Source organism: Zingiber officinale, chromosome 2A (genome assembly GCF_018446385.1).
Source record: "Zingiber officinale cultivar Zhangliang chromosome 2A, Zo_v1.1, whole genome shotgun sequence".
In the NCBI taxonomy this organism is placed as follows: domain Eukaryota; kingdom Viridiplantae; phylum Streptophyta; class Magnoliopsida; order Zingiberales; family Zingiberaceae; genus Zingiber; species Zingiber officinale.
The window spans coordinates 136,081,654-136,153,742 of NC_055988.1; the positions used below are offsets into that span (position 1 = coordinate 136,081,654).

Below are 72,089 nucleotides of genomic sequence, written 5' to 3' on the forward strand. Positions count from 1 at the left end.
AAAACAAGTCATTTAGGGATTTCCATATATGGATACTTCACAGAAAGAGGCTGATAAGCCATAAGAGGGAGTTAGAGAAGAAACATTAGCCTTGGAGTCCATTTGTTTGCCATTCAATTTTAATTTCCCTTACTAGGCATGTAACTACTGGTTTGAATTGGTCCGATTTTCATTAATGCAGAACTAGTCCAATCCAGATTTTTACCAGATTAGACTAGTTCCATTTTAACCGGCTAGTTACAAAAACAATGCCAATTCATAACAATGCAAGTTAGATTTACTCAATATGTGTTTAGGCTATACAAACTCATTGCTTCATCCCAATCTTGGCTTAAGATTTGTGGTTCATGAATTTATTCAAGTATAGATTTGCATGCTGCTTGATACTCATCTTTGCTACATTTCTCATATATTTAGAGAAGACAATTTTATGGTAGACATTGTGGCACGTGAAGCTCACTCTCATAGGACTTCTAAACTTTTTAATGCTCATAATGTTACTAAGCAGACTTAAGCTCATGCTTTTTTTTTTCATATTTTGTTTTTTGCTACTTTGTAACTTTGAAAATGTAACTACTGTTTTAGTTCATTTTAGCTTTTACTTGATTTGATTCTAAAAGATGTAATCAAATTTTTTATTCATACACATTCTTTATTCATCCAATATCTTGTTTCAACTCTATTGTGCTCAGTGATGTTAATTCTCTTGGATTTGTCTATTAATTACTTTAGATTCTAAAAGGTTTATTATTCATACAATGATCATGTTGTTAATTTCCTTGGATTTGATTCTCTTGGATTTGTCTATTAACCAGACAACGATTATGTTGTTAATTCTCTTGGATTTGATTCTAAAAGGTCTATTATTCATACAAATTTGTCTATTGTGCACGGTGGTGATCATTTTTAGATTTTAAATATTTGTATAGTTCTTGTTTTGAGATTGATTTCAAACATCCATATGTTATTTTTTCAATGTTCATGAAAAATAGGTGTTATGTTATCTTTTTTATGTATTCATAAACATAATTAAGATATTGGATGTGAATTTATACTTTGATTTACAACCTTTGGAAGTTGAACACAATTGGTTGATTTAGTATAAAATTTATTTACTAGGTTGCTGATACTTTTATTTATGTTTTTGAGTTGAGTAATATATGTAAGTTGATAATACTCAGATATAATTTTTTTGTTCTATTGTATATCATTTTTTTATAAGTCTATCTTTTTCTAAAATTTGATGGATTAAATATTATAACACTAAAATTATTTATAAAAATAGGATAATTTCCTTTTATTTATTTTTTTCAGATTATTTTATTAATATCAAGGACCATTTTTTACAAAATGGATAAGGAATGGATCCATCTTCCTTCAAGGCTTGTTCCCGAGTATGAAGAAGGGGTTCAAAAATTTCTTACACAAGCTAGGAACTATGCCAAAACACGTGAAGTAATCTTATGTCCTTGCAAACATTGCAAAAATAAGAAGTATATGAAATTTGACCAAGTGTACGATCACTTAATTATTAACGGATTCAATCCTTCTTACACAATTTGGGTCTTCCATGGTGAAACTTATACTCCAAATTTTCAAGGTCAAAGTAGTTCAAGAGGAGTTCAGGAAGAGGAGGATGAAACTAGAGAGGCATATAACTTATATAAAGATGCCTTTGCCTCTGATGAAAGCGTTGGCCACACTATGTTTGAGGCAAGAGATTATGAATTTGCTGATTTATTAGTAGATGCAGAAACTCCTCTCTTCCCTGGTTGTACAACTTACACGAAGTTGTCAGCAATCGTTACATTATACAATTTCAAGTCTACAAATGGTCACACTGACAATAGTTTCAATGAGCTCCTTAAGATCTTAGGTGACATGCTTCCAGAAAAAAAACACACTTCCAAAGGATGTTTACTCAATGAGAAAGTTGTTAAAACCATTTGATTTAGGATATGAGAAGATTCATGCATGCCCAAATGACTGTTGTCTATTTAGAAAGGAGCTTAAAGATTTGGACTCATGTCCAAAGTGTCGTTCTTCAAGATGGAAGGTAGACAAAGTCACCACCAAAGTTTGTAAAGGAGTTCCTGAAAAGGTGCTACGGTATTTTCCTGTGATACCAAGATTGAAAAGGATGTTTAAATCAGAACAAAAGGCTGAAGACTTGATTTGGCATTCCAACCATAAAAGCCATGATCATATGATGCGTCATCCAGTTGATTCAATAGCTTGGGATACGATAAATCATAAGTGGCCAGCTTTTGCATCAGATCCTAGAAATCTCCGACTTGGTCTTGCAACAGATGGATTCAACCCTTTTGGTGATCTTAGTTCTAGATATAGTTGTTGGCCAGTTATTTTAGTAAATTACAACCTTCCTCCGTTGATGTGCATGGCGAAGAAAAATCTTATGTTGACATTATTGATTCCAGGCCCGAAGCAACCAGGAAATGATATAGATGTATACTTGGAACCCCTAGTGGAGGATTTGAAGGAGTTATGGGACATTGGTGTGGAGACGTATGATGCATTTAACAAGTCAGTGTTCAATATGAAAGCTATTTTGATGTGGACAATCAATGATTTTCCAGCTTATGGAAACTTAGCTGGATGTGCCACAAAAGGGAAATTTGGTTGCCCAATATGTGGTGAAGGCATATCTTCTATGTGACTTAAGTATAGTAGAAAGTTTGCATATTTAGGGCATAGGAGATTTCTTGCTCCTAATCATCCATTCCGTCAGAAGAAGAAGTGGTTTGATGGGAATAAAGAGACAAAAGGAAAACCTAGGCCTCTGAATGGATTAGAAATTCTTAATGTATTGAAAGACATTGAAAATGACTGGAGTAAAAAGAAAATGGGAAAAGATATCAATAATACAAAGAAAAAGAGGAAGGAGTGTGATGGTTCAAAAAAAGTTCAAATATGGAAGAAGAAGTCAATATTTTTCAATTTGCCATACTGGAGTGTAAGTTATTTTGCACTCTATTAATTGTATTTTATAAATTTTTTATATTTTATGCACAATTTATTTTGAATCTTGAACTAATATATGAAATGTGTTGATGGTTAAACTTGTAGGGGCTCCTGCTACGTCATAACTTAGATGTTATGCATGTTGAAAAGAATGTTTGCGAGAATATCATAGGTACAATGTTAAACTTAAAGAAAAAAAATCAAAAGATGGTGTTAATGCTCGCAAAGATTTGAGGCACTTAAATATTAGAAAAGAATTACATCCTCAAGAAAAAGGAGAAAACATGTATCACTTGCCGACTGCACCTTACACATTGTCTAAAAAAGAAATGGACGTATTTTGTTCTAGGTTGAAGAAAATAAAGTTACCTGATGGTTATAGCTCAAATATTGGTAACTGTGTTTCTTTAGAAGAACGAAAGCTTATTGGGTTGAAATCTCATGATTCTCATGTTCTTATGCAACAATTGCTTTTAGTAGCATTGAGAAGTCTTTTACCAAAAGGTCCACGTAATGCTATATTTTTGCTTTGTGCATTTTACAATGAGTTATGTCAAAGAGTGTTAGATAGGAACCGTCTAGAACAACTCGAAGAGAATATTGCTGAAACTTTATGCATGTTGGAGAGGTACTTTCCACCAGCTTTCTTTACCATCTCTGTTCATTTGACAATTCATTTAGCAAGAGAGACTCGCCTATGTGGGCCAGTTCAATTCCGCAGGATGTATCCATTTGAAAGGTAATAAATAATAATCTATCTTTTTACTACTTTAATATCATACAACAACTTAGATTTTTCTATCAACATTTATTTCATGTGATTTTTAATTATTTAGATTTATGAAAATGCTTAAAGGCTATGTGAAGAACCGAGCAAGGCCAAAGGGTTGCATAGCTGAGTGTTACCTTGCAGAAGAACGAATGCGATTTTGTAGTGCTTATATAAAAAAAGCTGCTTGTATTGGTCTCCAATCTAATCGGAATGACGATTTGGAAAATGGAGTAGTGGAAGGTCGCCCCATTTCTCAAGGAAAAGAAATTATTTTAGAAGAACATTTGTTACAAGCAGCACATCGATATGTGTTGTTCAATACTGCAGAAATTGATCCTTACATACAGTGAGTATTAAATTGCAACCCTAATATTCTTGGTGTATTGCATGATTCATATATTTTAACAATCACTTTTCAATGATTTTAAATAGGATGCACATTGAGGAGCTTAAACAAACAGATCGTCGTTTCTCAAGTAATGAAACACTATTACAAAAATGACATATGAAAACATTTGCTCAATGGTTATCAAAACATGTTCTTGATAACTCTTCAGATCGAATTCAATGGCTAGCACATGGTCCAAGAAAGCATGTTATATCATATACAGGTTATATTATAAATGGACATCGGTTCCACACAATTGATGTTGGAAGGTCGACACAAGATAGTGGTGTTTCAGTTGAAGCTGATACTATTTGGCAATCTAGTTCTACTGATTCACATACAGTAGGAAGACAATCGTACTATGGGGTTATACGAGATATTGTGTTACTAGACTATTATTTTTTCAAAGTACCTGTTTTTAGGTGTGATTGGGCTAATCCTGAAACTGGTATCAAAATGGATGATGGTTTTACACTTGTCAACTTACACCAAGGACTAAGGACTTTTGAAAATGATCCTTTCATTTTAGCATCACAAGCAAAGCAAGTTTTCTATTCTAGGGAAAATGATGAATCAAATTGGTATGTGTTGCTAAAAGCGCCACCTCGGGGTATTCATAACATGGATTTGCTTGAAGAGGATGTATATACATCATCAAAACCTCTTGATGTGTCTAGACTTGAGATTAACATTACTGAGAAAGAACCATATTCCAGAAATGAGTGTGAGGGAATTGATGTTATTGATATCCCATGACTGAACTTTTCAGATGTAGATTTATAGTTATTTATTTCAACAAATAAATGTTCTTTTCAAACTCCACTTCTCTTTATTTACTTTTGCAATATATTTTTGTTCTAGTTTACAATATTTCAGTGGTGCATCATGTCATATTACATATTTTATCAGGTCATTATTTAGCATTCAAATGATGAAAAAAATGGGCAAAAAATGCAGTAGAGAATCTATAGTTGAAGTTCAGGTGATATATTGTAATCCTTTTTTAATTCTTGGTTTATTTTAATAAGTACACTTATGCATTTCAACATCTCTTTATGCTATTTTGTAGGAAAAAATTGTTAATCAACTATCGAGAATGGACTCTAACACTACCTCTGATTCTTCACAACCTTTGCATGGTAAAGAGTCGATTGATGACAGAAAAATTGATGAGAAAAAGGGACGAGGTCCATCAAAGTTGATGTTGGTTAGTGGCCAACAAAATCCCAAAGTGCTAGAGCGTAATGAGTTCAGACAACCAATTGGAGATAATTCGGTGAAGTATGCATCTTTTCTTGGTTGTATGGTAAAAGAATTTTTTCCATATACATTGGATGGATGGAATGACGTAGATGAAGATTTGAAAAGTAAAATGTGGAGTTGTCTTCAGGTAATGTCATCTATCACTGAATTATTATTTTCCAATTCTATAACAAAATTTAGTCATATATTCATGCTTTATATTTTACAGCTACATTTTAATGTTGAGGAGTGGGAATAGAAAACAATCTTTCAAAAGTTAGGTAAGTTGTGGCGTGATAGAAAGTCCAGGCTACAGATACTTATACGAGAAGTTAATACTGGCCAAGCAGCTTCACGAGATCTTAGCCTTTTGAAGCCCGAATTTATGGACCAAAATCAGTGGGACATTTTTGTAAAGAAGACACTGTCACTTTCCTTTCAAGTAAGTATTAATTCACTGTTGTGGACCAAAATCAGTAAGTAGTATCATATGCTCACTCACTTTAATCATTTGTAGTAATTTTGGTTAACTATATATTCTAACCTCTCTTCCATTTGTAGTAATTCCGTTATGAATTTGATTTTGTCCATCTTTAGCACCAGATTAGATATTGGTAGTCTGATATTATTTGGCAATCGGTATTAGCTTTAGTATCAGCTTTAGTGTGACAATCTAATCTGGTATTAGCAATCAGCTTTAGTAATATCCGATTGCCACAGTAGTATGTGTTTGCAATCTAATCTGGTAAAGATATTGGTAGTCTTTAGTAATTCCATTAGTGTGACAATCTAATCTGGTGCCATCTTTAGTGCACGGTGCATATACTGCAAGCATGGTTTATTTCAAGCAATTTGCCTCACTTATACTGCAAGCATGGTTTATTTCAAGCATGGTGTATATATTGGAAGGTTGTAGTCTTCCAATATTAGACCAACTTTCAAATCTTATCCGTCTGTCCGGATGTATTAGCAAATAAACTTGAACAATATAAAACTACAATACTGCAACAAGCTTACAGCCTAAGAAGATTTGCCTCACTTGTAGCTGCTCAAACTTTTCTTGGCTTGGTGGTAGCCAGCTGGGCCTCAGGCTGCAGCAGAAAACTGCACGCTTTTTTTTTGGCTTGGTGGTAGCCAACTGGGCCTCAGTTTTCTACACGCTTTTTTTTTCTTGTAAAATAGCGTGCAGCAAAATTGAAGAGTGAAATGAAGATAGAGATTTGTCAAGAATTAACAAACAGAATGCTAGAATTTTTTCTTAGATTTTTGAATATCTTAGAATCTGTATCCTTACTATGAATTTTTTCTTAGATTGTTACTGCTCATGGTTGTATTTTTCCTTGTTGGTTATCTTTTAATTCTCAGGAGAAGAGCGCCAAATTTAGAGAAATGAGGGTAAAACAAGACCATAATCATACAATGAGCCGGAGAGGTTATGCCCGTTTAGCCAACATGATGGTAAATATTATTATTTATACAACTTTATGGATAGTTTGTTTTAAAGTTTTCTTATTTAAGCAATGATACATCTTTTAAATTTCTTTTCTAATGATTTTTTTTATATATTCTATATGTTCCATACTTAAGGAAAAAAAAAGTCCTACAGATACACCAATTACAAGATCAAAAGTTTGGATTGAGGCTCATAAGAAAAAAAATGGGCAACCTAGTAGTGAAGCTGTTGGAGAGAAAATGGTAATAAAACTATCTTTTTGAATTTTGTAAAACGTTAGAAAAATTTGTTATTTACTAAAAAATTATTTGTTTGTTCTATTTGATAGAGAAAAATAGAAGAATGCCCACCTGAATCTTTAAATACAACTAGCATTGCCGATGACACAATTAGCATTGTATTTGGCAAGGAAGCTCGAGGTAGAGTGCGTGAGTTGGGCTTTGGAATTACACCATCAAAAACTGAAGCTTGCATTCAACAAAATGAAACTATTAAGCAACTTCAAAGTATGATGAATAACTTTCAACAAGAAATGCAAGAAATGAGGTCCATGTTTCTCCAAAGTATGAGGCAACGAAATGATGAAGAACAGGTTAGTAAATTAACCATCATTAGATAAAATAAGTTAAGTATGTATAGTTAAATTATTGGATTTAATTACATGATGACATTACTTGACATAATTTGTGTGTCAAATTAGGTTGCTAGTGGTGGCATTAGTAGCGGTATTAGGAATGATATTGATATCAATGGTGCAAAACAATTTCAGGTAATTATATTCAAATTGTATGCCTTATAAACCAAAAGTTCATTGTTTAAGCATCATGTCATATTAATAATTTTATATTGTTTAACTATATGCAGGCAAAGCTGAAGAATGTGAATAGTGAAGTTGTCCATGATAATCATAAATGTAAGTTACTTCATTGGTGTGGTGAGGGAGTTGTTGCAGAATGTCGAGTTGCATCCACAGATCCAAAAGCAAAAGTGCATCACATTCCTCTTGGAGGATCTTGTTGGAAGGTTTGGGTTGATAAAGTTCTGGTGGAGAAGGTAGACTTGATACGACCAAATGATGAAATGTTTTATCTCGACGATGCACTAGGAAGCACAGTAGCATGGCTGTCTAAACTTGTAGTTTTGTGTGAGTGAGATAGATTCTACTTATTTGAAAGTCATACATTTTTGTTGGATCCAAATCATGTTACTAAGTGAACTCTTGCTATGTTAATTTAAGTGTGGTGCATTTTATGTTTCTGCAAGTTGTGTGTCGACATTTTACGTTTTTTGCACATTATGTTTCTGTGTTTTGTGTGTATTATTGCATGTTGTTGATAACTCTAACGGCAGCATGCATTGCATGCCGTGAATACTATCTATTGCGGCGTGCATTGCATGTCGTTGATAATCCTAACAACAGCTTGCAATGCATGCCGTGAATACTTCAATTGTAAATTGATAACACTAATGACAGCATGAATTGCACGCCGCGAATAATTGAATTGCAGCGTTTATTGCACGCCATTTATTACCCTAACAACAGCACGCATTGTCCGCCGCGAATTCTTCAATTGCAGCGTTTATTGTATGCCATTGATGGCACTAACAACAGCATGCATTGCATGTCGTGATTACGTCAATTGCAGCGTTTATTGCACGCCGTGGATATCTTTAGACTTTCAACAGCTTATCATTGTACAGGACGCAATGCACGCCGTGGATAGCATATTTGCGCGCCGTAAAAAGCTATATTTGTTGTAGTGTTAGGCTAATCTCATAGCCTCAACTCCCTCCATGCCAATATATGAATGATGGTTTCCTTCATTCTTCCCCTTTCCTAGAGGGCAAACTCCCTCTTTTCAGGTAATGAAGGTCTAACTTAACCACACATTCTTCCCTTATTGGTATACATAAAAAACTCTCCCCCTGAAGAGTTACCCAGCGTTGTTCACAACTTCACTAGTTGTTCACAACACAATAACGAAGGTCCCATACCCTTTATTATTCTCAACGCTCATCCTTGAGCATATACCACTTGGTATATTCACACATGATTCAAATGAAGGTCCCATACCCTTTATTGTCATCCAATGCTCATCCGTGAGCATACACCACTTGAATAATGAAGATATCCACTCTCCATCACACTCACATGCCCAACCTTGAATATTATCGCTAAAGAAGGTTAACCACCTTCCAAGGTGTATGAAAAATAGTTTTCATGTCCTTAAAGAGTAACTCCCCCTAAAGACATGCACGTAACTCCTGTCATTGCACCAACAATGACTTGGAATCCCTAAACCTTTAGGAAACCCAAATTTAGAAGTTTTGAGGTTCAAAAATTCAATATTGAAACCAAACCTCAACCTAAACCTCTACTTAGTCTTCCTTGACCAATCCATCCTTGTTTTCATCATGAAAACTCCCCCTAAATGTATACAAATATATTTTGAGGGGTTAGGAATGGTTTTATAGACTGAAAATGATTCAAGATGCTGAAAATAAGCTTTTCCAGCTAAAATCAGCATCCCCAATCGATTTGAGTTGGGTCCTAATCGATTGAATCCTGCTGAATCGATCCACTGATCGATTCAGACTGCGTGGATCGATCGGCTGATCGATCCAGCGAGCTTCTGCTCGCGAGAAAACTCCTCTCAATCGATTGCCCTATCGATTGAGGCACTCCAATCGATCGGGTGATCGATTGGAGCTCTGAAAAACTGAAAATTTATTTCAGTGAATTTCAGAAACTCTCCTAAAATTCTACAAAAATTGAAAAATCATGAAAATTCGTGTAGACATTCCTTAGGGCATATACTATCAAGGAAAAATAGCTTTCTATGAAAATACTTTCTATTTTCAAAGATTGACACAAACTTTGAAACTTGTAAAAACTTTAGTGTTTTCTTCCAAGTTTGTACTCAACTATTCAATGATGATTACTATCAAAAGATAGCCTTTATCAAGGTTTTCCAAAATATATTTAAAATCATTTTGAAACCAATATCCAACCATGTTCTTTGAGCTCAATACACATGACTTGTACATTAGCTTTCCCAATGATTGGAAAATACATAACTATGTGTTTTGTTGAACCTAAAACTCATAAAAATGCACTAAATCAACATCTTGAGTTTTGTTCATCATCCTAACATCTCACTTGTATTTAATGTGTACGAAACCACATACAAGTCACCTTATAGTTCTTAGTGAGATGTAAACTTTGGTTTTGTCCTAATCTAGGGATCATGTATATCTATCTAGGCATTTTGAGGTTAGGAACATCTACCAAGGATGTTACTTGTTAATAAATGTCATTTGTCCTTAGTTTCCAAGGAATTAAAAATAATGCATGATGTGTTATGACATACGTCAAAGATAAATAATTTTCAAAAGAAAATTTCCTATGACTACATGATGTATGTATGACATGACATGATATTTTTGTGTTTTTCATAATAAAACATGAATACAAAATATGATGTCATGGCATATGATGGGCAAACAACGCATGATAAATTAGCATAAATGAAATACCTAGATTATCTATCTAAGTATCCTTAATCCTTAGCTAAATTAAAATTTAAAACCTAGATTGCCCACTATTTCCTAAGAAAATGTCAAAATTCAATTTTGACATTTCTTTTGATTTTCCTAATTTTGTGCCAATTTAAATTAAGTAAATTTCTCAAATTTTTGGCACAAATTACTCTTTTAAAGAGTAACAAATTAAGTTAAGGCTTACGTTGTCTTTAATTCCTAAGAACATACCACAATCCCAACTTGGTAGTTCTTATGATTTTCCTAAATGTGCCGATTTAATTTTAAAATCAAATTTCTCACATTATGACACATCTTACCCTTTCCAAGAGTAACTTAGTTATCCATTTCATTTTCAAAGGTTAATAATAACCTTGAAAATACTCTCCGAGTGTCAACTTCATCAAAGTTGGGTTAACTACCCTTCTAATCGGAGTTGACACTCTCTATCCCATCTAAGGAGTAGAGAAAATGCTCCTAGGAACCCAAAACCGATTGGTGCTCCTTGGATGCTCTAGGTATTCACTAGGGATAACTTCCCTAGATACCTTCCTAGTGACCTTGTTAGACTTCTTGGAAGCTTTAGTCACATTTCCTAGATCAACTCTAGGGATTGCCTCCCTTGTGATCTTCTTAGTGACTTTCTTGGACTTCTTAGAAGTCTTAGTCACGTTTGTTGCAAAAATACTCTTAGGAATAACCTCCCTAGTATTTTTGACTTGACCATTTGACCCAGAGTTGGTTCCATAATTATATGGAACCATATGGTAATAAGGCACATCCTTTTAAATTTTAGGTTTGTATCCCAAACCTTTATGACCCTTGGATGACCCTTGTTGTCCTAAACCTAGATTTTGCTCATTTTGCCCTTTTAGGATATTTTCCATCCTTTTTAGGGTCTTTTCCATTTTATCAAGCCTTGACCTCAAGACTTGATTTTCTTCCCATAAATCCCTAGATTTTGATTTTTCCTTCAATCCTTGAGCATTTTTATTTCTAGGCTTATAACTATGGTCCTTAATATTGTTGCCTAATCTTTTACCTACCTTCCTAACCCTAGGCATGGTAGTCTTAGCATGGAGAGCCATATGTTTTTCTTTAATGCTATCATGTTCCTTATTTTTATGGTAAATAGCATTAAAGTGATAAAAATTTGAATTAGCATGCTTTTTACCATTTTTTAAAGGAATAGGTTCAATAAATGATACCTTACGTTTTACCTTGGAAGCTCCCCCTTGACTCATGCTTCCTCCTTTAGCTTTGACCACTTTCTTCCCCGTAGGACATTGACTCCGGTAGTGTCCTTTTTGATGGCACGAGAAGCACACAATGTACTCCTTGCTCTTCCTTGTAGCGGGGGCGGTCTCCTTAGGCTTCTCCTTGCCCTTTAGTGTCACTTGGCCCTTCTTCTTTACCAAGTTAGGGCACTTGCTTTTGTAGTACCCATGTTCCCTGTAACGACCACCCTTCTTACTACTACTACTCTCTAAGGATGACCGTTACTTATCTAATAACTCTACTTAACCAGTATAATTAAAAATCCTCAAAGAAACCCTACCGAAAAATTTTGGCAGAGTCTCCCCTATACCGGTGACCATAATCATTAATACATGACATAATATACACAGCCACAAGCAGCTGGAACACATATCAATCGACCACGCAGTTTATATATCAAAAAGAAGCACAATACCAAGGAAAAATCAACTCTAACGAATACACGACAAAACAAACCAAATAATAGCATGCACAAGTTCTAAATACGTTAAACACTTAAACCAAAACATTCTAAATAAATTCTGGTTCAATCTCTTAGTCTACTCCATAGTCCAAACATCACACACCATCCGCGCCACCTTGTCGCCTTCCTTGCTATATCTTTTCCTTTCCTATATCTGTAGTAAGAGGAAGTGCAATCTATAAGCAAAATTTGCTTAGTAAGCGCTATCTAACTCACAAAATCATGAATGTGCATGTATACGAAAAGAACTAGAAACTATATGCTCTAAAAAGAAATAAAGCATAAACATAACTGCTCATGTCAAACTAATAGCAAAGAAAAGCTAGGGAATCTACTCATGTAATTCTAATAGCTAATCATGCTACTCATCTAATAGGTAAACATGAAAACTACTCATCCACTAGATAAACATGGTAGAATAAAGAACTAAACTTACTGATTTTCAGAACTATATGAAACTTATTTCATTTGTTCTAACTTAATCTTTAATACTTTATGTTTATGTAAAACTCGTTTTACTCGTTCAAAAACTTATACTTATAATACTTCAAAATAATAATCAACTTCTCTTGGGCCCGACAACTGTGCTTTTACTTTTGTAACGACTCGACCCATTTGGCGGCCCATTTGGCGACCCTAGGTCATCGACCGTCGACGTCGGTCGTGCCTTTACTACTAGGTTATCTAAACCTAGGGACGACTATGGGAGCCCAACCCAAGGACAACTGAGAGTCCAGCACAGTGCCACTGATAAAAGTAAAATACTTGTTATCTTTTAATACTTCTATATAATGTCTCGGCATTTTCTTTAGCACATTGTGTGCCAAAATCCCTAAAGTCTTGACTTTTGGGATCTGCTTAAGGCCTTGGCCTTTTCTTTCTTTTCTTTATCTTTCTTATACTTTTCTTTATCTTTCTTATGCGTCTATGAATGAAACTAACTATGTAACACATAATCATGCATATTGAAGTAGCAAATAAACTTAAATATGTATGCTTAAACAAATTCTAAAACTATAATTCTTAACCAAAATCTGTACTATGATACTCAAGAAAAATCTGCACTATACTAAGCTTAACAAAATCTGCATACTAATGCGTAATAAAATCCGCATGCTTATAAATGAAATCGTTCATGCATATTGAGGTGACAAGAAACTTAATTCTGAATACTTAAAATAAACAACATATATATAACTGCTCAGGTTAATCTAATAGCATAGGAAAACTAGAAAGTATACCCATGCATATCTCGTGGCAAAGGAAACTGATCATGCTCAACACATAGCAAACAAAACTAGGAATTAAATCAATACTGCTCATGCTATAATCAATAGCAAATGAAAACTAAAGAAACTGCTCATGTATATCTAGTAGTAAAGAAAACTACACATGCTTAACTAACAACAAATAGGAAAGTCTAAACAACATACTAGAATAAATCAAAAATCTGCAAAGCAAGCTCTGAAGCTAGTATAGGATTAATGGATGTTCTTGTTCAACGTATAGCACAAGAGGACTAGGCTGTTCTAAACTCCAAATGAGGCTGTTACTATCTCATACATAGCACAAACAAAGGCCGAAACCTGCTGGAACTTAAAACCTATACACAACTTGTTTTATTTCTTCAGATCATACAGATGAATGAAAATCAAAACTTGAATGACCAAGTGAAACATGTGCCACAAGCTTCAGCCATTTGATTATCATAGAAACGGTTAGTGAAACATTTATTCATGGTTTTCAAGGATATAACTAAAAACATGCATTGACAATGAACCCCCAGTGAGGACCAACTTGTAACGTACAATCTGGCTGTTCATACTAGTTAATTGCAAAGGAACATCTAACTAAAATGCTATTCATACTAACATAATAAGAAAATGTTCACGCTTGTTAAACTAGCAAACTTCTTAAATTATCTACTCAACATAAGAGGTTGTTCATGTATAGTAATTAGCAAGAAGAAATCAAAACTAAGATGCTGCCCAAGATCTAAACAGTAAGCTTAAGATGAGGGCTATTCATGCACGGCAGTAACTAAATGGTTCTATAACTGCACACTTTAGATTAAGGTAAATGGCTGTTTGTTCTTGTTAAATGACACAAAAGTGACAGACATGCTAATGTTTACATGCTGGAACTTAAGGTTGTTCATACTCATGATACGCAAGGAAACTAATACTACATATTTTAAACAAGGGCTATTCTTGCTCATCAAGGGAATGGTAAACTTCAAATCTGTACACTCGAAATAGGGCTATTCTGGCTTGTTAAAGGGCCCAAACACGGCAGTACTGTGATTCACGGTAGCAAACTCAAACACAATCAGCATAGTGATTCACGGTAGCAAACCCAAACACAACAATATACACAGAAAATTCGAAACAACAGAATAAGCAAAGTCCAAAACCAATCCAATTAAAATCCCCTTCCATCTTCCTTAACAACTCACGGCAGCAAGCCCTAAGCCAAGAATCTTCACGGCAAAACTCGAAAACAAGGAAAAATGCAATCCGAAACCACTCCTACCGCAGGTGAGAAGCTACTTACTTCGGTTCCTTGGACTTACAGCCGGCGAGATCAATTCTAGGGCCTTGTACTGTTCGACATTTCCTTGAGGATTCAGTTTAGTTTTAAAAACCCACTTACAACCTATCAGTTTGAATCCTTGAGGTAAGTCTACAAGGTCCCACGCATTATTTAATTTCATTGATGTCAACTCTTCGTTCATGGCTTCAAGCCATTGAGGTGTTTGGTCACCTGTCATTACATCATTAAATGATGTGGGATCATTCCCAATAGAATTATCATAGCCATCGAAATAGATAAAGTCATCAAGAGTAGTTAGCTTTCTCACTTGTTCTGACCATCATAAAGGTGGGTCATGAACAATAATAGGAGAAGGTTCATCAACGTGGTCTGAAACATTAAGCATCGTCTCATTATTTGATGATTCTCCCACGGAATCAGGGATAATCAAATCTCTTGAAATAATGGGAACATTTAAAATTTCATGTCCCTCTTCAAGAATATTTTTACGAGACGAGCTATCACCATAATTACCAACATCTTCCAAAAATATTGCATGTCTAGTTTCGATTATTCTTGTGGTATATGATGGACAATAAAATTGATAACCCTTTGAACGTTCTGGGTAACCGACAAAATAGCAACTTATTGTCTTAGGATCAAGCTTTCGTACATTTGGGTTGTAAATTTTAGCCTCTGCAGGACATCCCCATACATGTATATACCCAATATTTGGTTTCCTTCGTGCCCATATTTCATAAGGGGTTTTAGGCGTAGCTTTAGTAGGAACACGATTTAGTATATGCATAGCTGTCTTAAGAGCCTCAACCCAAAGTTACTCAGGTAAAGAAGTTTGGCATATCATACTTTGTACCATATCCATAAGGGTACGATTACGTCTCTCAGCGACACCATTTTACTAAGGCGTGCCTAGCATAGAAACCTAAGCAATAATGCCACATTCTTTCAGAAATAAAGCAAAAGGTCCAGGATTATGACCTTAGTCAGAGAATCTTCCATAATATTCTCCTCCTCTATCAAATCGAACCACTTTAATCTTTCGATCAAGTTGGTTTTCAGCTTCAGATTTAGAATCCTTAAAAACCTGGAGTGCTTCAGATTTTTCACGAAGAAGATAAATATATCCATAACAAGAGTGATCATTAATAAAGGTGATGAAATAGCAATGCCCATGAATACCAAGAGTATAAGGAGCACTGATATCAGTATGAATCAGTTCAAATAGTCCATTACTTCTAGTGGCGCCATGTTTATTCTTTTGGGCAAATTTTCCTTTAATACACTTAATACATGTATCAAAATTAGACAAATCTAATGAATGAAGTATTCCATCTTTAATGAGGCGTTGCATTCTGTCCCGAGATATATGGCCTAAACGTTCGTGCCATAGTATTGATGTCACGCCCCAGAGGAGTCTCTGTCCGAAGAAATTTCGGCAGCATCTCCCCTGTACGGCGGACAATATGAAACTTTCTACATATCACATATACATCAGCCACAGACGGCTGGAATGATAACAATAAATAAAAACAAACACCACGCAGTTTATAAAGATATTCAGCCTCTGGCTGTCACAACCACGCAGTTAATAATAGTAATAAATAACAATAGGACTCTGACTCGAAATCCACCCTACTCCACTACACTCGTAAAGCTCAAATCCAACGAACTCACCTCTTCTGCCGTCCAGGCAGGCACGTAGTAAAAATGAAATCCAATATCATATCAAAATCCATCAAAAGGTGTCACTCCATACAATATTCATAGGAAAAATCCAAAGACAATACTAAAACAAAGTCTGATATAGAAAAAGGCCAAAATAAAACAAATAACGAACTAGTAGAGAACTAGCTCTACGTGCATATGGGGGGCCGACAGCCTCAACCTGAAAATATCAACAATGGAGGCGGGGTGAGTCCAACACTCAGCAGGTACAACTGATATGCATAATAAAACAAATAACAGACAACACTAATCATGCGTACAGTCTCCTGAATACGAGAAGGAATAAATGCAACTGAAACGAAATCAGGAGATAACTGTACTAACCGGAATCAAGGTACAAAGGTAACAGGTCGTCAGACCGAAGAAAATCATAATCCTGTATGCATGTCAATCAAATGCATCCATATAAATGCAGCATATAAGTGCAACAATCACAAACAATAAAATGCAATAAATGCATATGGTGACCGTGCACTCGGACATCACTGCTCCTGACAGTGACTGAGTGGACGGTATGCTGTCGGAGTACTCCTGTCCTCTGGCCCCAAATCATAAATGGGGGAGCTCAATGCTCTCATCTCCCGGTACACAATGACGGGAGGATATCTCTGCCGGCTACCACGCTGAGTCACCGGAGCCAAACAGAGTCCACCATCTGCCGGCTACCACGCTACACTAAATGCCAACGGAGCCAAGCAGAGCGGAACTGCTACCACGCTGAGTCCTCGGACCAACGGAGCCAAGCAATCAGCCACCCCGCCTGATATACCACTAATCCATGGGTGGTGGTGGTGTGTGCAGTACATGTAACTGGCGATGGGCTCAACCATAGTGGAGCCGACAATCGCACAGCATGCAATCATGATGCATGACACTAAAAACATGGCATAGTCCATATAACTAGATACAAGTGTGTACCACTGGAAGAAGTATCAAATAGAAGGTACACCAATCAAATAGGGTATCAAATAAACCCTAGATCCAGAACATATCATAGCATGTGGTTGGTTCACTACCTAAAGCATATGTGATCAGGTAGATATCATGCAGTGCAGCATAAATAAACAAACAAACATGTAACTAATCATGTAGCGACCAACCGAAACAAACAGATAACACAATTATTGTTATATGTTAAACATATTATCATGCATATCAAAAGACATAAGTCAAAGTACCCACCTCCAATAATAGAAAGGTCCAATCCGACTCCGAGATAATCGTCTCGTGTCAAAATCCTGTAATACCAACAGAGATTTATTTATTTAACTAAAATTCCAGTGAATTTCTAAATAGAATCCTTAAAACTATCTAGGGCAAAACCCTAAATCATAAATCAACATACCTAATTCAACATATAAACTTAACTCACATCTACCATCATAATAGTCCAACCAACACAGAATCTACTACAAGAATCTGTTATCCTACACCTTACCTAGATTCCCAGCAGAAATGTTGTTGCCGAAGAAAAGTAGCCGTTGTTAGAAAACTGCCGGACCCAAAACAAACCACAGAATAGCACCTTGCTGGAATTCTTCCCACGGAACAGATCAATATGGTATCAAGCAACAATATCCTTGATCAGAACAAGAACAAATATCAAGCCATGGGAATCATAGATCTAAACACCAACCTAATTAACAACCTAACCTTACCTTAATCGATTTGTCTCCGAGAAAAATGAGGCAAGGCCGGCTGAAAAAAAATCAAACCGAGGGCACGGGACTGGTGAGGAAGATCCCTGTGATCGCCGGCTGCTCAAGCACGAAACAAGGCAGTGGCCAGCAGTGGCGTCGGAGCCGGCTAGGGCACTCGCGATGGCAGTGATGATGTCGACTAGGCAAAGAAACTTGATCGGCTGCCGGTGCTCGGAAGAAGAGAAAGGCCGGCGCTAGGGCAGAGCTCCTGGAGTATCAGCGGTCGGCTGTGCTCGGATGTCACCGAAGAGATGGGTGTCGCGGCTGAGCACAGAAGAAGAGATCGGAAATCGGCTGGCTTCGTGCGGAAAGAAAACTCGGCCGGCGGCGGATCTAGGGCACAGTCGCGACGGGGAGAGAAGAAGAGGGAACCGCCGAGTGGCCGGCGGTTAGGGCAAGCAGTCGAGCACAAGGAAAAGGCGTCGGCGCGAGGAGAAAGGGTGCGCTGCTCGGGTACGCGAGTGAAAAAAGAAACGGCGAGGAAATAAAGAAAAATAAAAATAAAAAGAAAAGGAAAAGAAAATAAATCTTTTCCTCATTAAAACAGGGTAACCTAAACAGGCCTTTCCCGGACCCTGTTTTTGTCCCCGTTAACTTGTCCATACGAGCTCCGAAAATTTTCCGAAAAATTTCTAAAAATTTCGGAAAATTCCCTTATCATTTTCGGTATTTTACAATTGAAGAATTCTCATCCATTAATTTTCTTTTGTTTCTAATTTGAGCTGTACAATTTTCATGCATGGATTCCAATATGTTCGCAGAAGAAGCATTTAAACATAATTTAAAGAGATCTCCCTCTAAAATACCAAAACCAATAATTTTATTGTATAATGAAATGGCAAAACCTTTATTCTCGAACAAGATAGAATAACCATGAGCGACAAGTCAAGAAATTGAAATAAGGTTTCTTGTAATACTGGGAACATAAACAGTATCAAGTAAATTCAGTTTGAAACCACTCTCCAAAACCAAAGGGAGAGTTCCTACGGATTCAATTGGAACTTTATTTCCATTTCCAACCAAAACGTTGTGTTCTCCTTTATTTAGCTTCCTCATGAAACGGAATCCCTGCGATGAACAAGTAATATATACAGAAGCACCACTATTGATCCACCATGTATCAGTAGGAACATTTGCAAGAAATGATTTATAACAAACATAACTAGACATTTTACCCTTTTTAGCTAACCACTCCTAGAATTTTGGACAATCCTTCAGAAAATGAGTAGGCTCGCGACAAAAGTTACATTTGTGAGTCTTGGAACCTGAAGTCTTTGTCTTATTTCCATCATTATTTTTCTTCACATGTCTGTTGTCCTTTCCATGCAGTTTCTGTTTCTTGCCCTGTCGTTGAGTGGTAAAGTGGGCACTATCAGGTGTCTCAGCCTTAAGTCTTCCTTCTTCCTGATCACACATACTGATCGGTTCACTCATTTTCCATTTCTCCTTCTGAGTATTATAGTTGATCTTGAAAGGACCAAACTGAGAAAGAAGAGATGTAATAATGAAATGAACGAGAAAGCCCTCAGAGATTTCCATGTCCATGGCCTTAAGTTGAGCAACCATATCATTCATTCTTAGGATATGCCCACGAACACCACCAAGGCCATTGTACTTAGAAGCTACCATTTTGATTATCAGTGTGGTAGCAAGTGCTTTAGAGGAGCTCTAAAATTGCTCCTCAACGGAATCAAGGAAGTCCTTAGCATTTTCAGAATCAGGCACGCCTCCTCGAATACCCGACGATATGGAACCTTTCATTATCATAAGTGACAAACGGTTGGACCTTTCCCACTTTTCATAAGCAAATTTTTCATCTTGAGTGCTAGTGTTTGAAAGTGGGGTAGGTTTATCAACCCGTAAGGCATAATCAAGGTCCATAACATCCAGAACGAGGTGATTCTATTCATTCTATTTCTTAAAATTGCTACCCGTCAGAGTTTCAATGGACGCGATTTGTCTCATAATTGAAGCTGTGTTTAAAGAGTTAAATCATGCTCATTAACAATAATGGAAAATATAAATCATAATCATAATACATAAGCAATTGAAGAAGTACACTTTAATGTAATTAAAGAATTGAATTTATATCACCATTGGGCAGAAAATAAATTCAGACTATAATTAAGCATTACATTAGTCCAAAAATTATGATGGAGAATAATGACATACGTTATCTATTGAGAAAATAGCAAATGTTACAACCTTCCGTTGGGCCGATTGTAATAAATGCACATAAATTTTCTCCGTTAGATTTTTGACTTAATCATATAACTAATTTCAAATTACCGTTGGGCAGAATTCATTTAGAACTACGATTAACTTGTGTGTTAGTGCTAAAGTATGATAGAAAATTAAACATAAGTTTTCTATTAAGAAATAACAAAATATTACAACTTTCCGTCGGGCCAATTGTAACAGATGCACGATTTTATTTATTTTATTTTTTATCCATAAAAATTTTAGTATAATTATAGTTGAATTCACCCCACATTAGTCAGAAGGTAAATTTATACTATAATAAATTTCATTCAATAATTAAAATAATAATTTTCGGTTGGGCCAATTATTAATTTTAATATAAGAATGTAACATAAATGTGATTTCATTATTCCTATTTATTTTATTGATAAATCTTTCATTTGGTCGACTTATCATGAGAATAAATCAGAGTCCCACGTTAAATTTAATATATTTATGTCATGCTTTCAATCATGTGTATTATAATTATATACATGAAAATAATAATTATGATTTAAAATAAGATATTGCAACACGTTAATACTTTAAATAATGAGATGACGAAGTCAACAATTAAATTATCAATCAAGCATAAATTCATGTAATCATATAAAGATGATATGGACATTATTTCCTAATATAATTATGATAAATAATTTATTGAAAGCACATTAATCACATAAGATATTTATCTTAATAAATAATATGACAATTAATATGACAACTATTAATAGCATATGCTATAACAACATTGATAATTATGGCAATTATCTTGATATTATGATAGAAATAACTTATGCAACATTGATTTATATTTAGAAATTAATTATGTCATTAATTGCCATCAAAATATTTTTGGAGACATAATTACGTTTCCATTAAAACAAACGCTATATATATATATATATATATATATATATATATATATATATATATATATATATATATATCAACGATGATATTTGCAACTATAACAGATTCAACTCCTGTTAACACTTAATAAAGACGAATCCATAAAACATCATCACAGTCCATATTTTTTAAACAAACGAGATTGAAATATATTATTCATTGTGAATATAAGTTATTTACCTTCATAATTCATTGTAAGGCATCAAACGACTAGATATAATATGTCAACAGGTAATAACGTATTATCTCAATTTATATATTTGAATCAACAACTCCACCCATGACGACCGATCATGGTCGGTCCCAAGCCCGAATAAAGGAGAAAAGTTGCGTTAGATTGCCAGCCAGTGTCAAAACTATTGCAAATATTTAATGAATGGATCCATTAAACTATTGTGCTAATGCGAGGTTATTCCCCAGAAGGAACACGTTGTAGGGTCCGACTGTAACGTCTCGGCAAGGACCGGTACATCTCCAGAACTCGGGTGTAGTGCTAAATATGCAAGAGTTCGCCTTACAGGGTCCGATTGTAACGTCTCAGCAAAGACCACTATATCTCCATGAGAACTTGGGTGTAGTGTTAAATAGGCAAGAGTTCTCACACCATAGGTTGGATAAGAACAAATATGATAGGAAAACTAATAATCTAAGATTTGAAACATGAAACATAGGAACTCTCATTAGTAAATCAATGGAGATAGTAGATATGATGATTAGGAGAAGAATTAGTATTTTGTGTGTACAAGAAACAAAATGGACAGCCGAGAAGGTAAAGATGATAGAGAACTCAGGTTTTAAGTTATGGTACACTGGAAAGAGTAAAGCAAGAAATGAAGTGGGTATTATTATAAATAGTTTGTTAAAGGATGAAGTTGTAGGAGTAGTTAGAGAAGAGGATAGAATTATAGCTCTTAAGATAATAGTGGCGAAAGAAACTATGAACATAATTAGCGTATATGCACCACAGGTAGGATTAGGTGAAGCTACCAAATCAAGGTTTTGGGAGGACTTAGATGAAATATTATAAAATATTCCACCAAATGAAATGATTTTAATAGGAGGTGATCTAAATGAGCATGTCGGAGTGAAAAATGAGGAATATAAGAGAGTACATGAGAGTTATGGGTTTGGAACGAGAAATGAGGAAGGGAAAACTATATTAGATTTTGTGATAGCATATGACCTTATATTAGCTAATACGTTTTTTAAGAAAAGAGAAGAACACTTAGTCACATTTAAAAGTAGGAATAATAAATCGCAAATTGACTTTCTTATGGTTAGAAAGAAAGATAGAAAGATTTGTAAAGATTGCAAAGTTATCCCTGGAGAAAACTTAAATGCCCAACATATGGTAGTAATGTTGGATATACGCCTCAAATATAGTATCAATAGAAAGAAAATATATATGATTCCTAGAATTAAATGGTGGAAGTTAAAGGATGGGAAGCAACATATATTTAAGGAGAAGGTGGAAGTACAAGCATTAGGTGAAATATACAATGACTCTAATACAACATGGGATAAGATAATATCAAAGTTGAAAATAGTAGCTAAGAGTGTACTCGGTAAGTTAAAGGGGCATGCACCACTAAGTAAAGAATCTTAGTGGTGGAATAATAAAATACAAGAGAAAGTGAAGGAAAAACGAATAGCTTATAAGGAATTATATATTTGTAAGAACGAGGAAAACTCTAAAAAATATACAATAGCAAAGAAAGAAGCTAAGAAAGTAGTGAGTGAAGCAAAAAATGAAATTTTTGAACAATTATATCAAAAATTAGATACAGAAAAAGGGGAAAGAGACATTTATAGAATAGCTAAAGTGAGAGAAAGGAAAATAAGAGATCTTAGCCAAATAAAATGTATTAAAGATGAATGTAATAGGGTATTAGTAAACGATGAAGAAATAAAAGAACGGTGGAAGAGGTATTTTCATCAACTTTTTAATGAAGGTTTAGGTGACCAACTTAACTTAGGTAATTTAAGTAGGTCAAATGAGCATAGAAATTTTAATTTTTATCGTAGAATTCAAACTTCAGAAGTAAAATAAACTTTGAATGAGATACACAATGGAAAAACTGTTGGACCAGATGATATTTCGATAGAGGTATGGAAGTGTTTAGGGAAACAAGGTATTGAATGTCTTACAAAATTATTTAACATGATATTTAAAATAAAAAAAATGTCTGATCAATAGAGGATAAGTACTCTAGTTCCCTTATATAAGAATAAGGGAGATGTATAAAATTGTATAAACTATAGGGGTATTAAACTAATGAGTCATACTATGAAACTTTGAGAAAAAATAATAGAAAAAAAGATTAAGGAAGGAGACCACAGTGACAGAAAATCAATTTGGGTTCACGCTTGGAAGGTCGACAATAGAAGCTATATATCTTCTTAGACAATTAATTGAAAAATATCGGGAGTAAAAATAAAATCTACACATGGTATTCATTGACTTAGAAAAAGCTTATGATAGAGTCCCAAAAGAAATTATATGGAGAATTTTAGAAAAGAGATGTGTTAGCATAACATATATTAAACTAATTAAGGATATGTATGAGGATGTAACGACCAGAGTAAAAACTTCAGGCGGAGTAACTGAAGTATTTCCAATAAAGATAGGGTTACATCAAAGATCAGCTCTAAGCCCCTATCTTTTTACACTAATTATGGATGAACTCACTGCGCATATTCAAGACACGGTACCATAGTGCATGTTGTTTGCAGATGATATTATTTTGGTAGATGAAACACGTGAAGGAGTAAATGCTAAATTAGAATCTTGGAGGGAAACACTAGAAGAGAAAGGTTTTAAGCTTAGCAGATTAAAGACAGAATATATGGAATTTAAGTTTAGCAATATTAGAAGTAATGAAACTATTGTTAAGATAGGAGAGGACGAGTTGCCCGGAACTGAGAGATTTAAATATTTAGGATCATTTTTGTAAAACAATGGAGGGATCGAGAGAGATGCCTTACATAGAATACAAGCAGGATGGGTGAAATGAAGGAGAGCGTCGAGTGTTTTATGTGACCGTAAATTACTTCTTAAACTTAAAGGTAAGTTTTATAAAACCGCGGTTAGACCTGCTATGTTATATGGAGCTGAATGTTGGGCTATGACTCGAGCACATGAGCAGAAGATGAGAGTTGCAGAGATGAGGATGTTAAGGTAGATGTGTGGACATACGAGGATGGATAAAATAATAAATGAGAGCATTAGAGAGAAAGTCGGAGTTGCATCTATTGAGGAAAAACTCTGAGAGACACGTTTAAGATAGTACGAACATGTACTTAGACGACCAATAAATGCTCCAGTTAGACAATATGAAACTATGATAAACATGCATATCAAACGAGAAAGAGGAAGACAAAAAAAGACTTGGTTAGCAACAGTAAAACAAGATAAAATTTATTTAAATACAGATGATGATATAATAGGAGATAGAGCTCGATGGGATAAAAGGATTCATACAGCCGACCCCACCTAGTGGGAAAAAGTTTGATTGTTGTTGTTGTTGTATATACTTGAATCAACAAAGCTCTGATATCAAATGTTAGAAATATTTTAAGACAGTAGAACGCGACATAAGCTTGATCCAATAATCAAGATTTCTACCATAAAGCGGATCTTATCAAGTATATGAACGAATTTAGAGAATAAGAATTATCTGCGTTGAGCGTCGATATAATTGAAGACTCGATCTTCACCTCTTTCGCTCTACGAGGGGAGATGGATTCCTGTGTATACTTCTTAGGGTTGTCATAAGTCGTCGTGTGTAAAAGTATGTATGAAGCATTCAAATAGGCTAGATCTAAGTGTATATTTATAATAACAACAAATCCTAATTCTTAATAGGTAAAGTAAGAGGTGGGATCGGCTCAATAAAAAATATAATCACTAGTCCGTCCATCAAGATTTTAAGGATAGAGCTAATTAAATAAGTTATTAAGAAATACCCAATTAATTATAATCAAGAGACAATATCATGAATTGAACCCGTCGAATTTAACATTTGTGTGTCCGATGTCTTTTTTCCAAATCTGACTTACATGACGAAGGATCACGTCTTAGTTCCCTTCTAACCTGAATTGAACCCGTCGAATTTAACATTTGTGTGTCCGATGTCTTTTTTCCAAATCTGACTTACATGACGAAGGATCACGTCTTAGTTCCCTTCTAACCTTTTCTCACTCCTTTCAATTGTTGATGCCGAAGGTCTTCATCAGTGTCATGTGTTACCTTGCCTGACAGGAGCCAGCCCATTGATCGTTTTGCTCGACAAAAGTTACTCGATTGAAACCGATTCGACAGAAATCAATTCGACAGAAACCAACCTTAGAAAAACCGTCTGAGCATGCATCCGACCTTATAAAAGAGTTCAACAGCAGAGATACGAAGAGCAGTCCAATCCGGTCCACCATCTCGGGGCTGCTTGTAAATGAAACGGCATAGAAGTCTTCGACGATTCTAATAAAGAAACCGTCGTCTTTTTTTTTTGTTTTTTTATATATATAATGGCAATATCTTAATTGTGCGCTACACGTAACGTCTTAAACGTAACGACCTGTGTCGTGCTGGCCCAGCCCAACGGATAGTTCACGCGACTTCTACGCAACGTCTTCCACACCTGCGCACCAGCGCTAATCCGAACGCGTGGCGGCGTAGCAACACTCCATCTAACTAATCCTCACCGCCTTAACTCTTGTCCAGTCAAATGACCAAACGAATCCAATACCCTGTTCTAACCGCCGTCACAAACCCTAACGACGTCATGAGCTCCATCGTTAAAGTATTATCCCATCTATCTGTTATTTACTGATCTACCCTCTTCTTATCCTTCTATATATGCCACGCCGGACTGGAGCTAGGTTTGCCCAATCTGCCAGCTGCCGGCTCCTTACCTTAACCTCCTTTTCGCTCCATCCATCCGCGCTGGCGTCATCATCCCGGAGATGTAGCGGAGCGGTGCACTCTTCCCGGCGATCCATCTCGCCGGGTGGCGGCGCCTCCGCCTTCGCCTCCTCGTCTTCCAGCTTTACTTCCCGATCCACCGCCGCCTTCTTCGCCGATCACCACTACCAACACTCTCGCGGCGCTTCGCCGACCCGCGTGAATCTCTACGGCGCCTCCCCTCCTCATGCTACCGCGGTACGTTTCTCCCTCGGTCGTTCCGCCTCACCCGGCCGTTCCTTCTCCGCCGCCGACAAGCGCTCCGCTTCCGCTGTCACCTCCCCTGCCCGCCGCACCTGTCTTTGCTCCCCCACCACGCACCCTGGGTCCTTCCGCTGTGGCCTCCACAAGGGCAACCAGCTCCAGACCGCCGCTGCCTTTTCCTCGCCGTCGAACCGCCTCAACGCCCGTCGTTCCGCCATGAAGAACTCACTGGTGCGTATCGGGGCGGTGGAGGGTGATTGGGTCAAGCGCGCGCTGTCCGCCCTCATCCGCCCTTCTTCCCACCAGCAGCGCCGGAGGGCCGACTTCCAACCTCGCCCCAGCCGCCTCTCCCGGATGTCCAAAGCCGGCGATCCGTAGATCGTCAGATCCCGAATCAGGTTCGCCAGGAAAAATAGGGAAGAAGCCGTCTCTGATCGTCCGCCGGAGCTTCGTCTTCGACCGTCCGATGCCGATCGCATAACAAACAGGAGGTTGTAACTTCTCGGGTTTTTTTTTTTATTATTTTTGTACCATAAACGGCCGGAGGTAAAGGACATGAGTGAGAGAGCCGTTGGTCTGTACATACTGATCCGGCAGCCGTTGATGCTGCCTATCGCAACGAAGGTCGAAGGCATCGGAATTGAACTGAGGACAAGATGGCAGAACGCAAGGATATTAAAAAGCTTCAAAATGAATTAAAAGTGAAATAAGAGGAAACGAAATGATTTCGTGTGGCAAATTGGGTCGCACGTCGCTTATCCTGTTGTCCATCCTCTGCCAAAGACTTTGTTGTGACTACACAATTAAAAGTGACTAGGAAGCAAATGAATTGACCCGGACTGGAAAGAAAGGATAGGGTTGCGAAATCTTATGAAAAAAATTAAAAATAACAATAATAATTAAGGAGGCTTTGTTAATTACAGAAGGATATGATTACTGTGGCAAAGGAGGATTTTTAAAAAATTTACATTTTTAATTATTTTTTAAATTTAATCCATTTTAGAATATTCATTATAGAATTTATAACTTTATTCTCTTGTTATTGTTGTTATTATTTAACAAATTCATATTTTAAAAACTTTTAGAACTTATATATTTTCTAAAAAATAATGCAATATTTGATTACTTTTAAAAAAAATTAGCGGGTAACATGCGAAGTTGGGGCCGGACAGCTAAAATTAGGTGATGGATATGGACCGGCCAACCACAAGATATATAAAGTTGGTGAACGATAGCGACTCAATGCCACTTGCGTCTTTCTCCATTGAGGATAAAGGAAGCTTGTGTGGATAATTTAACTTTAAAAAAAATGTTTTTCTTATAAATAATTGGTCAAGAATATCAAGTAAGGTTTTCATTAAAATATTTAGTATTTGAAAATTATAGCTAGGGTTTTATATTTTAGGCCAAAAATGAGAAGGATTTTTAAATTAAAGGATGTCCTAATTTGATTTATTATCAAAGGGGTGTCTCTTATCCACTGTTCCATCAGATTTGGTTAGTTTATAGATCGGTTTGTGTTAAATCGGTAGGTTGGCTGGGGTGCGTGGACAAGAAAAGAAAATGAATACATTTACGTAGCTATTTTACTTCTTAAAAATATCCAAACATTTTAAATCCTCCTTCAAATTTCCTCATTTGCCAATTAACTTCATCATCTTTGCCAATAACTCCACTACACCTCCTACCTACCACCTCCATAGCTTCCTCGCTATCAAACATACCAAAAAAAATTCAATACAGATATGTTTAGTTCAAATTATCATGTATAACTTTTGTTATGTGAGTATCTAGTAATCACATAATCAATATTATAAGGAATAAAATATAATCAAATGTTGTTTGGTTCAACTTAGATGATATAACAAAAATTTATTTATTTGAATGTTTTAATGAATAATCTAGTTTAATATTTTATTTTTTTTTATTTTTTTATTTTTTTTATTTTTTTTACGTTTTTTTACATTTTTAGGTGTTTCTGTTTTTTTTATAGTTTTTTTTACTTTTCCCTTTTTTTTAAAAAAATATTTTTTTACATTTTCATTTTTTAAAATCTTTTTCCTTTTTTTACGTTTTTAAATTTTTTATTTTTAAAAAGTTTTTTATATTTTTCTTTTTTTCACATTTTTCTTTTATCAGAGGGTATTTTTGGTAAAAAAGTTCATTAATTCCGGAATTAAGAAAAACCTCAGTTTTTTGAGGTTTTCTGATTTCAGGTTGCATGTCTCTTTTGCTGGCGTGTTAGGCATGGAACATTATTCAGGAATCATCGATTACCTAAACCAAACAAGGTTTTCATTGATAACCGTGGATGGATAACCAAGGTTATCAAGGATAACCCCCAACCAAATATACCCTTAGGGTGCGTTTGGTTCAAGTCATCATGTATAACCTTGGTTATGTGATTACCAGGTAATCACATAATCAAGGTTATAGGGAATAAAACATAACCAAATGTTATTTGGTTCAACTTAGGTAATGCAACAAAAACTTATTTGTTTGAAGGTTTTAATTAATACCCTAGTTTAATATTTTACCATATTACCCTCAGTTACAAAATCAACTATACATAATATTATTATTATTATTATTATTATTTATTTATTTATTTTTTTAATGTTTTTTTACTTTTCTTTTTCCGATATATTTTTTTACTTTTTATGTGTTTTTTTTATTTTTTTAATGCTTTTATATTTTTATATTATTTATATTTATATTTTTTATTTTTTATTTTTTTACATTTTTAAAATTTTAATTTTTATTTATTTATTTTATTTTTATTTTTATTTTTAAAATTTTTATAATTTTTTTTAATTTTTAAAATTTTTTAAATTTTAAAAAAATTTTAAAATTTTTTAAATTTTAAAAAAATTTTAAAATTTTATAAATTTTTTTTAAAAAATTAACATTTTTAAAATTTTTATTTTTTATTTTTTATTTTTAAAATTTTTATTTTTTAAATTATTTATTTTTTTAAAAAATAAATTTTTAAATTTTTTAAAACATTTTTGTATTTTTTTACATTTTTTAATATTTTTTTTACATTTTTTCTTTTTTTTTTCATGTTTTTTCTTATCGGAGGGTATTTTTGGTAAAAAAAATTCGCCCCGGAATCAACAAAAACCTTAGTTTTCTGAGGATTTTTGATTCTGGGCTGCATGACCCTTTTGCTGACGTGTCGGGCATGGAACATTACTTGGGAATCATCGAATACCTAAACCAAACAAGGTTTTTGTTGATAACCTTGGATGGATAACCAAGGTTATCAAGAATAACCCCGAACCAAACGCACCCTTAGGGGTTTGTGCTTATCGAAAAACTCAAACATTTCAAACTCTCCTCCTTCGAAATCCCTCGTTCTTAGTGTGTTCCCTCATGTATGTGATAATCTTCTATTACTTATCTTTTAACTATCTGTTGCTACCTCATGTTATTATTTAGGGTTTATATTTTAGTATCAGTTCAGTTCTCATTCGAGTGTCTGAACATCTTCCTCCTTTCTAGTAGACATCCAACTGTCATTGTTGTAGCAAATACAACGTTTTAGAAGCTACCCAATTGTAGTTGCTATAACGTTCTGATCTATGGTCTTAGCTTGTTGTAGCAGCTATAAATCATAGTTGTTACAACGTTCTACTCTATGGTCTTAGTACGTTATAGGAGCTACGAAATTGTAACTTTGTAGCAACTATGATTTTGGTAGCTACTACAATATTGTAGAAGCTACAATTTCGTAGTTACTACAACGTGCTAAGACCACAGTGCATAATGTTATAACAACTACAATCGTTAGCTGCTACAATATTGTAGCAGCTACAATTTCATAGCTGCTACAACGTGCTAAGACCACGGAGCAAAATATTGTAGCAGTTACGATTGTTAGCTGTTGCAACGTTGTAGTAGCTACAATTTTATAACTACTACTGTAAGTATCCTAGATTAGTTTTGATATTGATTAACCGATTTAAGTTAGGTTCTGTAAATTTGATATCTTATGTTTGAGTGTGTAGGGATTTAGGAACATAAGAAGTCGAGCAGAAGATACAGCGAGCGAGAAGGATGACATGAGAAAGGGAGTCAACGGGTTCGGTGCATCTGAGAGACGAAATGCTGCAGAAGAGTACATGAGTGGAGCTAGAAGGATGTGTCGCAAGAAGCTGGGAGGAAGTTTTCTTAAGGAAAAAGTCGGAGTTAAGTTTAGATGAGCTCAACTTTGGATGACTGGAGCATCACCCAAGAGAGCGAAGTCCAAAATTGGTTAACTCGAAAGTTAATCTTGAAGACTTAAAGACCCAAGGCACCTCAGTTGTCTAGAGGCATCTCGGATGTCTAAAAAAGCTTCTGTAGAAAAAAAGAACATGAGGCACCTCTAATGGACTAGAGGCACCTCTGATGAACAGTAGCCAAGGCGCCTCCAATCCCACAGCGTTAGGCTTCCGTTGCATTGAGGATGAGATTTTATCTCATTGGAGGTACCCTTGATGACATTGGAGGTGCCTCTACTACCACTTCAACAATTGTCACTTGTGACTAGAATACTATAAATAACACCCTAGAGCTAGGAATTCAACAACACACTTAGTATTCATTTTCTATACTTTATTTCTGAACTTCTAGCAGCTATAAGGTGCTTCTTCACCTCCGACTGTTGTCGAAGAAGGAGCTTTCTTTTAGTCTTTCAACTATCTTGCATTAACAACTATGTAGGTTGTAACCAAGTAAACTCTACCTCCTTACTTTACTTTTGATGTTATTTATTTTTATTAATTAATTGTGTGCCCTTGCTAAAGTAGAAGCAAAAGAAGGTTCTTACTTATTTTGCAGGTCATTCATCTCCCTCTAGTCGGTCCACACGATCCAACAACTACAATGTACTTAGATTAGAATATTGTAGCAACTATGATTTGATAGCTGTTACAACGTTGTAGCAGCTAGCAAATCATAGTTGCTACAACATGCTTATAATAAAACATTGCAACGGCTATGATTCGGTAGTTTCTACAATACTATAGCTAATAGTGCTAAATTATAAATTATTTATTTTTTAAAATAATTTTATGTTATTTTCTTTTTCTAACTCACTTTATTTGTTTTCAGGGACTCACCAATATCTACTAATTAACTATCTTATGTTGATTGTATTGAGTAATAGTAGGTGTCTTTCCCATCTACTAGACAAACCATCAATGGAGGGCATCACTGTGAGTCAGAAGAACAAAATGTACAGGAGGCTGCACTGTATTCGAATACACTGCAAGTTGACATTAATATTATAGCAAAGGAGGAAGATGGATTATCACATCAGCTTGAAGGACACATATGATTTAGAAGGGGATGAAGATTATTTTAACTTTGCATCCCTAGAAGATGAAGATCAGTTTGTATTTGAGTAGTAAGAAAATGATTACTCAAACCAATAATTTCTATACATTTGATGTTGAGACTAAAAACTTAGTATGAATGAGTTAAACCAAATTGAGATGACAATTCAATATAATGTAGTCGAGGGCACTATCATAATTGATTTAGCTGACGATGATAAGAGTAGTGGAAAATCATCAAAAGTTGATCAAGTGTTCTCTGATGGACAAAAATTTAGAAAAGTTTTGGAGGATTGTGTGATATATAAAGGCTTTGAGATCAGGCACATGGAGAAAAAAAGTTATAAAATGAAGTCTATTTGTAAGGTTAAGCCTTGTGCTTGGAGAATTGTTGCTAAAGGGCTGGGAAATTTTTGGATCAATGTGTTTGATAAATTACACACATGCTCATCATATATGAGAAAAGATAGAGATCACAAAAATTACACTAGTTCTTGGGTAGCTGGTGAGATTCAAGAACAAGTCATGATTGTTGGTGCAATATTCCCTAGGTCAAGGTTGATCTGGTTGACTAAGCTTGAATTGAGTCAAGCTCGAGTCTTGATGTTTGGGTTTCGATGTTTGACAATACATGTAGACAACACATGGAGATTGCAGGTGCGATTGTTTATGTGGAGAGATTGTGAAGGAGAGTCAAGTAGGTCAAGGTTGACTGGATACTTGACTGGAAAATCCTGGTGAGTGAAGCCAGGTGAAAGTCCTAACTGGGAGGTTAGGCAGACTGGGAAATCCTAGTGAGTGAAGCCAAGTGAAAGACCTAGTGAGTGAAGCTAGGCAGTTGGAAAATCCTGGTGAGTGAAGCCAGGTGAAAGTCCTAACTGGGGGTTAGGCAGACTGGAAAGTCCTAGTGAGTGAAGCCAGGTGAAAGACTTAGTGAGTGAAGCTAGGCAGTTGGGAAATCTTGGTGAGTGAAGTCAGGTGAAAGACCTAGTGAGTGAAGCTAGGCAGTTTGGAAATCCTGGTGAGTGAAGCCAGGTGAAAGACCTAGTAAGTGAAGCCAGGCAGTTGGGAAGTCCAAGAAGGTCAAAGGGATTGACCGGATACTTAGCACGACGAAATCCAGATGGGTCAAGATTTAACCAGACATCTGGTGAAAGTCCAAGTGGGTCATGGAGGACTGGACACTTGGTACGAGGAGAAAAGTCTAAGTGGGTCAAAGGGATTGACCAGACACTTGGTGAGGGTGTCTTGGCAGGTCAAGGGTGACCGGATGCTAGACATGATGTACCAACGGGTCATGGTTGATCGGATGTTGGTTTAGGGGACTTTGTGTTGGATCGAGAAGCGCTAGAGGGGGGGGGGGGGTGAATAGCGCTCGTGGCTATTTTGTTTCGATTATCGGAATCGTAAAGGCGTAAGAGTTAAAGAAGCGGAATAAACAAACAAACAATCACACAGAAAGACGCAGAGGATTTTACTTCGTTTAGAGTCTAGATCGACTCCTACTCAAAGGCCCGCGATCCTTGATTGCTTTGCGTGGGCAACAACTATAAGCTCGATAAAAATGATTACAAGATGAAGTACAATAGCTAACACTAAACAATTGAATTATACCGATGACAGTGAGAAAAACTGAAGTTTCGGAGCTCCGGGTCATCGGGTGGTTGTCACAGTAGTTCGGGATCACGTCGTTAGCAGCTGGTCGCAGAGAGATTACTTGGAATTGCTTGTAGTGAGCTGCTGATCGAGATCCCTTATAAACGGTGTTCAAGGCGCCTTCTACTGTTCACCAAGGCGCCTTGAATGAGCCGAGTCAGCCGTGGAGATAAGTGCTAAACTGGTCGAACCTTATCAGGTTCAAGGCGCCTTCATTCTCTCCAAGGTGCCTTCATCAAGCTGTCCAAGGCGCCTTGGCTTCCTTCAAGGTGCCTCCAAGCTTGCTTCACAGCCAGCTCAGGTTTTGCACCCGAGGCGCCTCCAAGCTCCATGGAGGCGCCTCGGTACTGTTCATCCGAGGCCAATTTTGTACTTTGGTCCCTGCAAGATATGTTAAACACAAAATACCCTGCAGCACAAAGTTAGCTCATAATACATAAGTGATAGCATAAAAGTGAAAGTTTGACAGTCTCCAGACTGTCCAAGTCTGAATTCGGGTTTCCAACCGGAAACCCTAGGTCGACCCGACGCCTACAATTCCCTCTACGGGGAACGCGTCCTCACCTACTCCACTCAGGAGATTTACCTTTTGCCAGTTCGGTCCTCCAGACCGACTGGACTTTTGCTCAGCGTCCGTTGCTTCCGGTCTTCATGCTGGACGTCCAGTCCTCGACCCTTCCAGACTTCTACCTGGTTCGCGACACCAGGATTTTAACCTAGGGTTACCACCCCCTAGGATTTTTGCCCGAAGCTTCGACCCGCCAAGACTTTCCGCATAGGATTACCACCCCCTATGACCTAGGGTTACCACCCCCTAGGGTTTTTCACCTGCCTAACCGCAGTTAGGACTTTCCTGAAACACTCACTCAAATACATTAGATAACAAGTAAGCTTAACTTTGAACCCTTTGTCATTATCAAAACTCAGGTTTGATCGTCGGATACTTTCTGCACCAACAATCTCCCCCTTTTTGATTATGGCAACCGAAATTCAAAGTTAAGCAAAAAGATGCAAAACATATAGGCATAAGTAAACACAGGCATAAATAAGGCAAAAGTACATACAAAGCTCCCCTTTAATAGAAGCTCCCCCTTTAAAAAAAAATTTCTCCTTCGAATCTTTAATTCCTTTGAATTTCCCTATACTCCTTTGAATTTCCCTATACTCTCCCCCTTTGCCATATATCAAAATAACTAAGAAATAAATCAATATAGTAGTAAACACTTAAATTAATTTTCTTGTAAATATTTAAAGCTTAAGTGTATTTTTCAGTTTTTGGAACAGATTTTGAAATGATTTTCAACACCATTTTTAAAGGGTTTCAAAATGAGTTTCAAAATATTTTTCAAAGGATTTTGAATAAGTTTTTCAAATATTTTTCAAAGGATTTTGAATAAGTTTTTCAAGTAATTTTCAAAGGATTTTGAATAAGTTTTTCAAATATTTTTCAAAGGATTTTGAATAAATTTTTCAAGTAATTTTCAAAGGATTTTGAATAAGTTTTTCAAAGGATTTTTAATAAGTTTTCCAAATATTTTTCAAAGGATTTTGAATAAGTTTTTCAAGTATTTTTCAAAGGATTTTGAATAAGTTTTTCAAGTATTTTTCAAGGGATTTTGAATAAGTTTTTCAAGTAATTTTCAAAGGATTTTAAATAAGTTTTTCAAATAATTTTCAAAGGATTTTTAATAAGTTTTTCAAATATTTTTCAAAGGATTTTGAATAAGTTTTTCAAATATTTTTCAAAAGATTTTGAATAAGTTTTTCAAATATTTTTCAAAAGAGTTTGAATAAGTTTTTCGAATATTTTTCAAACGATTTTTAATCAGTTTTTCAAATATTTTTCAAAAGATTTTGAATAAGTTTTTCAAATATTTTTCAAAGGATTTTGAATAAGTTTTTCAAATATTTTTCAAAAGAGTTTTTCAAATATTTTTCAAAACATTTTGAATAAGTTTTTCAAATATTTTTCAAAAGATTATTTTCAAAAGATTTTGAATAAGTTTTTCAAATATTTTTCAAAGGATTTTTAATAAGTTTTTCAAATATTTTTCAAAAGATTTTGAATAAGTTTTTCAAATATTTTTCAAACGAGAATATTTTTCAAAATAAGTTTTTCAAATATTTTTTAAAGGATTTTGAATAAGTTTTTCAAATATTTTTCAAAAGATTTTTAATAAGTTTTTCAAATATTTTTCAAAGAATTTTTAATAAGTTTTTCAAATATTTTTCAAAAAATTTTGAATAAGTTTTTCAAATATTTTTCGAAAGATTTTTAATAAGTTTTTCAAATATTTTTCAAAGGATTTTTAAAATAAAGGTTGATTGGGTTTAGTTGATTTTAATTAAATTTGCTTAAATTTTGAATAATTTGAACTTATTTGAACTTAGATCCATCTCACCCGATTTAAAATTATCAATCAGGTAATCTTAAGTAATTTTGTGAGATGGTTATCTTGAATTTAGGTTATTTCTAATGAGTAATTTACATTTGAGTTAAACTTAGGTTTTCCAAATAGTCAATTAAATATGCCTTTCCATGATTGATTCCTAGGTCAGGGCGAGGCTCTAGGCCTTCTTGGGTATGAGATCATCCACCCCTTCCTAGACAGAATCACTCAAAGAAATATATATTTAATTTTCTTTTTTGAAACTCCTAGATTTAACTAGCAAGTGTAAATTACGCCTAAATCCTTAAGCTATCCTAGTCTTAGCATGTATATTGCAAGAGAATAAATAAACAAGCATCAATCAATTTATATATTTATTGAGATGATTTTTCTATTGGCTCCCCCTGGATCATAGCCTCGATATGGTCTATCAAAGAAATGGATCTGATCCTTGGGGACCCAATAGTGACCAGGTCCAACTTGATTAACCAAGTTTGACTTGGGGACCCATGCTTGAATTAAGCTTCTATTATTTCTATTTACTAAAGATAGATATGATTTATACTTACTTTTGGTTCTGAATCCAAGTCCAGATTTGTTGTATACGGCTCATTGTTTTCCAAGAATCAGATCCAAATTCTTGGAGCCCAAGGTGAACCGTTCCAACGTGTTCTTGAGTTCTTTAATTTGAGCTTTCAGATTGGAATTTTCTTCCTCAAGTTGTTGGACTTGAGTTGAGTTTCCAATTTGAACTGACTCAGTTAAAGAGCTCATGTCAGTCGCTTCCTTAAGGGTTGTTACCTCCTTTTGGAGCGACTTAACCCGGATGTTGGATTTAGCCAACTTTTTTACTAAGTAAGGTAATAATTCATGCAAGTTATCTAATTTAAATTCTGCGAGTAGTGAACTTACAGTGGGATTTGGTCCTTCGGAAATGAATGTGGATTCGTGGCTTTGCTCGGACTCAGCTTCCGACTCGCTCTCGGTTTCAGACTCAAATTCAGACTCAGTTTCGTCAATGTCTACTTGTACTGGCAATGTGAGGAAGCTTGTCGGTTCTTCTTTGTCGGACTCGGATTTGTCTGACGACTCGGACCAGGTTGCCTTCAACGCCTTCTTTCTTTTCTTCTCGTTTGGATAGTCTGGTTTGTAGTGCCCCTTCTGGTTGCATCCGTAGTAGGTGACTCCAGTCTTGTCCTTCTTGGTTGTTTGAGTTGCCCTTTTTGACTTGCATATTTTCTGCACAAGCTTTATCAGTTTGGAAATAACTTCGTCGTCTGCGTCCGATTCGTCTTTGGACTTGGATTTGCGCCTCGTCGTCGGTTCGCGTGTTTTGCTAGTACCTGCAACCAAAGCAACACCTTTCTCGACCGGGCGTGCATTAGTCTGCTCATGCAATTCTAATTCGGAAAATAATTCATCTAGTTTTATTGAAGATAAATCCTTGGAAACTTTGTAAGCATCCACCATGGATGCCCACAAAGCGTTCCTCGGAAAAGCGCTTAGCGTGTACCTTATTACGTCGCGGTTTTCCACCCTTTGGCCGATCGCATGAAGCCCGTTGAGTAGGTCCCGGATGCGCCGTGAAGCTGGTTCGCCGTCTCACCTTCCTGCATTTTAATACTATACAATTTATTTAAAATTAAATCACGCTTACTTACTTTAGCGTCTGACGTACCCTCGTGCAGCTCAATTAGTTTGTTCCACAGCTCCTTCGCACTTGAAAATGGTCCGACTCTATTCAGTTCTTCTTTTGTCAACCCGCATTGTAACATGCAAGTGGCTTTGGCATCTGCTTCCACCTTCTTCCTGATGTTGATGTCCCAGTTGGTGCAGGAAACCAGTTCTCCGGTGCTGTCACGTGGTAGCTCGAGACCGGTCTGGATGATGATCCACATCTCAACTTGCGTCTTGAGATGGTAGATCAACTAGTTCTTCCAATAGGCAAAGTCTTCGCCGGAGAAGAGCGGGGGGCGGGTAGTGCTCAAGCCTTCTTGAAGGGCCATTAAAAACTTACACACAAAGAAGAAGGGGAAAAAAATGTACCAGGACTTGATCCTGGATTAGCAGTGCGGTATGAATTAAAAAAAACTAACTCGAGTGGTGTTGCACCAACCTCGAGCGAAATTGATACGAGCGAAAAAAAACTGGAATATAGCAATAATACTAATTTCAGTTGACTCCGAAAAAATTTAAAACACCGCGAAAAAATTGTGTGATTGGTGGTTGCACCAGATCAACACTACCCCGCTCTGATACCAATTGTTGGATCGAGAAGCGCTAGAGGGGGGGTGAATAGCGCTCGCGGCTATTTTGTTTCGATTATCGGAATCGTAAAGGCGTAAGAGTTAAAGCAGCGGAATAAACAAACAAACAATCTGTAACGACCACCCTTCTTACTATACTATACTACTCTCTAAGGATGACCGTTACTTAACTACTAACTCTACTTACTAGTGTTACTTATGCTATTATTAGCAACACTTAGATTTATCACGGCCCCAGAGAAGTTCCTACTGAAAAATTTCGGCAGAGTCTCCCCTGTACCGGTGACCATAAACAGAGATACAAAGATATATACATCAGCCACAGGCGGCTGGAACATGTATCAAACACTCATGCAGTTTAATAAGTGTCAAATACTAATAACTACTTATTACACAAAGACTCATCACAGCATGCAATCTAAGACACGAATAAACTCAATAAAAACAAGGAATAAAAATACAATCTCAAATGAAACAAATCATAAAGTACAACTCAACTATTTCTTATCCACTAAACATGAAAACTCATAGCTTCCCAGATATCTCCATAGTCCTAGCATCACACACATCCATCACGCATCCTCCTTGTCGCCTTCCTCTTTACACTTTAACTTTTCCTTTATCTGCAGTAGGAGGAAAATAAATTTATAAGCGAAACGCTTAGTAAGTACTAAACTATCTCACAAAAACTCGAAAGTGCATAAGATGCAAAGGATGCTGAAACTGAAATGCTAAAAAGAAAAGCTAAACATGCTCATCTAATAGCAAAGCACTAAAATAATCTGCATACTCATGATATACAAGAATAAATCTGCATAATGGAAATAAAGCTAATCATGCTCAATAAACTCATAAGGAAGCAAATGAAAACTAATATTGTATGTTTAGAATTATAAGAGCTAAACTTTGCTGGTTCTAAACATAGGTGATACTTGTTTCATTTACCTATAGCCTTATACTTGAAATTAATATTTAACTTTCTTCTTCTCTTTCTTAGGCCCAGGCTTAGTACCATCTTATGCGCGCTCTCTAATAGAGACTGAGGTAGCGAGCCTCCAGTCCTATGAGGGTAAAGACTTCGGTCTTACCAGGGCCAAGACCTCGGAATTGGTCACCTGGATTTGTTTAACGACAACCTCGGAAGTCGGGTACTAGCCTCTTACTTTAATTTACTTGTTATCTTTTCTAACTAGACCTTGGTCTTTTTCTTACTTGTAGTTACCCATAATCCTCAAAAGGTTTAATAGGGCACATAATTATTCCACTAAAATACATGGCTATTCATCTTATTAAAATAGCAAAAATAACTAACTATATGCTTCAGATTAAAGAGCTATGAAAAGCTATCTAGCACATATATGTATATGTATCAAAACAAGAAACTAGAAATTAAATTATAATTCAATACTGCTCATGCTATTCGAATACTGCAAGTGTATCTAACAAGTAGAGAATTGTAACTAACTGAGCATGCTATAAAAATAAAGCAAGCAAATCAAACTACAAGATAAGCTTAATAGCTGTTCATGTTCAAGAAATTCAAGAAACTAACACTACATACTTTAAATAAAGGCTGTTCTTGCCTTTCTGAGTAGCAAGGAAAATGCTAAACCCATTCTAACTAAATAAAGAGCTATTCTTTCCTTTCTGAGTAGCAAGGAAAATGCTAAACCCATCCTAACTAAATAAAGGGTTGTTCTTGCCCTTTGAGTAGCAAGGAAAAAGCTAAACTCATTCTAACTAAATAAAAGGAAAACAAGTCTGAACTCTCTAAGCATGCTACAATAAACATAAATCAAGGAAAGCGAATCTGAACTCTCTAAGCATGCTACAATGAACATAAATCCAAGGAAAGCAAGTCTGAACTCTATAAGCATGCTATAAATTAGAGCAAAGTTGTGAAATTCTAAAACTGAATTGCATGTTGAAATGCAAAGGAAACTAAGCAACTGAAATGCAAGGAAACCAAACACTGGAATGCTAGATAAGGTAGCAAAATAAGCTAACTCCGAATCCTTATAATAAGGCTGTTCTTGCCCTTAAAACAGCAACAAACGATCTATCCAAACATACTAGTGTACCAAGTTGTGCATACTCATTAAGTAGTAAGGAAAGCTAAACCGTGCATGGCTGTTCATGTTCATGGAGGTAGCAAGCAAAAACCAGAACTGCATACTAATAATTAAGGGTTGTTTATGCCTATTTGCACGGCCCAAAGGAAGACAAACTTGCTGGAATTTATGGGCAGCAGGTAGACATACAAGAATACAACATTTAAGTGCTAAAGGCATGCTTAAAACATAACTACATGCTGGAATTAGGGGTTGTTCGGATTATCACAATTGAAGCATGTCAATAACAAAACTCGAAGTTCTCATGCCAATAGGTAGGGTTGTTCGGCTTAACAAACAGAGCAAGGAAATCATACACTGAGACATTATAAACATGTGAGTCATTTCCGTTTATGGCAGCAACCACAGAAAACTACACCACATACTTGAAATCTAACTCATCTCCTACCCATGGCCTGCCCACAAAACCATAACCTAATCCGATCAAATCCCTTCTTTCTTCTTTGATTCACGGCAGCAAGCACAAGTAGAAAAAATTCTGTACAGCATGCTTCAAATTCAAGAGATACAAGGAAATATCCAAACAAATTCGGAGCAACTCCTACCACAGGTGAGTAGTACTTACAAAGCTTTCTTGGACTTACTGCCGAAGGAGAGGAATTCTAGGGTTCGGAGACTTGCAAGCTTTCGACCTCTTCTTGTGCCCGTGTGGTCACCTTGCCGAGAGGAGCTCAGATCTGTGAAGAACCCGCAGAGGAGGGTGCTCGCCGGCCGCCGGAGTCGAAGCTAGGCTTCGTTTTTCTTCGTTTGGCAGGATCGGCGCCGTCGCACGGGAAGAGAGGAGAAGAGGGCTTCGGGTAAAAGAAAACCTAAACCTTTTCTTATAACTAGGGTTTTTATTAATTACTACACCTTAAATATTATTCACTCTTTCCTTAATTAACAAAACTCTTGCAGAACAGTTGGTTAACCACGATTTGATCGAGTCAAAGGTAGTGGTTTCGAATCCTCAACCGAGCGTTTTATTCCCCTTTTATTTTAACTATTCCTAACTACTGCTTAAATGTATTTCGTTCCATATTCATTCACAAAACGTTTGCAACACAGTTGGCTGGTTGGATTCGGTTAAGGCTCGGTTCAGGTCCGAGGTCCACGGTTAAGGCACAGTTGGCTGGCTGGACGTTTTTTTTTGTCAAAACTTCTTTCGTTTAGTAAAAATACCAAACGACCTCCAAAAATTGCATAAAAATACTCTAAAAATTTCTAAAAATCTCTAGAATATTTAAAAAGCATTTTCAAATATTTTTAAGGACATTTAAAACTCAAAATAGGAAAATTTGGGTCGTTACACAATCACACAGAAAGACGCAGAGGATTTTACTTCGTTCGGAGCCTAGATCGACTCCTACTCAAAGGTCCGCGATCCTTGATCGCTTTGCGTGGGCAACAACTATAAGCTCGATAAAAATGATTACAAGATGAAGTACAATAGATAATAATAAACAATTAAATTATACCGACGACAGTGAGAAAAACTGAAGTTTCGGAGCTCCGGGTCGTCGGGTGGTTGTCACAGCAGTTCGGGATCGCGTCGTTAGCAGCTGGTCGTAGAGAGATTACTTGGAATTGCTTGTAGTGAGCTGCTGGTCGAGATCCTTTATAAACGATGTTCAAGGCGCCTTCTACTGTTCACCAAGGCGCCTTGAATGAGCCGAGTCAGCTGCGGAGATAAGTGTTGAACTGGTCGAACCTTATCAGGTTCAAGGCGCCTTCATTCTCTCCAAGGCGCCTTCATCAAGCTGTCCAAGGTGCCTTGACTTCCTTCAAGGCGCCTCCAAGCTTGCTTCACAGCCAGCTCAGGTTTTGCACCCGAGGCGCCTCCAAGCTTTATGGAGGTGCCTCGGTACTGTTCATCCGAGGCTAATTTTGCACTTTGGTTCCTACAAGATATGTTAAACACAAAAATATCCTACAGCACAAAGTTAGCTCATAATACATAAGTGATAGTATAAAAGTGAAAGTTTGACAATCTCCGGACTGTCCAAGTCTGACTTCGGGTTTTCAATCGGAAATCCTAGGTCGACCCGACGCCTACTGTTCCCTCTGCGGGGAGCGCGTCCTCACCTACTCCACTCAGGAGATTTACCTTTTGCCAGTTCGGTCCTCCAGACCGACTGGACTTATGCTCACCATCCGTTGCTTTCGGTCTTCATGCTGGACGTCCGGTCCTCGACCCTTCCAGACTTCTACCCGGTTCGCGATACCAGGATTTTAACCTAGGGTTACCACCCCCTAGGATTTTTGCCCGAAGCTTCGACCCGCCAAGACTTTCCGCATAGGGTTACCACCCCCTATGACCTAGGGTTACCACCCCTTAGGGTTTTTCACCCGCCTAACCGCAGTTAGGACTTTCCTGAAACACTCACTCAAATACATTAGATAACAAGTAAGCTTAACTTTGAACCCTTTGTCATTATCAAAACTCAGGTTCGATCGTCGGATGCTTCCTGCACCAACACTTGGACTTGGTTTTGAGCAAAAATCTTGAGCTGGATCGATCAGCCGATCGATTAGCTCATGCCCAATCGATCGGCTGATCGATTGGGTGAGTCCCCGCGACAAGCCTCCTCCCAATCGATCAGTAGATTGATTGGGAGAAGCTCGCGACCGTACAGAATGGCTCTGGATCGATCGATTGATCGATTCAGAGCCTCCAATCGATCAGTCGATCGATTGGGAGTCACGATTCTATGCGATAAGCCCTGTATCGATCGGCTGATCGATCCAGGTGATTCCCAGGAGCACAGAGGTGCTCTGGATCGATCGGTCGATCGATGCAAAGCCTCCCCAATCGATTGGGAGCAATCCAATCGATTGGGATTCAACCGTTAGCGTTGTATTTAGCTGTTGGTGAGCGTTTCTCTCGACAGATATCTCGGCTTTCTTCTCCAGTGACAACAGCGACCACAGAGCTTCTCCACAGTCACTCTCACGCCAGATCTTGAAGGTTCTTGGAGGCATTTTCAAGTCAAGAGACGAATCTACAGCAAGAAGAAAAAGCTAGGATTAGAGTTTATTGTGTAAAACGTGTAAGCTTTCCCTTGTATTTGCTTCTCTTTGTTTCTTGTTGTATTGAGAGTATTGTAGGGCTTCTCCGCCTTCGGTAGTTACCGAAAAGGAGTGTTTACATAGTGGAGGGTGCGTGAGTGTGTGGATCCTTGGATTAGTCACCTCTTCTTGAGGTGGATACCAAGTAAATACCTAGTGTTAGCGTTGAGTGTTGTTTCTTTGTACTTTCCGCTGCATATCATCTCAAGAAACAAGCAACGACGAGCACGAGATCGCGCCGAGCTATTCACCCCCCTCTAGCTACATTTCGGTCCCAACAAGTGGTATCAGAGCGAGACCGCTCTTCACCGGAATCATCGCCGGAAGGGGCAACAAGTCTAGAGGGTGTAGAAGTTGGAGCAAATTTTATCAAGTCAAAGACTTTATCATCAAGCTCAACTTCAAATGGAATTCAGAGATGGATTCGGATTCGACACGAGGGTGCCTCCACCATATGTATCCACGAGTTTCGATTCTTGGAAATCTAGAATCGAAAACTTTCTTATGATGGAGATAGAGCAATGGTTTGCTCTAATGGAAGGCTTCAAAGCTCCAACAAATTCAAAGGGCAAAATTCTCAAGAGAAGTAAGTGGAGCCAAGAACAAATTCAAAGGTGTGAGGCGAATGACAAAGTAATTAAATTATTGGTTAATTTATTGCCAAGCACTATTCTTTGCAAAATTGGTGAATTTGAAGATGCAAAGGAACTGTGGAGCAAGTTGGCCAAACTTCATGAAGAACCCTCCACTGTACCAAACCAAGATAAATCCAAAGAGGGCAACTCATTGGAGCAAGACCAAGAGCAAGATGACTCCGAAGTTGAGAGATGCTCAACTTCCGAAGAAGAAGAAGTCTAAGAAGCCTCATCTTCAAAGGAATACAATGAAAAGGGAAAAGAGGGAGCATACTCTTTGTTCCATGTACAAGATGAAGATGAAGATGAAGAAGCCTCCACCTCTAGGATTGAGGGGGAGCGACTTTCGGTGACGCTGGATCAAGAAGAAGGAGAAGCTTCTACATCCGGGTCAAAAGGAGAAGAAGATGATGTATCCTCCAAAAATCAAGAGACATCAAATGGAGGATCAAGTGTCATCCCTACATTTGAAGGTATAAATATGTCAAGTAAAAATAAAAAACAAATCATATGTTTTGAGTATAGGGAATGTAACGATCCAATTTTCCCCATCAGGAGTTTTAAACATTCTTAAAAATATTTAGAAATGCTATAGAAATATTCTAGAGATTTTTAGAAATTTTTAGAGTATTTTTATGTAATTTTTGGAGTTCGTTTGTTATTTTTACCAAGAGGAAGAAGTTTTTTTAAAAAAATGTTGAAGCCGGGTTTTGAACCCAAGACCTCGGACCCAAACTAGGTTTTAACCGAACTCAGCCAACCAACCGATCTGCAAGAGTTTTATTAATCAAGTATGGAATAAAATGTATATAAGCAGTTTTTGGGAACAGAAATAGAAAATAAAAAGGGGGTTCGGCAGGATTCGAACCTGCGACTCCAACTACGAGCCAAGCCGCGGCTGACCAAGTGATCAGGCCGTCGGTTCTGTTTAGAATAGGTAGCAAAATTATTTAACAAGTTAACAGAACACCAAGTTATAAAAGAGGAACTTAGGGCTTGATTTACCCGAAACAAAATTCCTTCTCCTCTTCTCTCACGCGGCGACGACGGCGACTTCTCGGGCGGAGAACAAAGTCGCGGCTAGGGCATAGTTTTCCGGCGGCCGGCCAAGGTTCATCCGAGAGCTCTTCGCCTTCCTGAGATCCTCTCACCGAGAAGAAGCTATAGGCACAAGGAGGGACTGAGAGCTCGAGTTCTGCTAAAGGGTTTACGCAAAAAGAAGGTATTGATTATAATGAAATCTTTTCACCCGTGTCTAAAAAGGATTTGTTTCGTATAGTTATGGCCCTTATAGATCATTTTGACTTAGAGTTACATCAAATGGATGTCAAAACTGCATTCCTTAATGGTGACTTGCATGAAGATATTTATATGATGCAACCAGAAGGATTTCTGGTTGAGGGCAAGGAACAAATGGTATGTAAACTTAAGAAATCCATTTATGGTCTTAAGTAGTCATTTCGACAGTGGTATTTGAAGTTTCTAGAGGTGATTAGTAAATTTGGTTTCAAGGAGAACATTGTTGACCAATGCATTTTTATGCCAATCTATGGGAGCAAATTTATCATTCTCGTACTGTATGTGGATGATATTTTACTTGCCTGTAATGATTTAGGCATGTTACGAGAGACAAAAGATTTTCTATCTGTAGGTGCAGTGGAGGCCGGCAAGAGGGGGTGAATTGCTTCTGAAATCAAAAATAACTATACCCTCCTTGGATTTCAACTTAGAAATAAAATCAGCAGTAAAAATAACTAGCAACTATATAAAATTAAAGACAGAAATAAAACGGGAGACCGAGGTTTAACCTGGTTACAACCAAGGAGGTTGTTAATCAAGGACAATCGAAAGTCGCACTAGCAGAGTCTCCTTCACTGTAGGTGGAGAAGCCTTTTTACATACTTAATGAACTCACAAGTTGCTAGGAATTGAAAGCTTGAATGAATGATAAATTCCTAGGTCTAGGGGTCCTTTTATAGCCCTGGAAAGTCTATCCCGAAGCTCCAAGGTGCCTCCAACAATGGTCCAAGACGCCTCCAAGCAAGTGATTGGATAGAACTCTATCCGAAGACAAACGGTTGGACTGACTGGGTTGAAGGCGCCTTCAACCTGGCTGAAGGCGCCTTCAAGCTGGAGGCGCCTTCAACCTGGCTGAAGGTGCCTTCAAGCTGGAGGCGCCTTCAAGCTGGCAGCTCACCTTCTTGGCTTCATTTCCAGCTTGCTTTGACTTCCAACGCTCCTATCTTTTGGGTGATTGCGGCCAACCGGAATAGGGCTCACCCGAACCCAATTCCCGGCCTTCTCCTCGAGCAGGCTTCCTTCTGGCTTCTCGTCCCTCGAACGCCGTGCACGTTCTTCTCGCTCCACCGGAGTACTCTTCCATAGCTCTCTCGTCCTTCGGACGCACCGAGCCCGTTGGCTCCCTTCCCGTGCCATCCTTCTCGCAAGCTGCGTCTTCCGCTCGACTTCCTGTGCTTCTAAGCTCCTGCACACTCAGACACAGGGATCAAATAAAATACAGGACCTAACCAACTTGGTTGATCACATCAAAACACCCACGGGGATCAACAATCTCCCCCTTTTTGATGTACATCAACCCAAGTTCAAGTTAGGGTAAATAGACATAAATTGTAATTTTAAAGTAAATTACTAAACTAACATATCTAAGCATAAATTTGCAATTATTAAAATTGCAACACAATTTAGAAAAAAAACTTGTACCTTCCTCTCCCCCTTTGATCACAACAAAAATGGAGTACCAATAAGAGAATATTAAGCAGATTATTAAGGTAAAATTCTGACCAAAAGTGATTTTTTTTTAAAAAAATTCTAAGTTAAATTGAATTTTCAGACACATTTTCTAAGCAAAAGTAAATTTTTAGAATTTTACAACAAAAATTTCTAAGTTAAACTTAATTTTTGAATGTTAAAAAAAAAATCTAAGTCAAATGAAGTTTTTTAGAATTTTTTTTCAGGGAAAAAAATTTTAAGTTAGAATTTTCAAGACATATTTCTAATTAAAAGAGATTTTTTGTTTATTTTTAAACAAATGTTTGATAAACTTTCAAAGCATTATTTAATTCTTGTTTAATGCTTTTTCAGAAAGTTAATTAAACATTTTCTTTCAATATTTTAGCTTCTAGGTCGTGGCGAGGCACTAGGCCTTCTTGGTTATTGGAGCAACAACCACTTTCTTAGACAAAGCTTCCGTAAAGAATTTCAATATTTAATTTTCTCTCTTAAAACTTAAAAAAAATAATAATAATTTAGCACAGATTTTGGAACCCAATAGAGGTTCCTTCCTACAGGGTTATTCAAATATTTAGGGGGTACATAGTTTCTTGGTACTTTTCTAAGTTAACCCTGATGGTTTCTAATGTACCAATTTAATTCACCATAAATTCTAATTTTTGAATTTGGAAACTTCTTTAAGCATGCATCATTTTTCAATTTTTCAATATCATTTTTTAATTTTGTATTTTCTAATTCAAAATTTCCTTTTCCTTTTCAAATTTATCTAATTCTTTAGAAAGTGCTTTTATAAATTTAAAGGACTGAGTCGGGGTTAGATTGCGTACCTTACTTATTTGACTCGGTGATGCTCCCCCTTCACTGCAGCTTTCCTCTTCTGACGTTCCTCCCCCTTCGTTGATGCTCATCTCTGAGCTGGACGTTTCTTCTAGCTGATGGTTGGCCATCAGTGCTAGTCCCGATAATTCTTCGATTTCCGATTCGGAGGATGACGAATCATCCCACGTGGCTTTTAGGTTGTGTTTGGTTCGAGCTGGCTTCTTGCTCCTTTCCTTATCCTTCTGTTTGCTCTTCAATTTTGGGCAGTCGTCCTTGATGTGCCCTTCTTCGTTACAGTTGTAGCAACGGACTGTCCTTCTCCTTTGACGATGTTTACTTGACTGCGATCTAAATTTGTTAGATTTAAAAAACTTATTAAAACATCTTACCATTAACGCAGCTTCGTTTTCGTCGATTGTAGCTTCGGAGTCAGGATCGTCCTTTTCGGCACGTAGGGCAATGTTGGGGTTCTACTTCTCTATTAGATTTTCTGCAAGTCGAGATTCGTGAAGTTCGAAGGTTGAAAACAATTGTTCCAATGTACTTACCTCGAGATCCTTAGAGATGTAGTAAGCATCTACTAAGGAGGCCCACTCTGGAGTTCTCGGGAAGGCGTTGAGCGCGTATCGAATTGAGTCCCAGTTTGTTACTTCTTCTCCAAGGTTGGTGAGTTGAGTGATCAGCTCTTTGATCCTCGCTTGGAGTTGCGCTACCTTCTCGCCTTGGTTCATCCGGAGGTTTGTCAACTGGGTCCGGAGGATGTCGCGTCGCGCCAGCTTTGCTTCGGAGGTACCTTCGTGAAGCTCCAGGAATTTCTCCCAAAGATCTTTCGCGGAGTCGTAGCTTCCGATTCGACTTACCTCTTGTGGTGGCAGCACACTGAGCAGGTGGAACTCTGCCTTTCCGTTGGCGACGAAATCGGCTTGCTCCTTCTTGCTCCATGTGTTTTCTTCTTTGTCTTTCGGCGCTGCAAAACCATATTTCATTGTAATAAGAATATCAAAATCCGTTTTAAAAAATACCTCCATTTTGCGCTTCCAAGTGGCGAAGTCTCCGTCGAACTTCGGGGGATGGATGTTCGCTTCGGCCATCGTCTTGATCGTAGTGCTTCAATTGGCGGTTAGTCCTTCTGAGGCGATCAGACTCTGATACCAATTGTAGGTGCAGCGGAGGCCGGCAAGAAGGGGGGGTGAATTGCTTCTGAAATAAAAAATAACTATACCCTCCTCGGATTTCAACTCAGAAATAAAATCAGCAGTAAAAATAACTAGCAACTATATAAAATTAAAGACAAAAATAAAACGAGAGACTGAGGTTTAACCTGGTTACAACCAAGGAGGTAGTTAATTCAGGACAATCGAAAGTCGCACTAGCAGAGTCTCCTTCACTGAAGGCGGAGAAGCCTTTTTACACACTCAATGAACTCACAAGTTGCTAGGAATTGAAAGCTTGAATGAATGATAAATTCCAAGGTCCAGGGGTCCTTTTATAGCCCCTGGAAAGTCTATCCCGAAGCTCCAAGGCGCCTCCAACAATGGTCCAAGGCGCCTCCAAGCAAGTGATCGGATAGAACTCTATCCGAAGGCAAACGATCCGATTGACTAGGTTGAAGGCGCCTTCAACCTGGCTGAAGGCGCCTTCAAGCTGGAGGCGCCTTCAAGCAGGAGGCGCCTTCAACCTGGTTGAAGGCGCCTTCAACCTGGTTGAAGGCGCCTTCAAGCTGGCATCTCAGCTTCTTGGCTTCATTTCCAGCTTGCTTTGACTTCCAACGCTCCTATCTTTTGGGTGATTGCGGCCAACCGGAATAGGGCTCACCCGAACCCAATTCCCGACCTTCTCCTCGAGCAGGCTTCCTTCCGGCTTCTCGTCCCTCTAACGCCGCGCACGTTCTTCTCGCTCCACCGGAGTACTCTTCCGCAGCTCTCTCGTCCTTCGGACGCACCGAGCCCATCAACTCCCTTCCCGTGCCGTCCTTCTCGTTAGCTGCGTCTTCCACTCGACTTCCTGTGCTTCTAAGCTCCTGCACACTCAAACACAGGGATCAGACAAAACACATGACCTAATCAACTTGGTTGATCATATCAAAACACCCACGAGGATCAACACTATCAAGTAAATTTGATATGAAAGATCTCGGTAAAGCATCTTATGTTATAGGCATTGAAATTCATCAAGATAGATCTCGTGGTATGTTGGGTCTATCTCAAAGAGCCTATATTGAAAAGGTTCTAAAAAGATTCAACATGCATAATTGTTTTTCCACAGCTGCACCGGTCTATAAAGGCGACATGTTCAGTTTATCACAGTGTCCTAGGACCCTGTTGTCGCTTAATGAGATGGAGCAATTTCCTTACACATTTGCTGTAGGAAGTCTAATGTATGCTCAAGTACGTACATGTCCAGATATCACATATATTGTAGGCATGCTTAGTCGATACCAAATTAATCTAGGAATGGCTCATTGGAAGAACGCCAAGAAAGTTATGCGATACTTAGAGGGTACAGAATATTTCATGCTCATTTACAGGAGATCAGATTTTCTCGAGGCCATTGGATATTCTGATTCTGACTATACAAGATGCCTCGATACTAGAAAATCTACATCTGGATATGTTTTTGTGTTTTTTGGAGCACCTGTTTCGTGGAAAAGTACAAAGCAGACTATTACAACTTCTTCCACCATGGAAGCGAAATTTGTAGCCTGTTATGAAGCATCGTGCCATGCTATATGGATTAAAATTTTTATCATGGGGCTTCAAGTGGTGAATTCTATGTCCAGACCACTAAAAATATTCTGCGACAACTAAGTTATCGTATTCTTTTCTACGAACAACAAGTCAAGTAGTGCTTCCAAGCATATTAACATTAAGTACCTTGTTGTGAAGGAAAGGATCCAAACCAAGTTAATATCCATTGAGCACATTAGTACTAGTGCTATGGTGGCTGACCCATTGACAAAAGCCTTGCCTCCCAAGATGTTTCGCGAGCATGTGCATACTTGGGACTTTTGCAAGCTTTAATTTAGAGAGGGCATTTATTTGATTTGGATATTGATTTGTGATCACAATTGTAATGTTTTGGATCCTATTTACGATCATATGATTTATTGTTTTTATTTGCGCATTAACGTTAAGAATTATAAATAAATCACTGAAGGACCACTTATGTTTATTGAACCATAACATCGACAGTGTAAGATTGTGAGTTAGGAACGAATCTATTACATATGATTTTAGATCTCGGTCGATATCCGATCAAACATTTAGATGATGTGGATTATTAAGGATATAATGTTGCCGGTATATTAAACCCATTTTGAAGCTAATTATGCCCTTTATCCAAGTGGGAGAATGTTGGATTCGACGGGGTCCAATCCATGATGTTGGCCTTCAGATTATAATTAGTTGGGTATTCCTTAATAATTTATTTAATTAGCCCTATCACTAAAGCCTCAATGGACGAACTAGTGATTGTATTTCTTATTGGGCTGGTCTGACCTCTTGCTATACCTATTAAGAATTAGGGTTTATTGTTATTATAAATAGGCACTTAGGTCTAGCCTATTTGGATGCTTCATACATACTTTTACACACGACGGCTTATGGCAACCTAAGAAGTGTTAGGACCTTTGTGCCCGCTAGAGGGGGGGGGGGGGGAGGGGGGAATAGCGTTTCGTCGCGCTCCTTGCGTCGTTTTCTTCGTCTTGATGATGATTGCTTCTTGTGATGATGTGTAGCGGAAAATACAAGAAACAACACACTACAACGCTAACATGTAGATTTACTTGGTAGTCACCTCAAGAAGAGGTGACTAGTCCAAGGATCCACACACTCACACACCCTCCACTATGCAACCACTCTTTTACGGTAGCTATCGAAGGCGGAGAAGTCTTACAAGCTCACAATACAGCAAGAATATAAAGAGAAGCAAATACAAGGGAAATCTTACAAGATTTGTACAATAAACCCTAACCCTAGCTTCTTCTTCTTGTTGTAACTCGCCTCTTGACTTGGACGTACCTCCAAGAACCTTCAAGAACTGGTGATGCAAGCTTGGGAGAAGTTGCTGTGAAGTCGCTGAGAAATCACTGATCGCTGGTGGTGAAGATCTATCGAGAAAACGCTCCGCCAACAGCTATATCCTGCGCAACGGTCAAATCCTAATCGATTGGATTACTCCCAATCGATTGGGCAGGTTCTGAATCGATCAACCGATCGATTTAGAGAGCCTCTGTGCTCTCTAGAAATGGCTCGATCGATCGACCAATTGATCCAGCTGTTCTCGCGAGCATTCCTGCGCTGTAGAGCAAATTCCCAGCCTCCCAATCGATCACCTGATCGATTGGAGGCTCCCAATCGATCGAGTGATCAATTGGGAAGCATTCTGTGCAAATGCATCGGCTTCCCAATCGATCCATTGATCGATTGGGAAGGAAGCTTCTCGCAGGGACTCACCAATCGATCAACCGATCGATTGGGCATGAGCCAATCGATCGGTTGATTGATCCAGCTCACTTGTGATTTGCTAAATCAAGTCCAAACGCCCCTCAAACCAACATACGGTCAACTATGACCTGTTGGTACATTATGCCTAGTATTTGACCACACACGACCAACCTCGAACTAGCCTTCTAGCCTCCTCCATCAGCCATGCGCCCCTCGGATATCTCCCATCCTTCACTCCTTGCCTTTAGGAGCTTCCTTCAGCCTCATCCTAGTTGTCGGATTATACCACCATACTCGACTAACCTTGAACTAGCCTTCTAGCCTCCTCCATCATCCTTGCGTCCCTCGTATATCTCCCATCCTTCACGCCTTGTCTTCAGGAGCTTCCTTCGGCCTTATCCTAGTTATCGAGTTCTCATTGCCAAGTCACATGCTTGGATTTATAGCCTTTGCCAAGATAACACTTGGACTTTCCAATTGCCTGGCTCCTCACCAGGACTTTCTCCTTTGCCAAGATCACACTTGGACTTTCCAATTGCCTGGCTCCTCATCAGGACTTTCCAATTGTCTGGCTCCTTACCAGGACTTTCCCGTTGCCTAGCTCCTCACCAGGACTTTCCAGTGCCTAGCTCCTCACTAGGACTTTACCACTACCTAACCTCCAGTTAGGACTTCCAGGCGCCTAACCTCCAGTTAAGACTTACCCAGTCAAGTCTCCTATCATCCCTGACCTACTTGACTTGTCTTCTTATCAACCTGGTCAACCCTTTAACCATCTCCATAACCGGACGATTGCTCCAGCAATCTCCTTATATTGTCAAACTCCTTATATTGTCAAACATCAAAACTCAAATCCTGATTCAAGCTTGACTCAACTCAAGCTTAGTCAAACTGGTCAATCTTGACCTAGGGAAATTGCCCCAACAAGAAGTACACACGGGAATCCTTCTCCCCATGTAGAGCAAAAGAGGTGAAGATTGAGTCTTCAATTATGTCGGCGCTCAACGTAGGTAATTCTTATTCTCTAAATTCATTCATATACTTGATAAGATCTGTTTTATGGTAGAAATCTTGATTATGAGATCAAGCTTATGTCACGTTCTACCGTCTTAAAATATTTCTAACAACAAAGACATCAGTGACAAAAGGAAGATATTGAAATGATCACCATTACCTTATATAGGGAATAAAATGGGAGACATGACTCCAAAGGAGTCACCTTCGTAATTAGCACGCCCCTTCAAGGGGTGCTATTATAATTGTCAACACTTATTGCTTTTTCTATAACATATGCAAAAGTGATGATATTGAAGCTTTCTTTTTTATGGTATAACCTTCTCCTTATGACATAGTCAATTATATGAGGAATACCATATGTCAAAGGGCTCACTAAGAGTTTCCTGACGAGATTCCTTTGATGCCTAAATTATCATGGAACCATAAGAAAAGCATAAGAGAAAGAAGGAATAAGGTAAAATATAGAGTAAAGATGATCAAATCAAATTCTAGAGAGTCCGTCTTATCTTACCTTATATAGGGAGATAAACCTAAGAGACACATATCATGGAGAGAAGTCCAAAAGACACACCTCACTGAAGGGCATCATTGTAACCACTGTGTGCCTTCATATTATGATAACTATCATGCCCCTTTGCATGCTAGGAGGTCGAATCAGTGGCAGGTCGGGAGGTTGAATCATTGGTAAGTCGAGAGGTCGGAAGGTCAAGAAGTTGGCATGTCAATAAGTCAAATTAGCTCAAGTCAAGAGGTCAGGCTAACTCAAGTCAGGAGGTCGAACCAATTTGATAGGTCAGATATTGGTGATATTTGCGTTGCTTGAGTCTTGAACTTGCCACAAGCAAAGTCTCTGAACCAGGTTATATAGACGTGTTAAAATTATCTTAGATTTATATTATTTATTTCCATTGTGATATAATTGATACAATCAATCTAATGCATAAACACAACATACTACTAACTTTTGAATTGTTTGATTATGTAAAATATGACAACAACAACAACAACCAAGTTTTATCCTATTAGTGTTGGTTGCTACTCGGAAAACCTAGAGGTTCCACTGTACAAAATTTTGTACAAAGGTCTGAACCTTTTCCTAGCTACCATGTGTTCTTTTAAATTAAATTTTGGATCGCCCGCGGAACTTAACACGTTTGATCCAAAACTTAATCTATTTGTTCTTTTAGGTTTTGACTTGGATTTCTTGCGGAACTTAACACGTTCCACCCAAATCACCTTAAGTTATTAATTCCATTAAATATTAATTTCCATAATTGGTTCCCAGTACTGACGTGGCGAGGCACATGACCTTCTTGGATATGGGAGCAACCACCACTGACTAGACAAAACATTTTATGGAAAGCTAATATTTAATTTCCTAAAATAACTTTAGGTTAACGAAAAGAACAATCAAATCACAAGGAAAAATAAAACAAAAAAACACATCATTGAAAAACATATTCGAAATACTAGAATCGTAAGCCTCTTGTATTTGGTATTATTTCCATAAATAACTAGCATGATGCGGAAAGGAAAAATTACTAGTTATACCTTCTAGAAATACCTCCTGATCTTCTACCGTATTCCTCTTCTAACCTTGGACGTTGTGTGGGCAACGTTCTTCTGAGATGAGAAACCACCAATCACCTTCTTCTTCCTTGCAAGTTTCGGCCATCAAAACATCTTCTAGGATGAAGAGGTTCGGCCACCACCACCATGCTCCAAGGGATGCTAGAAACGAGGCTTGCTTTCTCTCCTTCTTCTCCTTCCTTGATCCGGCCACTAACAAAAGCTCCACCAAGAGATAAGTTTCGGCCAACAAGAGGAGAGGAGAGAAATAGGGCCGGCCACACCACCAAGGAAAAGAGGGAGAAAAATAGAATAGAGTCGTTAGCCTTGAAGCCTCCTCTACCCCCTCTTTTATAATTCTTGATCCTGGCAAATAAGGAAAATTTAATAAAAATTTCCTTAATTCTTTTTCCATTGAAAAGGAAAAATTATTTAATTAAAATAATTTTCTTTCTCAATTTTATTTGGCCACCATAAAAGCTACAAACAAGGAGAGTTTTAATTAATTAAAACTTCCTAATTTGTCTCAGAAATTTATAAAATTTCTCCAATAATTTAATCCTTCATGATTGGTTTATAAAAGGAAATTTAATAAATTAAAATCTTTCTTTTAAACATGTGGATAAAAAGAAAGTTATCTCTAAAATTAAAATCTCTTTAATCTACAAATAAGGAAAGATATCAAATCTTTTCTCAATCTTTTGTAGAAACTAATAAAAGAGAATTATTAATTTTAAACTTTCTTTTAAATCATGAACATGGTTAAAAAGGAAAGTTTTCTTAAAATTTAAAATCCTCCTTTAATCAACAAATAAGGAAAGATTTCAAATTTTAAACTCTCTTTTAAACATGTAGATGATTTACAAATAAGGAAAATTTTTACCAAAAATTAAAACCATCCTTTTAAACTACAAATAAGGAAAGAGATTAATCTCTTCTCTTAATCTTTTGTAGAAAACTATAAAAGGAAATTTTTAATTTTTAAACTCTCTTTTAAAATCATGATATTCACATAAGAAATAATTTTAATAAAAATCCTTTTTAATATTCTAGTGGTCGGCCACCTAAGCTTGGGACCCAAGCTTTGGCCGACCACCTACATGGCTCATCCACTTGGTCTTGGCCGGCCCTAGCTTGGGTTCCAAGCTAACTTGGCCGGCCCCATTGGATGGGTAAGAAGGTGGGTATGCGGTGGGTATAAATCTCTATATACAAGAGGCTACGATAGGGGCCGAGAGAAGGAATTGATTTTGGTCTCCCGATGAAATTAAGCATCCCGTGTTCGCCCCGAACACACAACTTAATTTTATCAATAATAATTCATTCCACTAAAGAACTATTATTGAACTACCGCACCAATCCCAAATTACATTTTGGGCTCCTTCTTATTATGAGTGTGTTAGTCTCCCTGTGTTTAAGATAACAAATGTCCACTAATTAAGTAAGTTACTGACAACTCGGTTAATTAATATCTAGCTCCAAGAGTAGTACCACTCAACTTCATCGTCATGTCGGACTAAGTCCACCTGCAGAGTTTAACATGACAATCCTTATGAGCTCCTCTTAGGGACATTCTCAACCTAGATCACTAGGACACAGTTTTCTTCTATAATCAACAACATACACACTATAAGTGATATCATTTCCCAACTTATCGGGCTTATTGATTTATCGAACTAAATCTCACCCATTGATAAATTAAAGAAATAAATATCAAATATATGTGCTTGTTATTATATTAGGATTAAGAGCACACACTTCCATAATAACTGAGGTCTTTGTTCCTTTATAAAGTCAGTATAAAAGGAACGACCTCAAATGGTCCTACTCAATACACTCTAAGTGTACTAGTGTAATTATATAGTTAAGATAAACTAATACCTAATTACACTACGACCTTCCAATGGTTTGTTCCTTTCCATCTTGGTCGTGAGCTACTGTTTATAATTTATAAGGAACCGATAACATGATCTTCTGTATGTGACACCACACACCATGTTATCTACAATATAAATTAATTGAGCAACTACATTTATCATTAATGTAGACATTTGACCAATGTGATTCTTATTTCTAGATAAATGTTTATACCAAAAGCTAGGCTTTTAGTATACACTCTAACAATCTCCCACTTATACTAAAAGACTAAGCTGCCATATCTGCTGCTATACATCTGATTCCCAACCCTTCAACATGCCCATCAAAAGCTCTTGCCTTAAGGACCTTAGTGAAAGGATCTATAGGTCATCACCTGATGCAATCTAGGCAGCAACAACTTCTCCTCGTTTATACGATTTCTCGTATTGGGTGGTACTTGCGCTCTATTGTGTTTACTTGCCTTATAGACTTATGGTTTCTTCGAGTTTGCTACTGCACCAACATTATTACAATAAATTGTAACAATCTTTGGACAAACCAGAAATCATATCTAAGTCTATCTTGAGGTTATTGAGTCATTCAACTTTTATGGCTACCTCAGAGGCTTGCCATATACTAAGCTTCTATGGTGGAGTCTAGAAAAACACCTATGCTTATCACTCTTCCATAATTATGACTTTACCTCCTAAAGTAAACACAAAACCCCGAGGTTGACTTATTATTATCCCTATCCGATTGGAAGCCAAAATCCATGCAACCCACTAGGACCAAATTAACTGCCTTGTAAGCTAGCATATAATCTCTAGTGCCTCTAAGGTACTTCAATATATTCTCTACTGCAGTCCACTGTCCTTGTCCAGGGTTACTTTGATATCTGCTAACTATGCCCTTGGCAAAACAGATTTCTGATCTCGTGCATAGCATATATTAGGCTTCCGATAGCCGCCTTTATTTCCTTTATCTCCTTTGATGTCTACAGAGACATATCTTTAGATAAAGTTACTCCATCCTAAAAAAGTAAGAAACCTTTCTTGGAGTTTTGCATGCTTAAAACGAGCAAGGATTTTTTCGATGTATGAAGCTTGGAATAAGTAAAATATTCTTTTCTTGTGATCCCTCATTACTTTGATCTCAAGAATATATACATTCTCCCAAGTCCTTTATATCGAATTATTTGGACAACCATACCCTTACTTCTGACAATATTTTGATATTGTTTCCAACTACCAAAAATGTTATCTACGTATAGTACAAGAAATACCACCACGCTTCCATCACACCTTTTGTATACACAAGACTTATCCAGTTACTAAATGAATCCAAAGGTCTGGATTACTTTGATAAACTGGATGTTCCAAGACCTTGAAGCTTTGTATCAGTCCATAGACTGATTGAGCTTGCACACAAGATGCTCTCAGCCCTTTGCAATGAACCCTTCTGGTTGCTTTATATGGATGCTTTCTTCAAGACTTCCATTAAGGAATGCTGTCTTGACATCCACTTACCAAATAGATAAAAGAATCCGGATAGACTTAAGCATGGCTACCAGTGAAAAAGTTTCCTTTTTCATCTAGCCTTGCTTTGAAAGTTTCTACCTTTCTGTCTATCCCTCTTTTCCTATTATAGACCTTTTTATACCCAAAGGCTTTTACACCATTTGGTGGTTCTACAAGCTTCCAGATTTTATTAGAATACATATATTCTAATTCTGTTATTCATTACTCTTTGCCAAGATATTACATCTTTATCTTGGAGTGCTTCGTCATATGTCCGGAGATCAGGTTCATGTCCTCCAGGGATCGAGTCCAAAAACTCTCCCAAAACATGAATCTTTTTAGGTTGCCTAACAACCCTTCCACTACGACAAAGCACTTTCTGCAATTGTGTATCATTTGTGATACGTGTTGCAGTTTCCTTGTGGTATCTCATCTTGTACAATTGGTACTAGATTAGACATGTTTTTTATTATTTCCTTAAGAACAAGTTTTCTTATGGGCACATGGTTTATTACATAGTCCTTTTTCTAAAATTGGTCATTGATGCTAACAATGACCTTCTGATTTTTAAGACTATAAACCTACTTTCATTTCTCTAGGATAACCCACAAACAAGTGAATTCCTGTCCAACTTATCATTGTCTCTCATCAGCATATGTGCTGGACTACCCAAATCCAAATATGCTTCAAAATAAGCTTACGCCTATTCAGCAATTCTATATGAGTAGAGAGTTCTGACTTTGGAAGGTACTATGTTCACTTCCGTTTCCAGAGTATATCCTTAAAATGAATTTGGTAAAATAACTTATCATCAATCTACTTATTTCCATAAGAGTCCTATACCTTCTTTCTACTACACCATTCTGTAGAGGCGTACCAGGTGCAGTTAGTTTGGATTGAATCCCTACTTCTGATAAGTGACTCCTAAATTCTCCCAAGCGGTACTTGCCACTATGATTTCACCATAGTGTCTTTTTACTTTGTCGTTTCTCCACATCAGCCTAGTACTCTTTGAACTAATCAAAGTACTTAGTCTTGCGGTACATTAAGTAAATTTATTTGTATCTTGAATAGTTGTCTATAAAATAGACGAAATATTCAATACTATCTCTTGTCTGGATAGTCATAGGATCACACAAATCAGAATGAACCAATTTCAACATATCTTTGACTCCATACCCCTTAGACTTGAAAGCTTTTTGGTTATTTTTCCTTCCAAGTAAGACTCGCAGGTTGGAAAGATTTCCACTACTAATGAACCCAAAAGTTCATCAGCTACCAATGAATCATACTCAAGTTAATATAACCTAGCCCTAGATGCCAAAGATATAATTGGTTCATTTCTGAAGGTTACTTTCTCTTAAAGTTAGAAGATGTGTTACTAATTTCCATTTGTTGCATCGAGAGAGTTATTGGATTTATAAATTGCCAACCAACGTACCAGAACAGATAACTTCCCTCTTTTTCTTAATAACAACTTTGTTATTAAAAGAGGCAGAATATCAAGTTCTTTGAATAGTTTAGAAACTGAAAACTAGTTCTTTCTAAACTTGGTGCGTAAAGACAATTACTCAAAAATCCATGTTTTATTCTTATCAAAAGATAAACATCTCCCACTGCAACAGCTACTATTTTTACAGTAGTGCCCATGTGGACGGTGTTTTAATTTTCATTTAGTTGCCGGGTTTCCTGGAACCCTGCAATGAATTACGGACATGATTAATGACATCTGTATCTACACTCCAGGTTCTAGTAGATAACACCACTAAACATGTTTCAACTAATGAATTAAATACACCTATGTTGTTCTTAGTTTTAAGAAGACAGTCTACCTTAATGTCCAAGTCCTATTTCCAATCATTACAATTGGGACTACTAAGCTTTTTCTATAGTATGACTATTAGGGGATTGACAAATATTTAAATCCTAAGAATCACAAAAATATTGTCAAGATCAACTCCTTAAAAATCCCCATGAATTTTGTATGCCACGATAGTGTGGACGTATACAAAATCGAAGAGGAGATTTTATTCATTAATTTTATTATCTCGTCAACTTTACTTTATGACGAAATAAAATTAATAGTTGATCTGTCTTTGATCAAATATTTGGTCAAAAACTTTTGAATAAAAAAATATTGATTCCTCAAACAATATTATTTAAATTCTCCAACACCTCAAACATCGTGAATTTTGCATGCTACGTTAGTGTGGACGTATACAAATTCAACATTTGTAAAAGGAGGATTTTAACCCATTAATTTTATTATCTTGTCAACCTAACTTTTTAACAAATAAAATTAATAGTTTGTATCATTTGGTCACACAAATAATAGCAGTGACTCCGATGGGGAGGATACTATTAGATGTGTCTAAGTGTATACCATTACTTGACACTAAGTCCATTAATAAGATTATGCCCCTTCCGTTGGGGAAGATCACACGCTCTTAATTAACTTCCTATAGTCATCCAAAAAATGGAAGTCTGTTCTAGTGATCCACAAACAAGCTCATCCGTTATGGAGGAAGGCACTCAGAGCCAACGCGCAAGCTTGTTTGCATCACTTACAAACCAGTAATGGAGACCATGGGATTTACTTAAAAATCTCTCTCCCACTTAGTTATTTATAAATGAGGAATTTTAACTATGCTAGCCTACTAAATATGTAAACTAACATGCACACACAACACAATATAAATGTAATAAATAGAAAATCTAATTTTCAACTATTATGGCTTTTATCTCTAGTTGTCCTCCGTGTGTTGTCATCCCAAGCTGCTGCCATATTTGGCCACTGCCACCGGGTCTAGCTGTCGCATCCATCTTGCTCCTAGTTCCGCTGCGCCTCTGGTCCTTAGAAGGTTCCACGCTTTGCAAGATTCGATCTGCGACATAAATAGAATTTTACATTTTGATCCTATATTCCATAAAAGGAATGTACATGTATCTAGATCAAAAATAAAATCCTAATAAAACTAAATACAACTCCTGCTGTATTTTATAATACAATCATGCACACACAATAAAATGCCCTTGACATGTCCAAGGGTCCAATCACGCACATAATAACTATAAGTCATAATAGTTGGATCCTGCATCCACAAAGTTAGCACATCCTACTATTATCCTGCCTAAATTATGTATAACATGTGCATAATTAAACTAATACCAAATACACAGAGGCAAAACCCTAGCTCTGATACCAATTGTTGGTTGCTACTCGGAAAATCTAGAGGTTCCACTGTACAAAATTTTGTACAAAGGTCTGAACCTTTTCCTAGCTACCATGTGTTCTTTTAAATTAAATTTTGGATCGCCTGCGGAACTTAACACGTTTGATCCAAAACTTAATCTATTTGTTCTTTTAGGTTTTGACTTGGATCTCCTGCGGAACTTAACACGTTCCACCCAAATCACCTTAAGTTATTAATTCCATTAAATATTAATTTCCATAATTGGTTCCCAGTACTGACGTGGCGAGGCACATGACCTTCTTGGATATGGGAGCAACCACCACCGACTAGACAAAACCTTTTATGGAAAGCTAATATTTAATTTCCTAAAATAACTTTAGGTTAACCGAAAAGAACAATCAAATCACAAGGAAAAATAAAACAAAAAAACACATCATCGAAAAACATATTCGAAATACTAGAATCGTAAGCCTCTTGTATTTGGTATTATTTCCATAAATAACTAGCATGATGCGGAAAGGAAAAATTACTAGTTATACCTTCTAGAAATACCTCCTGATCTTCTACTGTATTCCTCTTCTAACCTCGGACGTTGTGTGGGCAACGTTCTTCCGAGATGAGAAACCACCAATCACCTTCTTCTTCCTTGCAAGTTTCGGCCATCAAAACATCTTCTAGGATGAAGAGGTTCGGCCACCACCACCATGCTCCAAGGGATGCTAGAAACGAGGCTTGCTTTCTCTCCTTCTTCTCCTTCCTTGATCCGACCACTAACAAAAGCTCCACCAAGAGATAAGTTTCGGCCAACAAGAGGAGAGGAGAGAAATAGGGCCGGCCACACCACCAAGGAAAAGAGGGAGAAAAATAGAATAGAGTCGTTAGCCTTGAAGCCTCCTCTACCCCCTCTTTTATAATCCTTGATCCTGGCAAATAAGGAAAATTTAATAAAAATTTCCTTAATTCTTTTTCCATTGAAAAGGAAAAATTATTTAATTAAAATAATTTTCTTTCTCAATTTTATTTGGCCGGCCACATAAAAGCTACAAACAAGGAGAGTTTTAATTAATTAAAACTTCCTAATTTGTCTCCAGAAATTTATAAAATTTCTCCAATAATTTAATCCCTTCATAATTGGTTTATAAAAAGGAAATTTAATAAATTAAAATCTTTCTTTTAAACATGTGGATAAAAAGAAAGTTATCTCTAAAAATTAAAATCTCTTTTAATCTACAAATAAGGAAAGATATCAAATATTTTCTCAATCTTTTGTAGAAACTAATAAAAGAGAATTATTAATTTTTAAACTTTCTTTTAAATCATGAACATGGTTAAAAAGGAAAGTTTTCTTAAAATTTAAAATCCTCCTTTAATCAACGAATAAGGAAAGATTTCAAATTTTAAACTCTCTTTTAAACATGTTGATTTACAAATAAGAAAAATTTTTACCAAAAATTAAAACCATTCTTTTAAACTACAAATAAGGAAAGAGATTAATCTCTTCTCTTAATCTTTTGTAGAAAACTATAAAAGGAATTTTTTAATTTTTAAACTCTCTTTTAAAATCATGATATCCACATAAGAAATAATTTTAATAAAAATCCTTTTTAATATTCTAGTGGTCGGCCACCTAAGCTTGGGACCCAAGCTTTGGCCGACCACCTACATGGCTCATCCACTTGGTCTTGGCCGGCCCTAGCTTGGGTTCCAAGCTAGCTTGGCCGGCCCCATTAGATGGGTAAGAAGGTGGGTATGCGGTGGGTATAAATCTCTATATACTAGAGGCTACGATAGGGACCGAGAGGAGGAATTGGTTTTGGTCTCCCGATGAAATTAAGCATCCCGTGTTCGCCCCGAACACACAACTTAATTTTATCAATAATAATTCATTCCACTAAAGAACTATTATTGAACTACCGCACCAATCCCAAATTACATTTTGGGCTCCTTCTTATTATGAGTGTGTTAGTCTCCCTGTGTTTAAGATAACAAATGTCCACTAATTAAGTAAGTTACTGACAACTCGCTTAATTAATATCTAGCTCCAAGAGTAGTACCACTCAATTTCATCGTCATGTCGGACTAAGTCCACCTGCAGGGTTTAACATGACAATCCTTATGAGCTCCTCTTGGGGACATTCTCAACCTAGATCACTAGGACACAGTTTTCTTCTATAATCAACAACACACACTATAAGTGATATCATTTCCCAACTTATCGGGCTTATTGATTTATCGAACTAAATCTCACCCATTGATAAATTAAAGAAATAAATATCAAATATATGTGCTTGTTATTATATTAGGATTAAGAGCACACACTTCCATAATAACTGAGGTCTTTGTTCCTTTATAAAGTCAGTATAAAAGGAACGACCTCAAATGGTCCTACTCAATACACTCTAAGTGTACTAGTGTAATTATATAGTTAAGATAAACTAATACCTAATTACACTACGACCTTCCAATGGTTTGTTCCTTTCCATCTTGGTCGTGAGCTACTGTTTATAATTTATAAGGAACCAATAACATGATCTTCTGTATGTGACACCACACACCATGTTATCTACAATATAAATTAATTGAGCAACTACATTTATCATTAATGTAGACATTTGACCAATGTGATTCTTATTTCTAGATAAATGTTTATACCAAAAGCTAGGCTTTTAGTATACACTCTAACAATTAGGTGGGGTCAGCTATATGGATCATTTTATACTATTAAACTCTATCTTCTACTATATCATCATCTATACTTAAATATATTTATCTTGTTTTATTATTGTTAACCAAGTCTTTTTTTATTTTCCTTTTCCTCGTTTGATATGTGTGTTGTGTTTGTCATAGTTTCACATCGCCGAACTAGAGCATTTATTGGTTGTTTAAGTACATACCCGTACCATCTTAAACATGTCTCTTAGAGTTTTCTCTCAAGAGATGCAACTCCGACTTTCTTTCTAATGCCCTCATTTCTTATTCTATCTACCCTCGTATGTCCACACATCTACCTTAACATCCTCATCTCTGCAACTCTCATGTTTTGCTCATGTGCTCGAGTTATAGCTCAACATTCATCTCCATATAATATAACAGGTCTAACTGTAGTTTTGTAGAACTTTTCTTTAAGTTTTAGGGGTACTTTACGGTCATAAAAAACACCCAACGCTCTTCTCCATTTCAACTATTCTGCTTACATTCTGTGTAAGATATCTCTCTCAGCCCCTCCATCATTTTGTAAAAATGATCCTAAATATTTAAAGCTCTTGGTTCCGGACAACTCGTTATCTCTTATCTTAATAATTATCTCATTACGTCTAATATTGCTAAACTTAAATTATATATAATCTATCTTTATTCTACTAAGCCTAAAACCTTTCCCTTCTAGTGTTTCTCGCTAAGATTTTAATTTAGTATTTACTCCTTTACGTGATTCATCTACCAAAATAATATCATTTGAAAATAACATGTCCCACGGTACTGTGCTTTGAATATGTATACTGAGTTCGTCCATAATTAGTATAAAAAGATAGGGACTTTGAGCTAATCTTTGATGTAGCCTTATCTTTATTGGAAATGCTTCAATTACTCTGCTTGAAGACTTTACTCTAGTCGTTACATTCTCATATATATCCTTAATTAGTTCAATATATGTTACCCTAACATATCTCTTTTTTAGAATTCTCCATATAATTTCTCTTGAGACTCTATCATAAGTTTTTTCTAAATCAATGAATACCATGTGTAGATTTTATTTTTGCTCTCAATATTTTTTAATTAGTTATCTAAGAAGATGTATAACTTATATTGTTGACCTTTCAGGCATGAACACAAATTGATTTTTGGTCACTGTGGCTGTTAGAGTGTATACTAAAAGTCTAGCTTTTTGTATAAACATATAAGAATCACATTGGTCAAATGCCTATATTTATACTAAGTGTAGTTGTCCATTTAATTTATATTGTAGATAACATGGTGTGAGGAGACATACAGAAGATTATGTTATCAGATCCTAATAAATTATAAACAGTTGCTCACAACCAAAATGGAATGAAACAAACCATTGGAGTGGTTGTAGTGTAATTAGGTATTAGTTTATCTTGACTAATAAATTATACTAGTACACTATGAGTGTATTGAGCAGGACCAATTGAGATAGCATCTTTTTATACTGACTATATAAAAGAACAATACCTCTGTTATTATGGAAGTGTGTACTCCTAATCATGATATAATAACAAGCACATATACTTAGTATTTATTTCTTTGATTTATCAAAGGGTGCGATTTAGCTCGTTAAATCAATAGACCCGATAAGTTGAAAAATGATATTATTTATATGGTGTGTTGTTGATTATAAAATGAAACTGTGTCCTAGTAATCTAGGTTGATGATGCCCCCTTGAGGAGCTCATAAGGATTGTCATGTAAACCCTGCCGGTGGACTTAGTGCGCCATGACGATAAGATTGAGTGGTACTACTCTTGGAGTTAGATATTAATTAAGTGAGTTGTCAGTAACTCATTTAATTAGTGGGCATTCAATATTTTAAACACAGGGAGACTAACACACTCATGATAAGAAGGAGCCCATATAGTAATATGAGATTGGTACGGTAGTGCAATAATAACTCTTTAGTGAAATGAGATATTATTGATGAACTTGAGTTGGGTGTTCAGGGCGAACACGGGAAGCTCAAGCTCATCGGGAGACCAAAACCAATTCCTCCTCTCGATCCCTATTGTAGCCTCTTATTTATAAAGTCTTATATCCACCTAAACCCAACTTCTTACCCACCTTAAGGTGGCCGGCCAAGCGAAGCTTGGAGCCTAAGCTAGGGCCGACCAAACCAAGGTTAGATGGGTTCAAGTTGTGGCCGACCCTAGCTTGGAACCCAAGCAAGGGTGGCCGACCACATTGAATTCAAAAGAAAGTTTTATTTTGTAAAATCTTTCCTTTTATAGAGATCCATTAAAAAGATTTAAAATAATGATTTTAATATAAAACTTTCCTTTTTTAGATCAGTCATAAAAGGAAATAAAAGGAAGTTTTTATTTTGTTGAATACTTTTCTTTTATGTTGGTTTTAAAAGAGAGTTTTACATTTTTAAATTTTTTTTTATAGCTTTCTACAAAGGAATAAAAAAGAGATTTGAAATCTTTACTTATTTGTAGTTATCTATAATGTGAAAGAAAGATTTTAATTTTTTGATAAAACTTTCCTTTCTTGAAACAATGTTTTATTTTAAATCTTATCTTTTATAGATATCCATAAAAGGATTTAAAAGAGAGAGATTTTAATTTATAAAACATTCCTTTTAGAACTATCCACAAAAGAGATTTTAAAAGAGAGATTTTAATTTTTGTTTAAAATCTTTCCTTGCTTGGAGAACAAGCATGTGGCCGGCCATGACAAGAAGAAAAGGAAGTTTTAATTTTTTTAAAAAACTTTTCTTTTTAGTCATTTGCAAGGAATATAAGAAAGTTTTAATTATGTTTAAAACTTTCCTTATTTGCCAAGACCAAGGAATATAAAAGAGAGGGTAGAGGTGCCTCACCTTACAACAATACATCTTTTATTCCTCTCCTCTCTTCCTTGGTGGTGGCCGACCCTTACTCTTTCTCTCTTCTCCTTTGTTTTTCCTCTTGGTGGTCGGCGGCATATTGGTGTGGAGATTCATTGATGGTCGGTTGCTTGAAGGAGAACAAGAAGAGAAGGAGGTTCTCTTGTCTAGCATCCCTTGGAGGAAAGTTGGTGGCCGAACTTCATCATCTCTTGGAGAAAGTTGGTGGCCGAAATTTGAAAGGAAGAAGAAGGCTTGGGTGGATTCTCGTCTTGGTAGATCGTTGTCCACACGACGCCCGAGATAAGAAGAGGAATACAATAGAAGATCAAGAGGTCTATAAGTTACAAGAGGTATAAATAGTTATAAGTTTTCGCATCATAACTAGTGCATCCTTTTGTATAGATCTTGTAAAACCAAACACAATAGGTTATCGATTTTAATTATTATTTTTGTTATAAATTTTCATTTCGATTTCATGTTTCGATAATGTGTTTCTATTGAGGTCTTTATTGTTAAACCTTGTTTATTGTGAGAAGTTTAAATATCCGATATCTTTGAAAGGCTTTGTCTAGGCAGTGGTGGATGATCCCATACCTAAGAAGGCCTAGTGCCTTGCCACGTTTGACCTGGAAGTCGATCCTTGAAATAGATATTTGATCAACTTCTATAATATGGTTTAACTTAGGAATATCACATCGATTGAATTTGAAGTAAGAATGTTAAGTTTCGTTCCCAATTCAAGTTTAACTCCTAAAGAGAAAATTTGGATTAATAATATTAAGTATCGTTTACAATCCAAATTTATCTTTAGTAGAACACATGGGTAGTTAGGATAGTTCTATGTGTTGGATTGTGAAACGTCGATAGAGGGGGGGGGGGTGAATATCGATTCGAAAAAACAACGTTAAAAAGAGTTAAGCGCAGCGGAATAATAAAAAACTCAGACAAATGAACACGGTGTTTTTTACTTCGTTCGGAGCCTATGACGACTCCTACTCGAAGGCCCGTACTCCGTGAGTACTTTTGTTGGGTAATTTACTAGCAATTCGAAATGATAAGTACAAAGGCAGCATAAGAAATGCTAATAAACAGCAAAACAAAGCTATACCGACAGAGGGAAAGCTACAAAGAAAAGATCGCGTTGTCGGAGCTTCGTTAGAGTCGTTGGAGCGTAGAGCAGCAGAGCAAGCAGTCGAAGAGTTCTGAGTTCATTCTGAAGCTCCACCCTGGGGCTTCTTTTATATGCTGCTCCGGGCGCCTGGATCCCTTCCGGGCGCCCTGGTGTGACGTGGCAGGTCTAATCAGCGAACTCCACGTGGCCACGACTCGGCTTGGATAAAATTCACATCCGGGAGCCCGGATCCCCTCCGGGCGCCCGGACCCCTCTTCTCCAGAAAGTCCTTCTCCTGCAAGAAAAGGTTAGTCCGAGGCAAATATACCCTGCAACACAGATTGTTAGCACAGTTTTATAGATAAGCAAATTGAGTATGAATAAGCAAAAAGAGTATGACTTAGATTCCGTCTTTCTGAGACCGGAATCTAGTCACGATCTCGACTTAGATATCCAAAATGGATCTAAGCAGGATCGACGCCTAATGTTCCCTTCCCGGGAACGCGTCCTCGCAGTCACTCCCCTCCAGTGACTTACCTCACTTACCTGCCAGACGTCCGGTCAGCCCGTCGACCCGTCTGGACTTCGTGCCAGCTATCCGGTCAGCCCGTTGACCTAGCTGGACTTCGTGCCTAAGCGTCCGGTCAGCCCGTCGACCCGCTTGGACTTCGTGCCAGCTATCCGGTCAGCCCGTTGACCTAGCTGGGCTTCGTGCCAGACATCCAGTCAGCCCGTCGACCTGTCTGGACTTCTCCTGCACACTCGATCAGAGTGTTAGACAACAACAAACTAACTTAACCTGATTTGTCATTCATCAAAACCTGTGTTAAATCGTTAGTGCTAACCGCACCAACACTATGCTTGTATAAATTTTTGTACAGGGGAACTAGGACGATATTCCGAGTAGCAACCAACAATTGATATCAGAGCTAGGTTTTAACCTCTGTATGTTTAGTTTAGTTTAATTATGCACATGTCATACATATTTTAGGTAGGATAATATTAGGATGTACAAATAGATTAACTCTGTGGTTGCAGGCTCCAACTATTATGACCTATTGTGATTGTGTGTGATTGGACCCTTGGACATGTCGAGGACATTTTATGTGTGTGCATGATTGAACTTATTAAATACAGCAGGAGCTGTATTAGTTTTAGGATTTTACATTTTTGTTCGATCTAGACTTTATGTACATTCCTTTGAGGAATATAGGATCGATACATGTAAAACTCTATTTTGTCGCGGATCGTATCCTTGCGAGGCGTGGTGCTATTTGAGGACCAAAGGCACAGCGGAAAAGGAAGCTCGATGAACGCAACGATATGAGCCCTAGGGCTGGCGGCTAGTTTTGACGACTGCTAGGGATGGCAGCACATGGAGGACAGTGATGGAAGATGTCATAATAGTTGGAAAATTATTTTTCCATATTTATTGCTTTTTATTTACTGTGATGTGTGTGTGTGCATGTGATGTGTGCTTGCATGATTAAATCCTCATCTTAAAAAACTAAGTGGGAGAGAGATTAGTAAATAACTTCCACGGTCTCCATTACTAGTTTGTAAGTGATGCAAACAAACTTGCGTGTTGGCTCTGAGTGCCTCCCTCCACAACGGATGAATTTGTTTGCAGATCACTAGATCAAACTTCCTAAATGGATGATTATATGAAATTATTTAGGAACGTGTGATCTTCTCCAACTGAAGGGGCACAATCCTATTTAATGAACTAAGTATCAAGTAATGGTATATACTTAGGCGTATTTAATAGAATCCTCCCCAACGCAGTCACTGCTATTATTTGTGTGAACAAAGGAATACCAACTATTAATTTGTCATAAAGCTAGGTAAAACCCCCTCTTACAAATGTTTGAATTAGTATACGTCCACACTAACGTGACATATAAAATTCACGGTGTTTGAGGTAATTTTATTTGTCATAAAGTTAGGTTGACAAAATAAAATGGGTAAAACCTCCTCTTAAAAACAATTGAATTTGTATACGTCCACACTAACGTGACATACAAAATTCATGGTGTTTGAGGTAATTTAAGGACGACAAGATAATTAATGGGTAAGACCCTCCTCTTACAAATGTTTGAATTTGTATACGTCCACACTAACGTGGTATACAAAATTCACGGTGTTTGAGGTGTTGGTGAATTTAAATGATATTGTTTTGAGGAATCAATATTATTTTAAATTCTAAAGTTTTGACCAAAATATTTGATCAAAAATAGACCAACTATTAATTTTATTTGTCATAAAGATAGGTTGACAAGATAATAAAATGGATAAAATCTCCTCTTACAAATGTTTGAATTTGTATATGTCCACACTAAAATGGTATACAAAATTCACGGGGATTTTGAGGTGTTGGTCTTGACCAAATATTTTTGTGATTCTTAGGATTTCAAATGTTTGTCAATCCCCTAGTTGTTATGTAAAATACCGAAAAATAGGCGAATATTAATAAGGGAATTTTCCAGAATTTTTGGAAATTTTTCGAGAATTTTTCGGAGCTCGTACAGACGAGTTAACGAGGATAAAAACGGGGCCGGAAAAGCCTGTTTAGGCTACCCTATTTAAATGAGGAAAAGTTGAATTTCTAAATTCCTTTTTCTTTATTTACTTTTCTTTTTCTTTTCTTTGAGTCGCCGTTCACTCCTTCCCCCTCGCGAACCCGAGCCCTAACCGCCGCCCTCTCCCTCGCGATTAAAGCCTCACCGACCCTTCTTTTTTTTCCTTCTTCGTCATCGAGCGATTCTCCGGCAGCCACATCTTCTTCCTTCTTTCTCCCTGAAGCCTGCCCAAGCGCCGGTGAGCGCTAGCCACTGCTGGTCAAGCCGTCGGCTGTGCCCTAGTGTCCTTGTTGACGGCGCCGACGCCCATAGAAGTTTCCTCTCCTCTGCCGACAGCCGCCCTCACAGAGTGATCCCGACGCCGCCGTCTTGCGCCGAGCAGCAGTGTCGCTGGCTACTCCTCTGAGGAGTGCCCTAGGTGCCGACGCCGCACCTCTCTTCCTCTTCTCCTTTCGGCATCTGAGCCCTAGCAGCGGTCGACTCTCTGTGCCAGCACCCGAGCCCCAGTGCCGTCGCTATGCCCTAGCGAGCCCGACGCCACTCCTTGCCACTGCCGCTGCACACTTTGCCCCAGTGCCGAACCGACCCTTTCTTCTGCCCTAGCCGAGCCTCACATTGGCGTGAGTTGTTGCCCTGGATTCTACCGAGCTTTGGCTTTAGGGTAAGCTGTTGGTTTAGAACTGTGGAGGTAAGGTTAGGGTTCAATTCACAGAGGTGGATGTATTGACTACAAATTTTGGGTGTTTGATGTGTAGGTCGGTGGCTCACTCTAGCTACGACCACGGTTCCAGAAACAGGTGTTCCATCGACAAATTAACGACGAAGAATACGAATTTGGGTGAGTTTGGATTGAGGTAAATGCCTTGTTGCGCGTATAATTGATTTAGATTTGAATTATTAATCTAATGGGTTGATTAGGGATTAGATAACTAACCCTAATTAACCGTTGGGTTTAATTAAGGTAGGTTGAGGGTTTATGACTAGGGTTTTACCCTAAATTGGTCCTAGGGATTTTATTTAGCTGTTCATATGAAGTTAACTAAATAAAATATAATTGTATTGGTGATACAGGACTTTGACGCGAGACGAGTATCTTGACGTCGGACTTGGACGATTGGATTTTTCCTATTGGAGGCGGGTACTTTTGACTTATTGTCTTTGATATGCTTAGTAATGAAATTAACAATTTGCATTAATTGTGTTTTCTTATTTGTTTCGGTTAATCACTTCCCGATACATGTTACCTGCTTGATTGATTGTTTGTTTGCGTTTCGGGTTGATACCTATCTGATTTCACATGCTCATGGGTAGTGATATAACCATGTTTTACCATGTCAGGACGTAGGTTTGATACCTTATTTGATCAGTATACCTTGATATGATTTATTTACTTTGGTGCACATTATCATATGTCCAGAGATTGATTAGCATATTACCATGCTTAGTGACATGCACCATTCGCATGATTGCATGCTGTGTGAGAGATTGCTCCATTATTGTCGAGCACTTTGCCAGTTTTCATCACTGTTCGGTGCTCCGTTGTGACGCTCATGGGTAGCATGACACAGCGTGGTAGCACGTCAGTTTGACTCTTCCGGTGCTCCGTTGATCCGCTCATGGGTAGTGTGACGCAGCGTGTAGCACGTTAGAGATTCCTCCCCGTCATAGGGTACCGGGAGATGAGAGCGTTGCGCTCCCCCATTTATGATTTGGGGTAGGAGTACGTATGTACTCTGACAGCATCCCGTCCACTCGGTCACTCATCAGGAGTAGTGATGCAGAGTGCACGGTTGTCACAGCTCTACC

General features: G+C 37.2%; 2 protein-coding genes across 2 annotated transcripts; both read left to right on the plus strand.

The window, feature by feature from the left end:
- Positions 1–1,350: 1,350 nt before the first annotated feature.
- LOC122044019 lies at positions 1,351–4,898 on the plus strand. The gene is made up of 8 exons (XM_042604567.1): positions 1,351–1,876; positions 1,956–2,660; positions 2,709–2,974; positions 3,088–3,154; positions 3,394–3,721; positions 3,819–4,100; positions 4,187–4,230; positions 4,312–4,898. The coding sequence occupies exons 1-8, from the start codon at positions 1,351–1,353 to the stop codon at positions 4,896–4,898; spliced, it is 2,805 nt and encodes a 934-aa protein (XP_042460501.1).
- A 21,184-nt stretch (positions 4,899–26,082) lies between these two features.
- LOC122042402 lies at positions 26,083–27,062 on the plus strand. Its single transcript, XM_042602509.1, has one exon. It carries the CDS (start codon positions 26,105–26,107, stop codon positions 26,789–26,791), a length of 687 nt encoding a protein of 228 aa, XP_042458443.1. The 5' UTR covers positions 26,083–26,104; the 3' UTR covers positions 26,792–27,062.
- The last annotated feature ends 45,027 nt before the right edge of the window (positions 27,063–72,089 follow it).

Bases quoted from the DNA above. Each gene is read 5' to 3' on its own strand.
- LOC122044019 (XM_042604567.1), top strand. From the start codon at position 1,351: ATGGATAAGGAATGGATCCATCTTCCTTCAAGGCTTGTTCCCGAGTAT. The intron at 2,975-3,087 runs GTAAGTTATTTT...TTAAACTTGTAG, and splicing joins TCAATTTGCCATACTGGAGT to GGGCTCCTGCTACGTCATAA. The intron at 4,231-4,311 runs GTAATGAAACAC...ATAACTCTTCAG, and splicing joins AACAGATCGTCGTTTCTCAA to ATCGAATTCAATGGCTAGCA.
- LOC122042402 (XM_042602509.1), top strand. From the start codon at position 26,105: ATGCCACGCCGGACTGGAGCTAGGTTTGCCCAATCTGCCAGCTGCCGG.